This window comes from Sciurus carolinensis, chromosome 12, assembly GCF_902686445.1.
Source record: "Sciurus carolinensis chromosome 12, mSciCar1.2, whole genome shotgun sequence".
Lineage (NCBI taxonomy): Eukaryota > Metazoa > Chordata > Mammalia > Rodentia > Sciuridae > Sciurus > Sciurus carolinensis.
Genome location: NC_062224.1, coordinates 18,186,163 through 18,249,286, shown reverse-complemented (window position 1 = coordinate 18,249,286; position 63,124 = coordinate 18,186,163). Strand labels below are relative to the sequence as shown.

Sequence of the window (63,124 nt, the reverse complement as noted above, 5' to 3'; positions counted from 1 at the left end):
ATCTCTTCTATTTTCACTGGATTCCCCCTACCACCCCCAATATTTTTCTCCCTTATTTTGCTCTCACTTCTGGATATGAGAGAAAACATTCAACCCTTAACTTTCTGAGTCTGGTTTATTTCACTTAACATGTTGTTCTCCAGTTTCATCTATTTACCAACGAATGCCATAATTTCATTCTTTATTATGGCTAGGTAAAAATTCTACTCCATTATATATATATGCCACATTTTCTTTATCCATTCATCTGTTGACAGGCATCTGGGCTGATTCCATAACTTGGCTATTATGAATTGTGCTGCTGTAAATATTGATGTAGCTGTATCATTATAGTATGCTGATTTTAGATCTGACTTAATTTTAAGGCACTTCTTTGGCTTGCCAGTAAAGAGCAGGCTATAAGGTGAAAATGAAATTAGGGAGATCAGTGATCAGCCTATCATAAGGGTCTAGACAAGGGTCCATGACAGGTGACAGTGGACAGAAAAAGACAAATTCAAGATAAAATCTCCAAGTAGATGTAATAGACCTTGAAGAAAGATTGATGTAGGAAGGTAAAGTGAAGGGACTCAGGTTTCCTGGTCTTTGTGATAGGTTGAAGGGTGGGATGGAGGGAGCATGTGTGGAAAGTTCCCAGTGGTATCATTCATTGAGAAGGAGAGCTTGCAGAAGCTTCCTACTTCTGTTCCGGTAGTTTGCATAACCTGGCATCATGCCTAATGTTTTTACAGGATGCCAGTGAAAATGACGATTGCCAGATGGACCTGATTTCTGGAGACTTCTGAGTCCACAGGTGGGCACACAAAGATCTTGCCAGAGAGTTGAAGAGATTACATGCCCTGGGAAAGGAAAAGGAGGCGTGTGTTGCCGGGAGACAGATTACCCTCTGAAACTACATAAAACCATGCCACTTTTAGTGGCCCAGGTCTTGCACAACTTTTTGGGACCCCTGATCCTGGGCCTGGGGCTTGAGGAATGAAGAGAACGTCTCCTGCAGGGACAGAAACTGCGTGAGAAAGAGGTTGACTGTAAGCTGATACCTCTCTGTTCTGCCTGACCTAGGTTTCCCTTTCCTTTCAATTTGACTTCTGTTTGTTTGCTGGTTACGTGCTTTGCATTGTTCCTACAGGAGACTTAGGAGACACACACAACCCAAGTGGCCCAGGCTGACAGTGTCTGTGCATGTTGCATACCTGGATCAGGTAGGACTCCAACCACAGCTCACTGCTGTCCCTCCCAGACACATGAACCTCACTAAGCAACTGTCTGGCTGCCTGCAGACTCAGGGAAGCGACCTCATTTTCATGGATGTGCTTTTGGTAACATGTCTAACTTTGCCTAGCCCTAGGTCCTAAACATTTTCAACTATTTTCCCCTAAAATTTTAGAGTTTTATGTTCTATATTAAATTCCATGATCCATTTTAAGTTAATTTTCTTATCAGGTGTATGGTTTAGGTATAGGATTGTTTTGTGTCTGTGAATGTCCAGTTGTGTCTGCCCATTTGTTGAGAGCTCTCCTTCCTCCCCTGAACTACTTTCACACCTTTGTCAGAAGTCAGTTGAACATACTTTTGTGGTATCTGTGTCTCTTCCATTGATCTCTGTGTCAAGATGGTTCTAGCTAACCTAGTTCCTTTGTTTTTCCATTTAAATTTTAGAAAAAGCTGTCCATGTCTGTAAAATATCTTGCTGGAATTGTAATAGGAATTGCATTCTTGTTGTGATCATTATAATTATTTTTGAGGTGCTGGGGATCAAACCCAGGGACTCTCACGTGCTAAGCAAATGTTCTACCACTGAGCTACACCCCCAGCCCTGTATTACTATTTTTGATTATGAATTTGATTATGAATGAAATTAATATTTCTTTTCCCCCTCTTCTGAATTTTTATTTTTGTTATTGTACATATTTTTAGTTTTTCCCATTTTTTATTAGTATAATTATATGTAATGGTGGGATTTGTTGTTACATATTTGTTCAAGACACAAGTAACAATATACTTTGGTCAATATCATTCCCCAGTATTTCCCCTTTCCCTCCCTTTATCCTTTCCCCTGGTCCCTTTTCTTTATTCTACTGGTCTCTGATTTTCATGAGACTCCCCACCATACACACACACATTTCTTTTCCTTTTCTCTGTCTAGCTTCCACACATGAAAGAAAACATAAGACCCTGGACTTTCTGAGTTTGGCTTGTTTCGCTTAACATAGTGTTCTCAAGTTCCATCCATTTTCTGCAAATGACATAATTTCATTCTTTATGGCTGATTGAGACTCCTTTGTATGTATGTGTGTATATCACTTACATATGTAACATTTTTTATTTATCCATTCATCCACTGATGGACAAGTGAGCTGGTTTCATAGTTTGGCTATGAATTGTGTTACTACAAACATGGGTGTGTGTATATTGCTATAGTATGATGACTTTAATTCTTTTGGATAAATGCCAAGATGTGGTATAGGTGGGACATGTGGCAATTCCATTCCTAGTCTTTTGAGGAATTCCCATACTGATTCCATAGTGGTTGTACTAATTTACAATCCCACCAACAATGTAATAGTGTTCCTTTTTCTCCACATCCTCTCCAGCATTTATTATTGTTTGTATTTTTTTATATTTTTTAGTTGTAAATGGGCACAATACCTGTATTTTATTTATTTATTTTTATGTGGTGCTGAGGATTGAACCCAGTGCCTCACACCTGCTAAGCAAGCACTCTACCACTGATCTACAACCCCAGCCCCTATTGTTTGTATTTTTGATGGCTACCATAAATGGAAATATTTTCTAAATCTCATTTTCTGAGTGTTCATTGGTAATACATAGAAATACATTTTTACATTGATCTTGTATCTTGTCACATTGCTAGACTCTGATAAGTTCTAGTAGTTTTTTTGTGTATTTCTTTGGATTTTCTTCATACAGGATTGTGTCACCTACAAACAGTTTTACATCTTTCTAATCTAGATGCCTCCTATTTCTTTTTCTTGTTTAGTTGTACTGGTTAGAATCTCTAGTACAATCATTAAGAGAAGTGGTGTGAGCAGCTATCTTTCTTTGTTCCTGATCTTGGGAGAAAAGCATTCCATTTTTACCCTACAATATAAACAACTGAAGGCTGGAAATGTGACTCAGTGATACAGTGCTTACCTAGCATGCATGAGGCCCTGGGTTCAATCCACAATACCACAAAAAGAACATTAAAAATATATATATACATAAAAACCATATCCCACCAAGTACTGGGATACTGAGAAACGGGAGGTTGGTGAAGGCAATCCAGGAAGTCTTCCTTATGAAGAAGTGGGAGGAGAAGAGGCCCACCAAGGGCAGGAAGTTCATGATTTTGTCTTTATAATACTGGAACTGACTGCTAAAGAGGGTGGGCTCAGGGCTGTTGATGCTAGTGCAACTTCACTGTGCATCCTCTGATGGGACAGACAAGAAGGATGGCCTCCAGGGTCCTGTGCCCATCACAGGTTGCTTTTCACTCCTTAGCATCCTTGGCTTGTGGGAGGAGAGCAGGCAGGTAAACTGGGATGCTGTCTACTCTTCAGAGGAAGAAAGCCAGGACCAAGTCAGTGAAACTCTTACCCTAAGGTGCCTGATGCAGCTGCTACCAATGGAGATCCTGCAGACTTTCTTCCTGTGTTAAAAATTAAGTCTTTGTTCCTTTGTCCATTAACGCATTCCTTTGTTGAATGCACTTGGACAGCATGGGTATGTGTGAGGTATCTGGCAAGGTACAGCACAGCAAGGGACCTTATTCACCAGGTGTTTGTCATTATAGCAGAGAATGACTCTCAAATACATTTTGGGGAACAGCATGAGCTCTGGGACAAAAGAGGCCAAGAAAAGTGAGATAAATTTTGAATTCTCCATTTCTGGAAAGCTCCAAGTGAGTGAGGCTAATGCTGCAGGTCTGAGAGACACACTATGTGTAGCCAGGTCACAGAACACATCTGATGATTTGCTGGAGACTACAGGAGAAAAGAGTTGGAAAAGTAGGTAGAAGCCAGATTCCAGGCTGAGGAGTTTGAACTGTATTTGGCAGGCAACATACAAACTCCAAAGGTATTTGGGTCATTAAGTGAGCCAAGCCTGACAAAGGAAAATTAGCCTGGAAATCATTCAAGGAGAGATTGGAGCAAAGTCATCTAGAAACAGTGATATGTCATCTACCCACCCACCTTTTCCTCCATCTTCCTGCTCATCCACTTACCCACCCACCCCATCTGTCCACCATCCACTAGTGTTTGTTAATGCGTATTCCTGGAGAAGGATGAGAGGCCCCAATGTTCTACCACTGAGCTACACCCCCAGTCCTGTATTATTATCTTTCTCCCCAGGGATCCCAGAGCCTAGTGGGATTGATGGTCTCCTATGGGTGTAGGGTGGGACAGGAGTAGAGACACCTAGCAAGGGCACCTAGCACAGTTGGCGAGGGTAAGAAGCTTCCTGAAGGAGGGTACCTTTGGGAACTCTTGAAAAGCAATGGAAGTTGTTTGGGTTAAGAAGAGTTGGGTGAGAGAGAACTACTTGAGCAAAGGCTGGACTTGAAAAGTGGCAGAGTGTGCACAGGTAGCTGTCCAGAGCTTGGGGGCCATAGAGGCAGAATAGGCCAGACATGGTGCCAGTCAAGATGCCTACTCACAAACAAACTGATTATGGTTATGTCAGTGTCCTGGTGGCTCACAGAATTGACCTGAAGCCTGGAGAACCAGCTCAGGCAGGAGCCTAAGGTCCCGGCATGCCCCATCTCTCTGAGGATTATCACCAAAAGGGAAGGGTGTAGTCAGCCAAGAAGACCAATGGTCCACCATCAGAGGCAGTGACAGTAATGGGAATCTGGGATGTTTACACCCCCAGTCCCCATGTGAAGTGCTGCTTACAGATCATCACATGGACCCCTCCCTAAACACAGGAAGGGGGTCGTGTGTTTAGGATGAGAAAAGGAAACTTGGAAAGGGTCGGAAGCTGCCAAGTGCTGGAGCCTCTGGAGCTGACTCTGTTGGACTTGAAACCCCAGGAGAGTGAAGTGGAAGGGGACAGTGCTCAGGACTACTCAGGGGTGAGTTTGGGCAAGGGAAAACAGAGCAGCAATGTTGTACCCAGGGGCTCTGCTGTAGATTTGATGGCCACTGTGCGATGTGGACACTGGGGTGGGAGGGACTGTGCAGCCTCAGGCAAATGAAGGAGCCAGGTAGAGGAAAAGCAGAAGCCAGGAGTAAAGGATGTTTAACGTACTCTGGAGACATGCCCAGGCTCCTGGGAAACAGAAATGGGAGCGAGGTGAAGGTGCCTAAGCAAGAGGGTTGCAGTGGAGGGCAGGTGTGTGTAGAGGATCAGACTTAGGAATCAATCGTTCCTTCATGCCGTGACTCGGGGGAGGTGGGCTAAACTTAGTTAAATGCCTTTGACCAAAAGATGCAGCAGCAAGTCCAGCACAGAGGCACATGCCTGTAATCCCAGCAACTTGGGAGACTGACAGGAGGATTATAAGTTTAAAGCCAGCCTCAGCAATTTAGTGAGGCCCTAAGCAACTCAGTGAGACCCTGTCCCAAAATAAAAAATATAAAAGATTTGGAAGAGGCCCCCAAACAGAGAGGGCAGCAGTACTTGGCATAGATGGCCAGGAAAAAAGGGTATAGGGAAAGAGAAGGGGATTCAGGGACAGAAAAGGCATACAGGAAGGTATGGGGGTCTCTCAGCCACATCCCACATGGATGAGAAAAGGGTTAACTGCCAGAGGATGATGTTGACTATAAATCAATTACCCATAAACTTATCTCATCAATAAACACACAAGAGCCAATACTCTTTTTAAATGAGAGGGGGCGTGATGGGTCTGGCCATATCAGCTCTGGTCTCTAACAACCTAGAATAGCCCAACTCTCTTTTATTTATAACACACAGGTAAAGGGGGCCAAGACCAGGAGGAGCTGCTTTTGTGATGGACAGGACAGGGTGGAGTCAGGGGAGCCATCCGCTTAGGGGGAAAAATTCAGAAGGTGACAGGGAACCACTCCCACCCAGCGCCACATACTTCCCCACAGTTCCTAGAAGCCAGGCCTCTGCGTCCCATGGCTCAATCTAGTCTGATCCTACTAAATAAGGATGGCTTCTCACAGGAAGGTACAGTTTGTGCACAACTGCCCACTCACTAGAAACACTCCACATACCCACGTTCTCTGTCTCTCTCTTTATCTGCTGTAGTTGGAATGTGTCCCCCCACATGTGTTGGAACCTTAATTCCTTAATGGGGGGATGTTGGGAGTTGTCTGGGTCCTCAGAGCCAAGCCCTCATGAATGGGTCAGTGCCCTTCTCACGTGAGTGAGTGCTTGCTCTGCAGGACTAGATGAGCTAACTCCAGAGCAGATTTCTACAAAGCAGGGCTGCCACACATGCATCTCCCCTCTGCTTTCTCCAGGAGTTGAAGCGGCACAGGTCTCCTGTTGGCACCTCACTCGTGGGCTTCTCAGCCTCCAGAACTGTAAGCCAAAGTCAGCTTCTGTATCTATAAATCACCCAGTCTCAGTATTCTGTACTAACAGGAAAAAATGACAACAAATAGAGTTCCAGATACTCAGGAGGCTGAGGCAGGATGATCCCTTGAGCCCAGGAGTGTAAGACCACCCCTCAGCCCTGGTGGCTTCTCTCCAGTTTGGCTCAGGGGGCCTTTGTGAAGGAAGAGACTGGGACAGAGGGTGGAGTCAGTCAGGGGTGGCAAACAACCTGCAGAAGTAGAAACTGGTTGCCAGAGATGATACCTGAAGCCGGAGTTGCCCCTGAGACTCTCTGGAGAGGCTGGAGATTGCTGGTTTCCCCATATGGCCTCAAGCCATTTTCGTGACTCAAAAGTGGTGGTGGCCCTGCAGGAACCTGGCACAACCTTTCCTCTGACCGGGCTCTGCAGCACAGGATACTGGCCTCCGGAAGCGGCTGAGTTAGTCCACACAGATTACTCTAACCAAGTCCCACAGGCTGAAGGTTTAAACCACAGACACTTACTTCTTTTTATAAAGCCTGTGAATCTAAGACTAAGGTGCCACAGGGCTGAGCTCTGTAAGACCTTTCTCTATGGCTTGCAGATGACTGCCCTCTTGGTGTATCTGCATGTGGTCTCTCTTCAGGGCTTAATCAAGTAGAGTTGGAAGGAGTCCTCTGGTATCTCTTCCTTTTCTTGTAAGGACACCAATTTTATCCAGTTAAGTCCCTATCCTTATGTCTTCATTTGACCTTAATTACCTTCTTTAAACTCCCATCTCCAATATAATCACCATGGAGATTAAGGCTTCAACATGAATTTGGGGAAGACACAATTTATTCTATAACAAGGCCCAAGGGACCCTCTGGTACAGTGCCCTTATTCTACCCATGGGGAAACCAAGATTTAGGGAGGTTGAGATTTTCTTGAAGGTCACACAGCTGGTGAGTGTGGTATGAGTAGTAAGTAGGTGTGCCCTTCAAGAGCAAGTCTCTGTTTACACAAAAGGCAAGAGCAGAGGGGAGCAGGCCTACCCCAAACCTGAAGGATTAGCTGAGGCCTCCGGAGACTTCCCATTTGAAAAAGTTGTGTCACTGGAATGCATGGATGATGGCGGTTGTGGGGTTTCTTCCTCTGAAAATGTGAGAGAGCTTGGCAAAATTGGGCAGATGGTTTGGCCACGCTTGAGAATGGACCTTATAATGGCTTAAGGATTCTTCTAAGATTTCTGTCATGGTGATTAGGAAACTACTGAACTGCAGCCTCCTGCATGCAGAAGTCTTGCCAGGAGGAAATAGGCACAGAAAAAAAATCTCTCTGTGCATATCTTTGGCTCAGGAACTTGACCTTGGGGGTGAGGGCAGGGAGCGGGCAAGGGCTGTTTACCCTGGTTGGGTAATACAGATAAGTCGCTCTTTCTGTTTGCATTTGCAAATGGGGGTGGGGGCAAAGTTTTGGTGGGCAAGGTCAGGCCCAGAGTAGGCAGGAGCTGCGGAGAGAAGCTGCAACCCTGGTCAAGGTCCACCATTGGGAGGCCATTCCCAAGGGCTATGTGTGAGGGTGGAGCCTGAGTTCAGTGAAGGGCCTGTCCCACTGCAGGGGGCACTTCCCTCTGCCTCCTGCTCACTTGGATTTCTCTTCAACATACCTCTGAATGTTCTGTACTGATTCAGGCCAAAAAGAGTTTTTTTCCTTCTCTTTTTGAGAACATGATGTTTTATTTTTTTTTTTTTAATATTTTTATCAAAAAAAATATATACCAAGACAAAAAATTGTTATTAAAAAATCAAGTTTTGGCCAGGTGCAGTGGCACATGTCTGTAATCCCAGCTACATGGGAGGCCGAGGCAGGAGGATCACAAGTTCAAGGCCAGCCTGGGCAACTTAGCAAGACATTGTCCCAGAAATAATTGAAAAAGAGAAAAAGATTGGGCAATCACTTTCATAGCCACTAATACCACTTTCAGGAAAATAAAAACTGAGACATGCCTTGTAGTGTCCTCTGGAGCACGGTCACTCCCAAATGGTGTCAGGAGAGCCTGGTCTTCAGAGAAGTCAGGTCAAGGATAACAGTGAATCAGTCTGTTCTCAGTATAGCTTCATCGTGAGCTTTGTTCAGTGTTTCTGGCTCAGTGTAATAGAGCCATTGGCCCCTTCAGAAAACAGGAAAGGAAGGGGAGTCGAGGGCCTTACAGGGCAGCCGCCTACCCCTGTCCTGCCACAGCTAGAAGAAATAGAGCCAAAGAACTTTTTACAAAACACAAACCAGTTCTCTGGAAACTTGATTTTGGGGTTGGGAATCCACACTCCATCCAAATCACAACTGCAAGGAAGGTCCACCCTGTGTCCCTGCTGATGGAGGCCCTGTGGAGGCATAGCACAGGAAGAGCCAGGTCTGGCAGGGTCTCTTTGCCCACCTTCCAAGAGTTAGTGGAGTGAGTGGAGGCCAAGAGGGAACAGGTCATGTCCAATGACCCAGGATTCATGTTCGTGCAGGCTTTTTTTTTGGGGGGGGGGGGGATGGTAATCAGGAATTGAACCCAAAGGCCACATCCTCAGCCCCTCGTATCTTCAAGCCAATCAACCCCATGTTAATGTGGGCACTGGGATCAGTAACTGATCAGAAGTTACCTTAGTGCACCTGCGCTGCTAAAGGAATCTTCCTTCCCAGAAAAACGGAGACACTTCTGGCCATAATTCCTAGCTTCACATCAACATCAATGGACCATGTCAAGAGTTAGTTCCATTAATCCTTTTCTTTTTTCTTTCTTTTTTAATTTTTTAATTTGTTCTAATTAGTTATGCATGATGAAAGAATGGATTTATGCATTTTGATAAATCATACCTAAGTGGAATATAATTTCTGATTTTTCTGATTGTACATATTGCAGGATCACATCCATCATGCAGTCATATATGTACATGAGGTAATAATGTCTGTTTCACTCCACTATCCTTCCTACCCCCATGCCCCTTCCCCTCCCTTCATTCCCCTCTATCTCATCTAAAGTAATTCTATTCTTCCCTAGCACCCTCACCCTGGCCCTTTATTGTGAATTAGCATCCACATATCAGAGAAAACATTCAGTCTTTTTGCTTAGCATGATATTCTCCAACTCCATCCATTTACCAGCAAATACCATGATTTCATTCTTCTTTAAAACTGAGTAATATTCCATTGTGTGTGAGTGTTTGTGTGTGTGTGTGTGTACCACATTTTATTTATCCATTCATCTGTTGAAGGACACTTAGGTTGATTCCATAGTTTAGCTATTGTGAGTTGAGCTGCTATAAACATTGATGTTGCTGCATCACTGTAGTATGCTGATTTTAAGCCCTTAAGGTATGTGCTGAGGAGTGGGATGGCTGGGTCAAGTGGTGGGTCCATTTCAAGTTTTCTGAGGAATCTCCATATTGCTTTCCAGAGTGGCTGTACCAATTTGCATTCCCACCAGCAATGTATGAGTGTACCTTTTTCACATCCTTGTCAATATTTATTGTTGCTTGTATTCTTAAGAATTGCCATTCTGACTGGAGTGAGATGAAATTTTAGAGTAGTCTTGATTTGCATTTCTTTAATTGCTAGAGATGTTGAACATTTCTTCATATATTTATTGATCAATTGTGTTTTTTCTTCAGTGAAGGATCTGTTCAGTTCCTTAGCCCATTTATTGATTGGGTTATTTGTGTTTTTGGTGTTAAGTTTTTTGAGTTCTTTATATATCCTAGAGATTCCATTATCCTTTTCTTTGGACATATTGCCCCATTAGGTCCTTTGCTTCTGTTAATTTTTTACAAATTAACTACCACCCTTTGCTTTCTCATCTATTTGGAAGGAGTTTAAAGAAACCCTAAAGTAATTTAAAGAACACTTGTGATCTCGCCACATATTTCACTGCTCCCTGCCAGCTACTACCTACCAGCCAGTATAAACATTGGGCTCCTGTTTGTTCCTATGACTGTCGGTCTTGAGCTTCCTCAACCTCACCCACAACTGCCATGACCCACCCTGAGGTGGGATCATGACAAGTCAGAGAGGTCTGTGGGTTTCCTTGGTAAGGAAAGGTGAGTCACCTTGACTGGGCCCTCTGGCTAGAAGGGTGCCAAGGGTCCCTGTCAGACTGTCATGGGTCCTTGGCTTTGCAGAGGGAGCTTCACTTGCCCTGAATGATAAGCAGACTCCTGTGTACTCCCTTAGCAAGCAGAGGCCACAGGGTTTTAATGAGACCCTGCCAGTTCCCAGTGGGCCCCCAGCACCCTAAGCTGCTAGTTCCTGGGGTATTGGCAACTAACTGGACAGGCTGCTCTCAGACTCCTGTGATTCAGCACATTGATCCCCTTCCCTGAGACACCCAAACTGAGGGTACAGACCGCAGCCAGAGAGGTGCCAGCGCAAGCCAGGGGAAGCCAGTGTGGAGACTGGAGAGCCCTCGCGCAGCCCCTTTGTGCTCTGGGTGGGGGCTTCGAATTCACAAGGCAAGAGCTGAGATGCCAGTCCTGGCCTGACCTGTAAGTCACCTTGGATGAGTCTGGTCATCTCATCCCAGGGCCTCCTCAAGTGTGGAGCCCAGGCAGCCTTAGGGTGGAGGCTTAATGAGGAGCAGAGAGGCCTGGAGACCAGAAGGTAGGAGATGAAAGGGCTTCCAGAGGAAGCTGCTGAGGCTGATGATTACAGTGGCTTGAACTCCCAGCCAGGTCCCAGCGGGTCTCCCTTCTCCCCAGGTTTCACCCCCACCAAAGAATGCAGCCCTCTCCTGGCCTCAGAATGGAATGTTCTGGGGCCAGTTGGTGTGTAACAACTGCTACAAATGCTTGCTGAGTGATGTCAGAGGATCAGGGCTGGCCTGAAGCCAGACTCTCAAAGTCACGAAGGTTAAGTTGCCAACCCCAGCTTGCCAACCTCCCTCTGTTCATTTCCCCTTCTCATCTGGTCCTCTTCTTTCTCCTCTTCCCTATCTTAAACCTTTGCCTTGGGAAAGAGGGTGTGTTTAGACTAGAGTGTAAATGGCTAGCAGTGCTTCAGGGCTCTGCCATCGCACTTCCTCTCTATCTTTTAAACAGTCTTGATCTGGTCTTAATCTTGGGCTTCTGAAGCTGGGATCACGAATCCATGGCATTATTGGTGATGGGCCAGCGGGTAGGCAAAACCAGAGGAGAATATAGTGTACCTCTCTGGAACATCAATTTTTTTAGATGATGCTAAAACCCATTATCTATTAAAATAAACAAACACAACCGTGTCATAGAGCAGAAAGAGAAATCGCATGAATCTTCATGACAAAACAAAATTTTCTCCCTATATATGGCAGTTAAATCTCTTTGCTCAAGGCTGCGGGGAGTATAGTTCCCACATGATCACTCTAGTCAATGACTGTAGACACATCCTGGGATCAAAACCACCACTGAGGTCATTTTATTATTAATTTTACAATTTTATTTATTTTCTTTTCCGCACGGGGGATGGAACCCTGGGCCTCTCACAAGCCATGCAAGCACTCTACCAGTGAGCTACACCCCCGCCCCCCGGTCCCTAAGTAATTTATAATCATGACTGACAAATGACAGGTTGGTAGTGATTCCTGGTATTTAAAACTTACATGCTTTTCTGAACATGATGTAATATTTTTGAAATTAAGGTTAGAATTTCTGTCAGCGTTAACCCATGGTGCAAAGGGTATGCACAGGTCTCTTCTGCATTTCTGAGTGTTTGTTTACTTAAAGGCTTCAAAGTTTTTAAACAATTGCAAATGGGATTGAAAACCTGCAAAATCCCAGGGGAAAAAAAATGTTCAGGCAACCTTAAGGGAGAACGTGGACTACAAGGGAAAGTAACACCCCAAGGGCCACAGAGAGAGAGAGAAGGAGGCCTGAAGACCTGGAGGGAGCCTCAGCAGACAGGTCAAGCAGGAGCGCGGGGGGCGTGGCTGCGTGGTGGCCTGGGCCCTGTTGGCCCGGCTCCATCCTCACCCCACCTTCCTCTGCTGCACACATCCCTCAGTATTGACAAGGAGAAAGGTCCGCCCTGTCCAGCTGTCTCCAGTCAAAGCCACGGTGACAGACTTTCGACAGAATCTGTTCTCTAGAACTTACCTTTGCTCTCAAATGACTGTCACGTTCAAGGTGTCAAAGATTATGATTTTTTTTTTTTTTTTTTTTTTTGCTCAGTCATTTGATCCTGGCTGTTTTGAAGTCAGGTGATTTTTTTTTTTTTTATTGTAAACAAATGGGATACATGTTGTTTCTTTGTCTGTACATGGCGTAAAGGCATACCATTTGTGTAATCATAAATCTACATAGGGTAATGTTGTTTGATTCATTCTGCCATTTTTTCCCTTCCCCCCCTCCCCTCCCACCCCTCCCCTCCATCTATACAGTCCTTCCTTCCTCCATTCCTTGCCCCCCTCCCTAAACCCAACTCCAACCCCAACCCTAACCCCTCCCACCCCCCATTATGTGTCATCATCCACTTATTATCGATATCATTCTTCCTTTGGTTTTTTGAGATTGGCTTATCTCACTTAGCATGATATTCTCCAATTTCATCCATTTGCCTGCAAATGCCATAATTTTATCATTCTTCAGGGCGGAGTAATATTCCATTGTATATATATATACCACAGTTTCTTTATCCATTCATCAATTGAAGGACATCTAGGTTGGTTCCACAATCTGGCTATTGTGAACTGAGCAGCTATGAACATTGATGTGGCTGTATCTCTAATATGCTGATTTTAAGTCCTTTGGGTATAGGCCAAGGAGTGGGATAGCTGGGTGAAATGGTGGTTCCATTCCAAGTTTTCTAAGGAAAGATTATGATTATTAAGTATACGTTGGAAGAATGAGGCGAACTGCATTTCTGGTGAGATGTGACTACGTAAGAAAGATGCGTTTGTGTGTCGTACAGGACAGCTGTCCCTCGCGTTCGTGGACACTCCCCCTGTTCCTGGAAGGTGGACAAAGACCGAATCAGGTCCATATGGGTGACTCGGGTATTGTCCTTTGGAATTCGCTTTCTTCCTTTTTCCATCCCTGGTGTCCCAGTATGCCACCAGCATGTTCTATCCAGCGACCCTCGGACACCTGAGAGTCAGCTTCTCCAGGGCGGCTGAGGGGATGATGTCCTTGTGATGCCGGAAGGGCTTCCTGGGCCTCTGGCCACCAGAAGTCTTCAATTTTCTTTTCTCAGATAAAAGTTTTTTGAATTTGTTCTAATTAATTAATTGTTAATTAATTAATAATTAACAATAGTAGAATGCACTTTGACACATCATACATAAATGGAGTATAACTTCTCATTCTTCTGGTTGTATAGGACGTAGAATTACACTGGTCGTGAAGTCATATATGCACAGGGTAATAAAGTCCCATTCATTCTACTGTCCTTCCTACCTCCATACCCCTCCCCTCCCTTCACTCCCCTCTGCCTAATCCAAAGTAACTCTGTTCTTCTCTAGCCACTCTCCAAGCCCCATCCTTATTGTGAATTAGCGTCCACATATCAGAGAAAACATTCAGCCTTTGTTTTTTGGGGATTGGCTTATTTCACTTAGCATGATAATCTCCAGCTCCATCCGTTTACCTGCAAATGCCATCATTTTATTCTTCTTTAAAGCTGACTAATACTCCATTGTGTATATATACCACATTTTCTTTATCCATTCATCTGTTGAAGGGCACCTAGGTTGGTACCATAGTTTAACTATTGTGAGTTGAGCTGCTTTAAACATTGATGTGGCTGCATCACTGCTGATTTTAAGTTCTTTGGGTATAAACCAAGGAGTGGGATAGCTGGGTCCAATGGTGGTGCCATTCCAAGTTTTCTGAGGACTCTCCACACTGCTTTCCAGAGTGGTTGCACCAATTTGAATTCCCACCAGCTATGTGTGAGTATACCTTTTTCCCCACTTCCTCACCAATATTTATGTCTCTAAGAGACTCACCACATAGGCAAAGACATCCACAGACTGAAGGTGAAAGGATGGGAAAAAAATATATCACTCATATGGATTGTGTAAACAAGCAGGGTTTCCATCCTCATATCAGATAAAGTGGACTTCAAGCCAAAGTAAATCAGAAGGGACAAAGAAGGACATTTCATACTGCTTAAGGGAATTATACATCAGCACAACATGACAATCGTAAATATTTATGCCCCAAACAATGGAGCATCTATGTATATTAAACAAACCCTTCTCAATCTCAAGAATCAAATAGACCACAACACAATAACACCTCTGTCACTACCAGACAGATAATCCAAACAAAAATGAAATAAACCACAGAACTAAATAATATAATCAATAATTTAGACAAATATAGAACATTTCATCCATCAATGAGTAAATACACTTTTTTTCAGCAGCACAGAGATCCTTTTCTAAAATAGACCATATCTCATGCCACAAAGCAGCTCTTAGAAAATACAAGAAAACAGAGATGATACCCTGTATTCTAGCAGATCATAATGGAATGAGTTAGAAATCAATGATCAAATAAGAAATAAAAGCTACTCTAACACTTGGAGACTAAATAACACACTATTGAATGATGAATAGATAGCAGAAGAAATCAAGGATGAAATAAAATACTTAGAGGTAAATGAGAATAGTGATACAATGTATCAAAATCTCTGGAACATCATGAAGGGCATGCTAAGAGGAAAGTTCACTGCATTGAGCTCATTCATTAGAAGAATAGAAAGTCAACAAATAGCCAGGTGCGGTGGCGCACGCCTGTAATCCCAGCAGCTCGGGAGGCTGAGGCAGGAGGATGGAGAGTTCAAAATCAGCCTCAGCAAAAGCAAGGTGCTAAGCAACTCAGTGAGACCCTGTCTCTAAATAAAATACAAAATAGGGCTTGGGAGGTGGCTCAGTAGTTGAGTGCCCCTGAGTTCAATCCCCAGTACCATAAAAAAAAAAGTCAACAAATAAATGACCTAACATTACATCTCAAAGCTTTAGAAAAAAGAGGAACAAATCAACACCAAAAACCTTTGATTCTGTCACGTACCATGGTACCTTTCCTGGGTCCTTTGGCCCTGTTGTGCTCTGTCAGTCATGGTGGGTGCCACCCTGCCAGAATGTAGCATCTTGGGCTGGAAACCTTAAACAAGGCTCTGGGTGAAAGGCCAGTGCAGCCCTCTGCTGGGCAGAGGAGCTAACATTCATCTCCCTGCTGGAGATGGTAAGGTCAAGACCCAAGAGAGCAGAGGAGGCAAATAAGCAAGTAGACAATAAAAAAAAAAAAAAAGCAAAACAAACAAAAAAAGAAGAAGAAGGAGGAGGAGAAGGAGAAGGAGAAGGAAACTGTATTTAGACTGGGCCCTTCCACACCATCCATATATGCCAGGCTTCATGTCCACCCTATGCAATATAAACAGCCTCCTGGTTCACGTGTGAGGCTCCGAGAGATAATGGTTAACGTCTATCCAGGGCTTGCTATGTGCCATTCGTTTGTCACCAATCCCATTATGTAGGCTCAATTATCTCCATTTTATAGATGGGAAACCAAGACGCAGAGACACCAGGTAACTCCCTAGTTGTCACAAGCTAATAAGCGTTAGTGGTAGGACTGGAATCTAGAAATTCTGACTCCAGATCCCAAGTATTTAACACCCAGGTCTGCAGCCCCTCCCAGGCCACAGAACTATTGGCCCTGCATTCTCCACCCTCTGCTCTGCTGGGACTGCCGCGTGCCCAGTGTCCAAGCTCAGCAGCCCTTCCTTCAGTTCATGTAGATGCTCTCAACTGGTGCTGTTGACCCAAAAAGCCCGGATGCAGCTGCCAGCCACTCGAGCAGTCTGGTTCCCCAGCCTGGCCTCTGAGGACGATGTCCTGGTTGCTCCTGGGGCACTGACCCAGGGTCCGCCAGTGGGCACGGGGATTCTGCCTTTCCTATGTGCCAGCAGTGTTGGCTAAGGCTCCTGCCTGCACCCTGGCTGCCCCTGCCTCCACATCAATAGACAACGCCACCCTGAAAAGACACTCTAGGCCAAGGGAAGCTTGGTTTTCCCAGGGACCCCCTGCCTCCCTCCTGGCTCTCTCAACCCTTCCTGGACAGACTGAGGAGGTGAAGTCTCAGTGTGCAGAGGGAAGTGCCAGAAGTTTTGCTCACTAATAACAGAGCAGAGGCAGGAGTTACTGGGTGTCAAACAGAAAGGATGTGCACCAGACAAGAGTGTGGACTGTTGGAAGAGTCTCCTGAGAGACCAAGGAGTCCAACACGAGTCTAGTCTGGCTCAGGTCCAGCATGCACTTCTTAGCCAAAAATCTGGTCCCAGCTCAGACCTAAATGTGCTAGGCGTGGAAAACTCGAAAATGGTTAATTCTAAGATGTACTACCCCATGGCAGAATCAGCTGTTTGGTGCTCCAATCTGCACCTTTTCCCTTTTACGTGGTACTGGAATTGCAAGGTTCTTAGCCTCACCTCAGCCAGCTGTAGACGCACGACTAATTCTGATTAATGGGATGTGAATGAAAACCAGGTATGTGTGGCTTTGAAAGGAAGTGGTACGCCCTTGCCTTTTTCTATGTCCCTTTCTTGTTGGTTGGAATGTAAATATGAGGACAGGAATGGGAGCAGATAGTTACGGGGTCCTAGATTTGCAGGGGTTGCAGAGTTGCTATACTGGTCCCGCTCACGCCTTTGAACTTTTATATGGCAGAGATACAGACGTCTATCTTTTTAAAACCAATGTGATTCTGTCACTAGCAAGCCACTAGGAGAAAGACTCCCCAAGTACCCTCCCTCTGGGAATGATGGTTTTGGAATTCAGTGTGTGTATGAAACACTGTGCGGTAGGGGCTCCATAACACCAGAACTCATCTGCCCAGGATCACAGGGAGGATATTTTGAGGTGAATTTGTTGGAAAACAGAAGAGAAGGCCATTCTGGGCAGTCAGGATTTTCTGATCAGTTTTCTAGAAAAATGGGGCAAGCTCTGATTGTTTCATTCAAAGTGAGGATCTAGTGGTTAAAACACCTGGTAGGAGGAAAAATCTCTGACAGCAGGGGAAAAGACTGTATTACGGTCGGGACACTGTGGTACAAAATTGAATTGTGGCTCTGAATCAGTTTTTCCACATGTGAAAACAGAAGCAGCAATGGCCCCAGAGGCCCTGTCCTGTGATCCGTCACCTCAGGAGACCGGGAAACATTTTATTCAAGGCCATGGCAGATCGTATTTTCTAAAAATGACCACCATTTTGATTCAAGGACTCCTGTGGTTTGCCTTAAAGAGAAAAAGAAGTATCTTGCTGCTCTTGACCAAGGAAATTCCAGGCAGGTGCCACTTCTGGCTCCTTAGTGACAGCCAGGTGCAGCCCTGGAACCAGCCTGCCCATTCTCTGTGTCACAGATCCACCAGGGGACCTTGGCAACTTTCACTGTTGATGAACTTGGCATTCCGGCAAGTTGGCAAGTTGGTCTCTTGGGGTCTGACCTTTCTGGGCACCAGTGAGCATGTCCTATGGTCTTCAAGGGCAGAGCAGGCTGACCTCTTCTGGATACTCACTCGTGTGTTTCTGCTGTTTTCCACCAGACTGATGCCCTTACCTTCTATTTCTTCATCTTAGCATCTTTAAGCAAAAGTCTCCCTCCCCTAAAAGGGGAGAGTCCTGCGTCATTTCTAAGTGATCTCTGTGTATTTCCGGGGGAAGCTTTTCCTGAGGAATTCCGCCACCTGCCCTCCCCTCTCCTCCACAGGCTGCCAGGTTCTTGAAAGGCTGGAGAGGCTTCTGAGGCTAAGAGGACTTGAAAAGAGGTGTTAGAGCCCAGCCATTCCGAGTGTGGCTCTGACCAGCAAGCCCACACCTATCATGATATACTTTTTCTCTTTCCTGCTTGGGATGGCCTTGACCTTTGACTGTGGAAGTCATCTAATCAGGAAAGGCCTCCGCTGACCACGCACAGGCTTATGGTGGAAGGCTGGCTGGAACTCCTTCGTGGCTTTGTATCCTTTTGTCTGCTGTCTCTACCTTTGGCCCATTTATTATACGTATAACCTAAGGCCCCTTATGTCCCTGTTCTACCTCAACTATCTCTTCTAAAAACTGGGGATAACAAAACCCTTCCCATGCTTGAAAACAAGGGTCTGGTCTTTGAGTTCCCCCATGTCTCTGAGAATTGGAATTGTTTTTTTAGTACTGAGGGTTGAACCCAGGACCTTTCACATGCTAGGCAAGTTGCCCCACCTTTTCATTTTATTTTGAGACAGGGTCTGGTTAAGATACTAAGGTTGGCCTTGAATTTGCAATCCTCCTGGTTCAGCCTCCTGAGTAGTTGGCATTACAGGCGGGTGCCACCACACCTGGTTTGAGAATTGGAATTCTATGAGAGACTGATTCACTGATTTAGAAACAACCTCAAACATTTACAGGAAAGTCGCAAGTACGGTATAATTTTTTTTTTTCCAGAACCATTTGGGAAAAATTGCTGACTCAGTGCCCCACCACCTTCAAATATTTTGGTGTGTATTTTCAACAACTGTGAGACAGGTATTAAAAACGGGAGGTTACTGTTGATCTATCACTACCATCCAATCCTCATGGCTCATTCAGGTTTCTCTAAAATTCCCCATGCTGTCCTTTTAAATAAAAATCTGAGTCTCCAAAAAATGTTTATTTGGGATTAGCAGAGCAATGAAATGGGACTATGCATATCACAGAAACTAATATTCAAAGAAATTAGGACTGGGAAAAGTCTTTAAAGACAAAAATAAGAAGGATTGCATCAGGTATTTCAAAACAATGACCTTCAGCCACAGTGATGAATAACAGGACTGGCATCGCTCTCAGGTTGAACAGTTGCTGGGCAGGTGTCCTTGTAGAAGTGCTTTTTGTATAAGGTTGTGGTGGCTTCTGTTCAAGCTCATAACTCTGGCAGGGTCTTCTGTGACAGTTGCTATTGGGCAATCGTGTGTAAGAACCCTTCTTTCATAACCGCCTGGCTTTATTTACTTTGTTGTTGTTAGGGTTGACATAAGTGACTCCATTTTGAATGTGACAACTTTGACATTTCTTTCACATTAACAGAAGGATCCAGAAGAGTAAGTATTTCATTTAGTTGTCACATCTCTTTAGTCCCCTCCAATGTAGGAGAGTTCTTCCCATCTTTTATTAACTTGCATGATCTTAACACTTGAGCACTGCAGACTCAGTTGTTTCTCAGGTGGAGAAAACTCCACCTGAGTTTTCTGATGCTTCCTCACACTTGGATGCAGGTTTTTACTCTCTGGAAGGACCAGCCTGCAAGTGATGCTTTATGGCTTCCTACCAGGTGACTCATGATTTCCATCCGCTCCACCTGTGATGTAATTTCCAACACTTGATTAAGGTAGAGTCTGCCAGGCTTCTCCCCATGAAGTCATTTTCCCTTTGTTATTGTTAAGTATTTTGTGGGGAGGTACTTTGAAACTGTAAATATCCCATTATTCATCAAATAAGTAATTATAGTTAATAATTAATTATAGATGTGATTATGAATATGACTGCAACTAACCAATATAATTAATATATGTTTGGCTTCATGTGGTTTCCTATTTTATTTAATGGACTGTAATGGGTTATAATCTATTTATTATCATTAAGTTATTTATTTTATGCTCATATTATGCCAGGTTTGGTCAGTGGTAGCCCCTCCAGCTGGCTTCTGTGTCCTTCTGACATGTCTCCATCATTCTTTGGACAGATGCCTCCTCGCCTTACCTAACCCTCCTTGTGGCCTGTGGCCACAAGGGGAGTGAGGAGCCTATGAGGGCTTTCAATGGCACAGAATATTCTAATTAGTGGTACTAGTTGTTTGTGAAATTTAGAAACCCAAGATGCAACCTGGGGCGATACCTCACTTAGACTATCCCCTCAGGACCAGGGCTTTCTGGTTGGGGTCATCTGTGTCCCTGTGTGTGCCTCTTAGTGAAACCACCAATGGTACCCAAGAGAGAAACAGGCCCTTGGCTTCTCCATTGCCTCCAAGATGGAGCCAGGATGGGTTAAATTTTAATGTTACCCCCAGTTTCAGGACTGGCCGGAAATTTCCCTTATCTTCCCCCTGGTTATTCATGCTGACTAAAAGCAGGTGCTGCCAATGCCGCTGGCCGGAATTGTTCCCGCACCTCAGGATGTCCAGAGCGCCACGGCCCAGCATGGGCCCTAGCAGGCAGCAGACAGTGAGGCTGTGCTATTTTTGGATTTCCCTTCAGACCCCCTTATAGTTTAGCTTTCTGGAATATTGTTTCTCTTTCCCAGAGGAGACAGATTCTAAGAAAACATCTCAAAAAGCCCTGGCACAGATAGATAATCAGGGAGTGTCAGTGTAAGATGGTCCCAGAGGTCACCTGGCGGCAGGGGTGGGGGTGTCCATTTACCAAGAGACTAAAAAAAGCTCAAAATTTTAGGGTCCCTCACTTGCCTGGGCCACATCCAATGTCAGGGCATTTGGTAGTCACAGTTTTATAGTCTTTATCTTAAAGAAGGGCCCCCCGAATTCCTTGAGCTTTGACATGGGCCTGCCCTGGATCTACTCTCACATATGACAGGATTCCTGGGCTCAGTGTATCCCAGAGTGGCGAGAAAGGGGAGGACAAGATCCCCTGGTGGAGGCAGCTCAGTGCCTCAGTAAAGAGTGAGGCTGTCTGGGTCCAGATCTCAGCAGTGACACTCAGGTTCCCAAGGCTGCTACCTGCCCTCCAATGCAACCCGCCTCACAGGGTCCAAGAAAGGATTAAAAAAGACAGACGTGGATATGCAGAGGGTGAGTCCTCAAAACAGCACCTAGATGTTTTTTCTCTCCCTTTCTCTATGAAGTGCTGCCATAAAAGACAAGCACCCTGGAGAGCCTTGGTCTTCTCCTCATTCTGCAGCACCGAAGACTGTTCCTGGCTTCTCGGGCTTTTTCAGTCAAGGCTCGAGGCCTCGTGAAGGTTTCAGAACCTTGGGTTTCAGGGTCAGCATGCTGGGCTGCGTTGTCAGGGAATGGCTAGCCTTGACCACTGTGCACGAGTGGGCAGCTGGAGGTGAAAAACCTGTGGCCTGGCTCTGAACTGCCTCCTGGCCCTGTCCCCATGACAGGAAATGAGGTTGGGAGGGCTGGCACAGGATCAGCTTGGGAGTTGCTGGCTGGAACAGTGGGCGATGTGAGCTGACCACAGACTCGAGTCTCTGGGGAGACTCACCTGGAAGGCTGTGTATGGAAGCCTAGGAACTCCAGGCAATGGCAAGGTGGGGAATTTTGACCCCTCCTGCCACCAGTCCTGCCTCTCTCTTCCCTGTGTCAGAAAGCTGGGGGCTAAGCTGGGCACAGAGATGCACACCAGTAATCCCAGGAATTCAGGAGGCTGAGGCAAGGGGATCGCAAATCCAAGTCCAGCCTCAGCAACTTAGTGAGATCCTGTCTCTAAATAAAACTTAGAAACAGCTGGAGATGTTGCTCAGTGGCTAAGCGCCCCTGGGTTCAAACCCCAGAGCTGGGGGCCTAATCACTTGAATTTCAGGTTATATCTATATTTTTTCCTTCTTTCCTATCCAGTTTTGTGAGACCAAAAATGAATAACAGACACCATCAGCTTGTCAGAGAAGGTGGGTTCCCTTGCCCCGTAGAGAAGGCGAACCTGCCTAGCTCGGCTCCTCCCTGGTCAGTACTTGCCCCAGCACCAGGCTTTCCTTCTCATTTTGGCTTCCCAGCATGCCACCACCTTGCTTTCCTCCTGTGCCCCTGTCCCCTCCCCTCCTGGTGGCCTTGCTCCTTACCAGCCAGCCTCCCCGACCCCATTCTCTCTTCAGTCAAAGTCCTGGGGACCCACAGTAACTCTTCAACTGTTATAAAGAAGCCATACAATTTCTATCCCAAGTGGGGTCTTTCTAGAACAATAGCATAAACTAGGACTATCCTGACCAAGCAAGGGGGTGTAGCCAAGCTAGGACATGCAGTCACCAGCTAATGTCATACTGCCCATTTACTCAGGGTGCTGACCCCTGGTTCTGCACTGTTCTTCAGGCTGTTTCCAGAATAACTAACTCCAGTGTATCCTCTCCCTTGGATCCGGCAGACCCCCATCTTCTCTCACCTGCCCCTGGTGACGGGCTAGAGCTGACGCGTCCTGGCTGGGCAGTCTGGTACGTTTTCAGGAATTGTACAAGCCAGTTGCTAAATATAGCCAATCATGTTCAAGTGAAATGATCTGAGCTTCCAATTAAATAATCTATAGACAAAGGTAATAAATATACTCTAAACTTATCACTTCCCAACTATATCATATTTCCTATGCTCTTGACCTTATGTGTACAGTGTCTATAGTCGAAAACCAGACATGGTTTACTATTGCAGTCTCTTCCCAACTCAGCCAGTGCTTTCAGTTTGGAAGATGGACATGTTCCCTGGTGGGAATATTTATGCTATTGTAACTGATGGGTCTATACTTCAGAAAGTGATGTAAGAAAGAAAATGTTAGTAATGCTGATTAAGCTTAAAAGTGTACTATACCTGAGTCATTACCTTGTGAATAACAAAAAAATTGAGGAAAGACTTTTCTAGCTTTTGAAAAGTATTACCTGCTTCACCAAAGAAGTTGCTCATGTTGCTGGCGAAGGAGTAAAGTTCTGAGGACCTGCTGCTCAAGCCAAAAGAGGTTTCTATTTAATAAATATAATTTGTGTGAAGAGGAGAAATGGTTTACCAGCAGATCACATATCCAATTTAAGGATATAAATTTAATGGGGGAAAAAGTTAGCCAAGTACGATGCAAGTGTATTTGTCAAGTCATGACTGACTCCAAGAGTCTGACCAAAAGCAATGAACAAATTCTGTGAGAGTCAGTTAGCTACCCAGAATTTAGTGTAGAGTATTGTAAATGGGTCTCCCCAGCCTTTCTCTCAGTAGGCTTTGTAGGAAACACTCTTAGGTGTTTTTCTGCATACATGCTCTTCTGGAGAGATAGTTGTTAAATACTGACCATGCCTGTCCCAAGCTGGATGAGATGCCTTCTTTTACTGTTCCCATGGGAGCCTCTTCAGAACTGTGGTGCTGTATCTTTTTGTGGGTTGCTTACTGAACTTCTTGAGTCTCCAACTCTTAACACAATGTCTGGCACTTATTAGCTGCCTCTCCCCAAACTGAACAAATGAATGGAAGAAGTTAAGAGTTGAGTTGAGTGACTGGAGACCCTGCTATGCATTCTCCACGACACAGCCTGGTCCTGGGGAAGGGACTGATTTCCTGGCCCTCTTGCAGTTGGGTGTGGCCACACGCTGAGGCCAGTCCAGTGATATGTGGTAGGAAAGTTGTCAGCCACATTCAGTCCTGGCCTTCAAGTATTGCCCATGAGATCCTCTCAATCTCTTCCTTCTCTGCTGCGTGGACATTGGGGGCCCCATGTCTTTGTCTGTGATGTGCTACTGTAATGGAACACCACAGCCTGGTTAATTTAAAATCAATAGAAATCTGTTTGGCTTGCAGTTTAAGATGCTGGGAAGTCCAACATCAAGGGACTATATTTGGAGAAGTTCGTCTTGCTGTGTCATAACATGGTGGAAATGTCACATAGCTATAGAATGTGTAAGAGCAGGTAAAAGGGGTTGAATTCTTTATAAGAAAACCAGTGATATGACACTAATCCATTTGTGAGGGCGGAGCCCTGTGACCTCAGCACCTGCCATCAGGCCCCACCTCCCAACCCTGTAATACTGGGGATGAAGTTTCCAACATATGAATGTAGGGGGACATTCCAGCCATAGGCTCTTTCTTGCTAGTGAAGCCACCTCCTGGAGAAGGGAGGCCTGCGCTGAACAGTGGCTGTGAGTGAAATAAACTTTCACCTGTGTGAGCCACTGGGCTCCCAGGCTCTTGTTAGCACAGAGAGGCCTACTCTACTCTGGTGGTCCATGGAGTCGCTGAGAGAGGGAGGCGACTGGGCCAGGCTCCGCCATCTTCAGCCCCGTCGCACACACTGCTTCCCCGCAGGCATTCCTTCCTCCTACACAATCAGCAATCCAGAGGAAGTCCGAATCCAAGGTGGGTTTTGTGTAAGGTCCCATTTCAGAGGATACCTGGTAGGATCCATTCCCAGCCAGGCCTCCAAAGGCAGCCGCCCCTGGTGGGAGGCCACCCACCAAAACGTCTGTCATTAGAGGACCAGCCAAGGTGGCTGGTGGCTGGGATTCAGCCTCCCATTAAGTGTTATTAGCCTTGCCCACAAGCACCCCTCTGGCCCTGTCATTTACTGCTTCCCTCTGTATTTATCTGGACCAGATCTGGGACTTGGACAGAGACCCAGCTTGGGGAGTGACATTCTCAGGGCACAGGATTTAGGCCCCAAAGGCCAAGCCAAATAAACCGGCTCCCTACTCTCAGCTGCAGAAGCTTCAGCTCAGCCCACTAACGTTTGCTGAGTGTGGATGGCGAGCCACGGGGCTGTTCCGTGTAGCGCCGTGCAGGCCCGGGAAGGGCTCTGTGCATGCTAGTGTAATGGTGTCGCATTCTTTTCTTCTGTCCCCGCCCCCACCCAAAGCCTGCCCATTTTCCCTTGCTTTGATTGCAAACCAGGATGTTGAAACTCATCAGGTTGAAGTCTCAGAGCCCCGAGTGGTGGGGTGACTTGAGGAGTGAGTTGGCACATTCCTGACTCCTAATTACCTGGTGATGACACTGGCCTCCACTTCCTGGCCCCACCTGTCCCTCCTGGTCAGGAGTTCCACCCCGCTTCCCGCAGCGCGAGTCTTGCCTTTGTCTTCTGTGCGCACCACGCACAGAAAGAGCTCTGGAGCCGGCTCTTGCTTTTATGTCACTGTGTCCCCAGTGCACAGAATGGTGCCCAGTGTTGGCTGGAGGACTGTTGGAGCGAGAGGTCTGTGTGGGCAGGCCTGGGCCTCCCTCCAGGCTCCCGCCACGCTCACTGCAGTGTTTTAGCCAGGGCCTGGGAGACTGGCAGCCCTCAGCCGCCCTCCTCTCCCTGCCCACCTTTCCTCCTGTCCTGCTCGGGTCTGCACGGCTGTGCCCTCTGCTTCCAACGCCCTCTTGCTGCTTAGCCCCTTTGGCTCCTGCTTGTCTTCAGGTCCCAGCTAGGCCATCTCTCTGACCCCTGTCCTGTAGCCCCCATTTTACCCCTCTCATGGTCAGGGTCATACCTTCTCAAAGTCAGTGGGGCCACCTGCCTTCTGGCCTGGATGCAGGCCTGGAGGGTGGGACCCGAATGTCCTGCTCACCACTGTGTCCCAGCCCCCAACACGGCTCAGAACAGGTGCCCGAGTGCCAGTAGGATGAATCCACGAAGGGCTGGTCACTTCTGATCACTCGGGGAAGACCCAGAAGTCGTATGCCAGGGATGCAGGAAGTAGGGGCTGGCTCTGATCTGGCCGAGGCCCCACTGAATATTCCCTGACCTGCTCCGACAAGGAAAGCGGTCCTAGGCTACTGTTTGCTCTTGTGTGTCCTTTTGTCCCCCTCGAACCAGACTATCTTCTTTCTAAATTTTTGAGAGGAACACACACTCACTGTAAGACTTCTGAGCTGCTTTTATCCACTAGACGAGCTGCATATTGAGCACCTACTATGTGCTAGATGCCACATGAGGTGCTGGGGTACAAAGACAGTGCAGCAGGGTTCCTACCCCAGGGATGCTGCAGCTCGGCACCCTTTCTGCATCTCAGGGTAGTTCTGCTGTGCACCTCGGAAGAAGGCCTGCTTTCTGGGTGCTGGCCCCATGTGTCAGAGTCACACTGAGGGCTTGTCGAAGCCCAGATGCCTGGGTCTCACTGCCAGAGTCGTCGATCCATTAGATCCGAGTGAGCTTCTCTGACGAATTTGCTTCTCTGACGAATCCCCCATGATGTCTACTCTGCCAGTCAAAGGAGCATTCTACGGGAACCACTGCGCTACGCGGGTCTTACAGTTGTCACCAGTTGTACACATCCGTGCTCGTTTTAGTCTTTGGAAACCTCTCACCTGGGTAAGACACATGACCGGTGAGAGCTGAGAAGCACCCTTAGGTGCAGGTCTTCCTACGACACACTGCCCGCTCTTGGCAGCACCAGGTGACCTAGAGCTCTGGGAAAGCCTGGGAGGGTGTGGCTGCAGGAAGCTGCGGAGAATCAAGGGGGACATTCTGGGAGTTAGGATGGCGGGGTCTGCCTTTTCCTCCTGGAAGGAGCTCTGGCTTGGGGCAGGGTGGGCTGGGAAAGAGTGACTTGGGGGCAGAGAAGGGCAGATGACCCTGGGAGGGAGGGAGGGAGGGGCACACCTCTAGGAGGTCAGAGTGGCCTCCACTCAGTCCTAGGCTTGCCTCCCTCTGCACAGAATGTGCTGTGTATGGTGGCACGTCAGGCAGCACCCTGCCAGCCCAGCAACTCAGACAAGCACTTCCTTCCTGCCAGCGCCAGGCGGCCCAGGGGTTTCGGCAGGACAATCCCCCAGTGTTCTCATTGGGCCTGGCTGGGCGGGTGCTACCTCCTGAAGAGGAGGCAGGGAGGGAGGTGCAGGGAGAGGCCAGCTCTGGGAAGAGCTGTGTCTTCCACAGGCAAGGACAGGAGAGCGAGGAAGTGTGAGCTCAGATGGACAGCTTCCTGTGATGCTGTGTTTCTGAGCAGGAAGCCAGAACCACCGGCCCGGAGACGGAAAATAAACCCTGGACACGTATTTTTAGAAAGTCGGCAAACCCTGTTTCTCAGTGTGCGGTGGAACTGAAATCTTAAACCTGGCTTGCTGTGTCTCTAAGCAGAAATCCAGGACCCACTGGCTTCATGCAGGAATGGGACTTCCAGGGGATGCCATAGAGGGAGCTGCCCCTCCTGCTGCTGGTGTCTGTCCCCAGGGCAGAGCAGGAAATCCCAATCCATGATCCTGCTAAGCGCTTGGCATGTGTGACCTCATCCAAGGACCCTGAAAGGTAAGCACGGCTCACCCCGTGTTTTCAGGTGAAGACAGAGAAGCTCAGAAAGGGCAAATCCCAGCGCAGTCACGCAGGGATGACAGAACCATGGCAGATGGCAGAACCGGAAGGGTCACACTCAGACTGGTCACTGAGCACAATCGCTCTCCTGGAGCACAGCCGGTCTCTGCTTCCTCATGGCCGGAGCTCCCGCCCACGCACACAGCTCCTTCCATTCCAAGCAGTCTAAGTGCCAGGCAGTTCTCCGTTCTGAACTCAAGCCTCCCTGCTTGTACCCTCTGAGGCCTCCCAGAATTATCCAGCCCAACAGCCCTGTACGCTGTGCAGACCCTCTCTACTCATTTCCAGGTTCAGTCTCCTTCTCTTCTCCACGCCTCAGAGAGTGTTGCAGGTTTCTGCGTGGAATCTGGAATCCAGTAGATCTGCTCTCTAAGGAGCAAAATAAATCAGGCAGATCCGATGTCTAGAAAAGGCAAAGTCACCTGCAGTCAAGGCAGTATGAGACAGATGACTGAGCTGAGAAAACATATTGATATAAAAGGGAAAAAAAAAATTTTTCCCGATTATGCCCTACATCAACAGTGAAGGTAATTATTCTTAGAAGGAAGCTACAAAAATTAAACATCAGCAACATGACTGGACAAAGCATCGTTCTCCCAAGGCAAGGCAGATGCTCCGTTGAGAGTAGACACATTCCGATAGAATGGAGATAAAAACGTCACCAGTGCCACTTGCTAACCCTGGCAGAACTGTCATCATTCATGGCAGGACAGGAGCGGGACTGCCAGTGTAGTGTGCACTGCAGTTGTGTCACAACGGACCTGGCGTTAGAAACTTAAAATGATGCAACACCTCCTCATCCAGCTCCCTGCCCCTGGGTGGAGACCCAGGCTGAGGCGGGCTACTTGGTTGGAGCCAGGTCTGTGGGCTTTCCACAGAGGCCTGCTTGTCTTTCCAGTAACAGCCACAACTTCACAGGACTGCCAAGGAGCAGATTGGGTAACCCCTGGCGAACCCAGTGTAGCTGTGTTGTGCGTAGGCGCCCTGCACGCGGGGGTGCTGGAAACTGGCAATTCCGGGTTCCAGGACCAAGTCCTGAGGGGAGGGAGGGAGACAGATGGAGCCAAAGGACCTGCCTTGAACTGGATCCCCCAGGCGGAGGCTGCAGGCTCTAGGCTCCGAGAGCCCCGCCCCTGCCACAGGCCTGTCCGGGCCTGGCGCACACCGCCTCCTCTCCTCGTGAAAGAAGCCGCTCCACCCACTGTAGTGCTCTTTCCACCAGGCCTAGCCTCAAATGTCTGTCCTTATCCCTACAGACCAGTCCCTGGTCCCTAGTAGTGACCACATCTACACATCAGGGAGGAACCCTGGGGAGAACAGGAAGTAACACCCGGGAGGCAAGAAAAGCTCTGTAGAAGAGAAACAAGGTGACAAAGCACAGTTCCTCTTCTCGATGGCACCAAGGAGACTTAGCCCCCTGCCCACTCAGGAGGAGGAAGCTGGAAGGCAATGGCCCTGCTCCACTTGGGGAGCATCAGCCAAGGGGCTGGAAGCATGGAGTCCGCAGCCCAGGCAACCAGCGTGGTGGAAGCGGTGGTCCTGGAGGTCCTCTTGAAGAGGAGCTACCTGAGACCCTGTGCAGCCCCCCTGGCAGGTGGTCACGGGAATGGAGACCATGGCTGGCAGCTCTCAGCATCTGCCATACGTGAAGGACACAAGGGTTTGCTGAGCAAGTGGACGTTGTCATAGTCTAACCACTTGGCTCACCTCCAAGCCTCAAAAGTGATGAAAACAAGTGCCAAGCCAGGTGTGGTAGACGGGCCTGTGATCCCAGAGATTCAGGAGCCTGAGGCAGGAGGGTCACAACTTCAAGGGCAATTTCAGCAACTTAGTTGAAATCCTGTCTTAAAATAAAAAGTTTCAAAACCTTTTTTTTTCCTTTTCACCATCCCATATCCACCAAATGTTTTATATGATACACATTTTTCTTTCAGCCTTTAAGATTGGACCGAAAAATAAAGAGCTTTACAAAAAAGTTCAACAAATACACGGATTCTATGGTCAAGGGTCTCCTCAGCTCTGAGTTTAGGAGGCAAGACGCAGGCCAGGGGCGCCTTGGCCGATCAGGCTCCTTCCTTCCACCTTTTCACTCTGCCAGTTGTCCCCACAAGACAGAGGTCATCTTCCCCAAGTTCAAATGCTTTGACACTAAGTAAATGGTCAAGAGCAAGGAATGCAGTCTGATTTCATGACCAGGCAACTGTCATACAAGAAAGAGAATTAGTGGGACGCTGAAGAGGTCCTGGTCACTTGGTGTCACAGTGCTAAGAGGACTTTGTCATGGCACAAAGGCCCCAGAGACGTGAAGGCATCTCCAGGGACAAGGGCAGACCTGGCTGCATGTCACAACTCTTGAAGACGGAAAGCTCAGAATCGGAGGCGCCAGGGACGGAAGTCAGATGGCCATTCAGAAGAGTGCACGTGCGTGTGCAAGCGTGTGTAAGTAGCCTGCAGGCACGAGCTGCCACACAGGCACACAAGCCGTCTGCCTGGCACTTGGATTCCTTCTCCGTCCAGCCCCACCCCCGAAAGGCATTTCCAGAATTTAGGTCACTACACTTGGCAGCTTTGCTCCACACACAAATACTCTGAGGTTAAAGTTTATGAAGTGTGACCTGTTTGCCAGTGACTAAGTTCCATTAGCCTCAGCTTCCAAATGTGAATTCTGACCTGTGGCTAAGGCGGGGCAGCCGCAGCCACCGGCTTGCCCGCCAGCAGGGGGTGGGGGGGTTGTGTACCCTAAACCTACGAAGGCTGGCCCATGACCCCGAACTCCGGCACCCAGAAAAGAGGCCAAGGCCCTTCACAAGTTGAGTGGTCTTTGGGGACCTCGGCAGTGCGGTCATGGGAAGGGCTGGCTTTGAGACTTTTAAGGCAGTCCTGGGATTCAGGAAAACCTGAATTAAAAGCAACCGTGAAGCAGGCGAGGATGCCTCCCACCCTGCCTGGTTGCGGATCCCCGAGCAAGGGCTGGGGGTCACCCGGCAGATCCCTGCGGCCCCAGGGCAGCACTGATGGGGCACTGCTTCCACCCCGCTCCAGCCCTGCCAGGACAACAACCACGGGGAGAGTGGCGCCTGCTGTGACCAGCGTGATTGGCACTTCTTTCGTCTTATAAACTGGGAATGTGTGGGGCTTTTTGTCATTTTTCTGAAACAAGGGACCTTTTAGGACTTCACCGTCACCCACAAGGGCAGTTTCTATACTGCAAGTGTGGGGTGGCCTTAGGCTTCCAGCCTCTTCTGCAGAGGAGGGATTCCCACCCAACAGGGCTTTTATGCTTAGAGAAAGCAGGTGATTCGGGCGGGACCTGCGGGTAGGTGGAGGGCCAGCGTGTTGCACAGGACTCCCGGCTGCCTCTTTCAAATCCAGTGACAAAGAGTTCCGACTTTCCCAGGTGGCGGCAGCTTACGGCTCTGTCTTCTTTTCTCAGAAGTCTGAAAGCAGGGTTTGTCCAACTAGCAGATTAGAAAAGGATATGGGGACTTGTTCCCCATACTTTAAGCAGGGAAAAAAGCCTGGTTGTGAAAAGAAGACACAAAACCTGTTTGGTGACTTGTCATTTCAGAGAGAACATGAACCGCTCACAGGTGGACGTGCCCCGTCCTCCTGCCACACAGTAGCCCTGGCAAGGAGCGCAGAGAAACAAGGCTCTGCAATTCATCCACAGGACACCACGACTGGCTGACGGAGGCTTAAGAACCCACAGGAGCAGGTCAGAGGCAAAAGGGGTTTATTACTCTTGCCATGTCACAGTGATAATATACCAAGCAGTGCCCTGGAGTGCACACTGCCACCAGGAAACCAGGAACACAGCAGTCGCGCATGTCTTGATAGGAGTCAACTGTTGTCATTCATCTTATTTCTCTCTCTTCCTCTTTAATAAACATTAAAGAACTGACTTTTCTTACATCACCACTCAACTCTGAAAGGTTGGACCCTTACTGCCAGAACTGTGGGTTTTAAAAAGAAGGCATTTCTGATTCTCTTAAAAGTAAGGTCAATGCACACCAAGGGTTCCATAGACCTCATTTACCCACTCCACCAGGATCCTACAGTGAGACCTACCCACCAGGGGTCTGAGTGGAGAGTCCCACGCAGTTAAGTCGGCTGAGCAGCCTGAGAAGGGGAAAGAGGATCGCAGCTTAGACTCTGAGCCCTGGACCGAAAGGCTCCCCTCCGCCCCGGGCGGCTCTGTGTCAGGCCAAGAAGCCCAAAGCAGAGGGCTCTGCTGTTAAAGACCTCAGACAGCAGAGCCCTCAAAACTCCTGACGGCTGTCATCCCAGAATCCGTCTCTTCCCTGTGCCTTTCCTCAACCAGCTTCACACGAGAATGTGAGCTCAGGGAGGGGGAAAAACAAAGATCAAACTGCCAGCCAATATTGTGAAGTTAAGTAGGAACATTAGGAACCAAATATCAGAGAGGATGAGGAGGGGAGAACCGGAGCAAATCCTCTTATCCTGGTCACTGCAATGAAGTACCGTGTGCAGAAGAGACTCTAGTTTGGGTATTTGTACACCTATTCCTAAAATCAAAGAATAGTTTTTGCTTGATTTTTAGATACTAAGAATTTCACAAAGTGAAGACTGATGTGCAAGTATTACTTGAAAGTAGGCACTTCTGATTCCTCTTTCCTTTTCATTACAATCTGGCTTTGAAATATAGTCCTTTATATTACCTTGAACCAGATGGCTTTAAGAATGTCACATCATGTAGTAATGACAAGGAAACTAATGCCCCTCAGCAAACAGGACATGATCTATACAACACAGGTGAGGCCATTAGCGGCTGTCCTTTGAACCTTTTACAAAACATAGGGCATTAGTCACTAGCGTAGGGCACAAGAAACAGGCAGAGTAACAGCCAATATAATTAATAATAAATAGGAAGAAATAAGGATAAATAGAAGATATAACCATTTAAAAGAAAATCATTGGAATATAGTGTGCAAGGTAAAAACAAAGTTGCTTACATGTAAGATAAAACTGAATTTATTTTTCAAAAATGTCATTATGCAAACAAATATACTAATATACAGTCAAGTTCACCCTGGTCACAACAAAATCATAGGATAAGATAAAAATTTTTAAAACCTTGTATTTAAAGAATTTTAAAGACACTAGCTGTATTAAGACCCTCGGTTACTCAACACTGTACAGCATCTCACTTTGTAAAAAGGAAACTCTCCTGAATCCTCTACCCGAATCCAACATAAACGGGAGTAAAATTAAAATAAGCACTTTTCAAAGCTATAAGATTAACAAACCTATTTAAATCAAGATCAAGAATCTATGAATTATTTCATGAGGACAAGAGCCGGACAAGATGCTAAATACTGAGATTCCAAGGAAAAAACCATGATCGTTTGCTTAATCAACCTCCGAGGCCAGCGGACACTCCGAAAACACCCTTCCCTGCACACGGAAAGCCAGGAGCTCAGCAACACCCACCAGGAAAGAAACGGGCGTCAGGGCACTGGTGGGGACAACCAGGGTGTGACCAAGCAGGGCAGCCCCTCCCCGTCTATTTTTAGAGGTTTCAGGCTCCAGCCTTAAATAGTCTGGATGATAATGCTTGTGGCCAGAACCCGGCGCAGTCTGGGAGAAAACCAGTTCTTTTCACGCTGTATAACCTATTTCACCGTTTTTCCCCTTTTAAATGAATCCCGAGACGTTGGTCATGGAACACGTTCAATTGGGATCTTTCAGAATCTTCTGTTTCCTAGTTACCACAGAACACAGGGAACTAGAATTGGTTGATAAATAAGATTAATATTTTAAAACGTTCTTTACTAAAGCAGGAACCGTCTTGCTTCTTTAGAAGCAGGAAATATTACCTTAATTGGGAACAGAAGAACACATGGTTGAGGAAAAAGTACTTTTGGTTCCCCAAAATATCATGGACACGTGTCCTTAGAAGCCTTCCATATTAGGAAGTAAGGATTTCTTGTATCATCCATCAGAATGGTGAGGGGGCTGTGTCCATCCAGAGAAGTGCTGATGTCCTGTAGCTACTGAGCAGGCTTTTCAGAAGTTTATATTTATGTAATAATGAAAGTGCACGTATACACACACAGTCCCTATGTCAACATACAGTATGTACATATATACACACAACACAGACTCATACTGTGTGTCCCACGAACACAGACCCTGCAGCCTGATGTGACTGGCTTTCTCAAAATCACCATCCTTTCCAACTCTACCTTTTTTACTCTCACACCTCACAATGACAGTGAATCATACTATGAAGACTTCATTTCAATTTTCAATTAAAAAAAAAAAAAAACTGGGCAAACCACGTTGATCCAGAAACAAGAGCATATCCAGGGTAAAGTACCATCTTGTATCCTTCAGAACTAAACAAAGGGCCAAAAAAAAGTGTAATTGAAACTCTGAAAATCTAACACGCATTTCTTCTTAATGTTCTTAGAAAAGGAGGTGGAAATCCTGAGTAGAGCTCTAAACTGGCTTTCACGGCCTTCACTTGGGATAGAAGGCTAGCTGAGGGACTCGGGAAGGACCCACCAGGCCGCCTCCCCGCCTCCCAACTATAAAAACGTATGGCATTTACAGATCACGGGGGCCAACAGGACGTAAAGTTCATTCTGAACCTTAGAAGAAGGAAGGTGAGAAGTTACAGGTCCAGGCTCTCACAGAACTCCCTGCCCACCTGCGGGACCACCCAGGCCCAGCGTCTCCAGCTCCGCTCCCGCACAGGGCCGCAGCTGCTGGGTGCCCAGGTCCCGCCCTTTACGTGTGCATTTGCTGCCGACAGTTCCTGCACTGCAGGAGGAGAAACCGTATCGCTGTTCCACCTCACCCTTTGTAGGGAGGGGGACAAACGAGGCCTACTTTAGCCCTTCTGCTGGCGTGAGTGGGCCCTGAGCCGTCCCCTGGGCTCGCCTCCCTCATGAGTTCTCCTTCAGGAGCCCCAGCTTGCGCAGGGCCTCCCGCCGGGCTTCCTCCGTGGAGCCGCGTCCAGAGAACTGCACGGTGATGCCCTGGGGCCTGAAGCCCCCTGCTCTGGGCAGAGAGCCTGCCCGCCTCCTGGGGTCCTGGCCGCAGCCCGGCGGCCGGGGCTCACAGACGCTCCTGCTGGCATTCTGGCGCGCAAGCTTGCTGGCAAGAGTCGGGGGGTCTGGGCGGAAGGTGATGGTCTTCCCAGTAGACACGAAGGGGCTGGGCTCGCTCCTGAGCACCTCGTGGATGCTCTGGAAGCCGTTGGCCAGCACCGGGGGCGGCTCCGTCTGCACGCCTCTGGACTGCTGACCGCCACTGGCCTGCCCACCTGCTCGCGGCCCGTCAGCTTCCTTGGCCGGGGTTGGCCTGCTCCAGGAGGGTGTCCCCCGATCTGGAGAGACGCTCCTCTTCTCTGTGAGATCGCTCTTCTGCGCCTGGTCTTCCACGTCCCCCGAGGTGAGGAAAGACACGCCGTTGATATTGGCCAGGACCCGGGCCTTGCGCTCCTGCACGTTGACGGCCGCTTTGGAGATGGTCTTGTTGAACTCCTTCCCGGAGCTGTTGGTCACGCTGATGTTGCTGGGGAAGCGGTGGACCTTGGGCGCAGGCTGGGCCATGTGTCTGTGCCAGGCGAACTGGTCTCCATTTCGAGGGGCTGAAGAAGTCAGCGTCCTCCATTCCCCCGGCCTGCCCTCCTTCGAGGGGGACGTGGGGGAGAGGGCTTCATTTCCTGCCAACTTCTCGGAAATCTTCTGAGCGATCACAAGAGGAGTAGGGACTGAGCGGGGTAGCTTTGGGTGCTCTGCTGGAGGAGAAGGGGAGGGCAGCTCCTTCCTGGGGGGCGCTGGGGCTGGGGCGCCAGGCAGGGAGGGTGGCAGAGGAAGGGCTTTGGGAACGGTGGGGTCTGGTGCTTGGGAATTCTCAGCGTCCTGTTTCCTGCCTTCAAGGACAGCAACGTGCTCCTTCCCAACAGGTTCGGTCCCTGAAAAGTGAGGGAGAAACCTCATAAGTTTCCACCTAATGTGAAAATAAATGCACACATTCCTGTTCCCCAAAGCTGGGAGAGTCCCAAAGGGCCTCCTGGCTCGCTCAGAGCCTCCTGAGGCGAACTCCCCATCCCTGGCCCCTGGGCTGGGGAAAGCGAGTGGTCTGTTATTCTCACGACCACATGCTGAGAATGAACAGATCCATGACAGTGGGCAGTGACAATGTGACTGACTGCTTCCCAGCACCCCGGGAGCAGTGAACGGCGCTGAGGCCATCGCCTCGAGGCAAGGGACGGGAGGCGAATGGCTGTCTCCTCAGGGGACTTCACAAAGGGGACATCGAGGCTGGACGGTGTGTGGCACGGCAACAACCCCAATGGGTCTTCCCAGAGGAAGGACAGGCCATGCCACTTCCCTCTGGGGCACAGAAATGCCTCCTGGGGACTCCAGGTGACACTCGGCAAGCCTGCCCCACAGACACGGCACTTCTCCTCGCAGCTCCCTCTACGAAACCGTGAGCACAAGGCCCGCCACAGAGGAGGCGCCTAAGATGGCTACAAAACAGCGTGCGAGAGAACTGGTGGGCGGGTGGCATGTCCTCCAAAAGCGTTTTCTTTGGCACAATGATGTGAGCTGATGTGTTTAAAGGATCAGCTGGTTCAAATTACTTTAGGAACTGTCCTTCAAAGCAAAAGTGTAATAAACTGCGAAACTCATATTGTCTCTTCCCTGACGAGATGGCTGCAAACCAAGCTCCATTTATGTGGAATCCGTAACTGTAGGATGTGAAATTCTGAGTAACACACACCCTTGCTCACACACACACACACACACACACACACACTTCTAGAAGCTTGTGACAAGCAGCAGTATTTTATAGTTACCAGAGCAAAAGCAATCCCCTTAGTTCCTCCTTGTCCACATTTGTTTTCAATATCCTTTTCAACTAGAAAAAAAAAGGAAGACATCTCTCTCTCTCCGTCCACTGCCCTCCAGTTGCATCATGGGACTGAATGGACAGAAGCACACCTCTCCTCCGGTGCCACTCAGGGTCAAGGAAAATGAACAAAATAGATGCTGACCTGAACTCCTCCTCTGATCTTTTTCTGCTTTCCTGAGCCAACAGACTTTTTCAGTTCAGATATTCCCACCTTGGAAAGTCCTGGGACAGAAATGGAGTATAACCCTACACTAAGATACAAGCGCCATGTATATTCTCTTGGTAGGGCAGACAGTTACCTGGAAGCTACTTCGATTTTCCTTCTCTCCCTGTGTGTGTGTGTGTGTGTGTGTGTGTGTGCACGTGCGTACACATAAATAAGCCAAATCACGTACATGCCCGACTGGTCTCATTCTTCATTCCAGTCCCTTTGGAATTTCCCAGGTCAGACAACCCCCCACTGAGAGGATGCTTCTCCCTACGGAGGCGGACGCACTGCAGCAGCTGCTGGACTGGCCAACAGAGAACTCGGCGCCTGGGAAACACCGACACCTGAGCAAAGGCCCCGGGGCCTGTGCCTCACCCTCACCTGCTGCCCGGGGCACCTCTGGAAGGGGCTCCATGTCCCCAGCTGCAGGTCCTGGCTGCACTAAATCGATGACGTCCTCAGGCTCCGAGTGACTGGAAGGGCTCTCCTCCAGAGACTGTGGAGAGTGGCAATGAACACCACTGTCACACAGGGCTGGCTCCTCAAAGTCGTCCTCCAGGGAATCCAGAGTCTCTTCAAAGAAGAGGATGACGTCCTTCTCCTCGTGTGTGAGGTGCCTCAGGCTCTCGTCGTCCTGCGAGACAGACGGCGGGCACAAGAGAGAAAGCAAGGACAACGTGGAGGCAACAGTCCAGGGTGGGGTTCACCACCCCCTGGAAGTTACCAACCGTGTTACCCACTGACCCAACCGCACCTGGACGTCCCTCACCGTCTAACCTGCATGGGGAAAAATACGGTAAAAAAGATGGAGGTAGCCGGGTGCAGTGGCTCACGCCTGTACCCCCAGCAGCTCGGGAGGCTGAAGCAGGAGGATCATGAGTTCAAAGCCAGCCTCGGCAACTTAGCAAGGCCTTAAGCAATGCAGCGAGACTTTGTCTCTCTAAATAAAATACAAAAAAAGGGCTGGGGATGTGGCTCAGTGGTTAAGTGCCCCTGGGTTCAATTCCTGGTATTTAAAAAAAAAAAAAAGATGTAGAAAAATAGAGGGTCTTATCCTAAAGTGCAAGAGGTAAAATCAAGAATCAATAAATGGGATGACATCAAACTGAAAGCTTCTTCAGAGAAGGAAACAATCAAGAATGTTACAAGAGGGCCTACGGAATGGGAGAAAATCTTTGCCACCTGCACCTCAGAGCATTAATCTCCAAGATTCATAAAGGACTCAAAAAACTTGACACCAAAAAAACAAACCAATCAATAAATGGGCAAAGGAACTAAAGAGACACTTCACAGAAGAAAAACAAATGGTCAACAAATACATGAAAATATGTTCAACACTAGCAATTAGAGAAATGCAAATTAAAACCACACTGAGATTCATCTCACTCCAGTCAGAATGGTAGTTATCAAGAATACAAGCAACAATAAACATTGGCGAGGATGGGGGTGGAAAAGGTACACTCATACATTGCTGGTGGGACTGCAAGATTGGTGCAACCACTCTGGAAAGCAGTGTAGTGTGGAGATTCCTCAGGAAACTTGGAATGGAACCACCATTTGACCCAACTATCCCACTCCTTGGTTTATACCCAAAGGACTTAAAATTGGCATACTATAGTGACACATTCACATCAATGTTTATAGCAGCTCAACTCACAGTAGCTAAACTCTGGAACCAACCTAGGTGCCCTTCAACAGATGAATGAATAAAGAAAATGTGATATATGCACAATGAAATATCACTCAGTCATAAAAAAGAATAACTTTATGACTTTTGCTGGTAAACAGATGGAGCTGGAGCTATCACGCTAAGTGAAATAAGCCAATCCTAAAAAAAAACACATCAAATGTTCTCTCTGATATGCTGATGATAACACACAACAAGGTAGGTGGGAAGGAAGAAAAGAAGTTCAGTGGATTAGACAAAGGGGAATGAAGGAAAGGGCAGGGGAGGGGAATAGCAAACAGTAGAATGAATGGGACCCAACTTCTCTGTTCACCTCTGAACACCTCCAATGAAGCCCTACATCACGTACAACCTGTTAGAATAAGTCATACTCCATGTACACATAATATGTCAAAATACGCTCCACTGTCATATATACCTAAAAAGAACAAATGAAAGAGCGAAAGAGAATGTAACCTCAAAGTGAGCAGTCGCAGTGTGAGGTTTCACCCGCGGAGAAGCTGGGGAGGGCGCCGCCTGCACACGGTTCGTGCCCCGTGTGCCACTGGGCCAGACCAGCTCCCACCCCCGTCCAGAGGCTTATGTGGCTTCACGGTCACACAGCTACTTGGAAGGGCGACGCCCAGGACTGGGCTCTCTGCTTGCCCTCTGCTCTGTCCCCCACTCGCTCCCCTTCCTAACCGTCGCAATTGCTCTGAGCACTGCGCATGCCTTGTCCCTTGCTCCCGGAGTTCCGCAGTTCCCAGCCTGGACTGTGCTCTCTACTTCTGTACGACAGGAGACACGACCTTCAACCAGGCTCATGAGTGGACCCAGCCCTAGGCCACCAGGATTCTGGCTTGCTCCACCTGAGCTCTTTCTCTGGGGAGAGGGGCTGGAGCACGGGCTGTCCGCTGGCTGTACCCTCAAGAGCCTTCTTTGGGATCAGGTTGGCCTGAGCCCCGAACCTCGGAGGCAAGGCCCCAGATGCTGTGGGCTCTGTCTGCTGCCCAGTCCCCCAGACACAAAATGCCCTCCCAGGAACCCAGAACCCAGACTCCACTTGCACCTTGGAGAGGGAAAAGGCAGGAACGGTAAAACCCCAGGCCAAGGGTAAGGGAGCGGGTGCTCCAGGGCCACAGAAAGGGCACACTGGCCCACATCCAGAAGAGCTCCTGTCTGCTCCTCCCGCTACATGGGGATGCTGAGGCTGCCTCGGACAGGGAGGTTAAAGAGGAAGACATGCATGGTCCTTGGGAAGAGGAAGGGCATCCCAAGACAAATCCCGGAGCCAGAGAGCAGGTTAGTGGTGGCTGGGGTGGGGGAAGGGATAGGGGGAGGCTGCTCATGGACATGAGGTCTCTTTTGGGAGGATAAAAATGTTCTAAGATTTACTGTGGTGATGGCTGCACAACTCTGCAAATATACAAAAAAAAAAACCCCACCGAAGTGGCATACTTTAATTTTAAGCGATACACAGAATCACAAATTGCGCCTACCACGTAACGCTTCTTTACATGTAACACACTGTGCAGTGCACGCGTCAGGTCAAACATACCTGTTTCTTTAAATGTTTATTTCTTTATGGGGAAAGCTTGCAAAACCCTCCCTTCTAGCTTTTTGAAATGTATGACATATTATCACCCACAGCACCCTACTGTGCAACAGCACCCAGAACTTGCTCCTCTCCGTCACTTAGCACCCACTCATCACCCTTGCCCCACCCCTCCCATCCCCAGCCTCTGACAGGCGACCTTCTACTCTCAACCTCTATGAGATGGCCTTTTTTAGAGTCCACGTTTGAGATGACGTGGTCTTTGTCTTTCTGTGTCTGGCTTATTTCACTTAATCATTTCCCGTAGTGCCACCCGTGTGGTCACAAAAACGACAGAGCCCATCCTTCTTTGTGGCTGAACGGCATCCCCTTGTGTGTCTGCACGGAGTGTTCTTTATCCATCCACTGGCTGAAGGACGCTCTGGCTGTTTCCGACTCTTAGCTACCGTGAACAGTGCTGCAATCGACGCGGAGCCCGATGTCTCCTTGACCTGCTGCGCTCATCTCCTCTGGATACACACCCAGGAGTGGGATCGCCGGGTCACAGCCTGGTTCTGTCTTTACCTTTTCGAGGAAACTCCATGCAGTCTTCCCTGATGGCTGTACGGACTTATGTTCCCATCGACAGTGCGTAAGGGTCCCCCTTCCTCCTCGTCCTGGCCAGCACTTGCTATCTTGGTCTTTCTGGTGAAAGCCATTGTCACTTGGATAAGGTGATATTTCACTGTGGTTTTGGTTTGCATTTCCCTGATGGGTAGTGACGCCGAGCATTTTTTCACATACCTCTTGGCCACTGTTTGCCTCCTTTTGAGAAATGTCTATGTAGGTCTATTACCCAGCTTTTAGTCAGGTTAGTTGATTTTTCTGTTTTGAGTTTTTTTTTTTTTTTTTTTTTTTTTTTGGTGCTGGGGATCGAACCCAGGGCCTTGTGCCTGTTTTGAGTTTTTGAAGTGCCTTATGTATTCTAGATTTCAACCCTTGTCGGATGGATAATTTGCAAATATTTTTTCCCATTCTGTAGACTATATCTTTACTCTGTTGGTTGTCTGCTGTGCAGGAGTTTTTTAGTTTGATGTAATCCCATTTGTCCAGTTTTCCTTTGGTTTCCTTTGTTTTGAGGGGTCTTGTCCAAAAGAAATCCTTGCCCGTTCCAGCGTCCTAAAGCATTCCCCCCTGCTTAAGTCCAGTAGTTTTATAGTTTCAGGTTTACATTTAAGTCTTTAATCCATTTTGAATTTATTTCTGTAACTGGCAAGAGACAGGGGTCCAGTTTCATTCCTGTGCATGAAGAAATCCAATTTCTGGAGCACCATTTGTTGGAAAGTCTATCCTTTCTTCAATGTGTATTTTTAGCACCTGTGTTGAAAATCAGTTGGCTGTCGATGTGTGTTCCCCTCTAGGCTTTCTAGTCTGTTCCACTGGTCTATGTGTCTTTTTTTTTTAAATGCAAATACCACATTGTTTTGTTTACTGTGGCTTTGTAGTTTGTTTATTTTTTAATATATATATTTTTAGATGTTGATGGACTTATTTATAAATGGTGCTGAGACTTAAACCCAGTGCCTCACACAAGCTAGGCAGGCACTCTGCCACTTAGCCACAACTCCGGTCCCTGTGGTTTATTTTAAGTCAGGTTGTGTAATGCCTCCTGCTTTGTTTTTTTGGTATTTTCAAGAGAGCGTTGGCTATTCAGGTTTTTTAATGGTTCCATATGAACTGGGGGATTATTTTTTCTAGTTCTGTGCAGAATGTCATTGGTACTTTGATAGGGACTGCAGTAGATCTGTAGATTTCTTTGGGCAGTATGGACACTGGGATGGACGGAAATGTTCCAAGATTGACTGTGTCATGGGAGCACAGTGCTGTGAACATGCTGAAAACCGTTGGCGGTACACTTTATTATTGGGGAACTTGAACTTGACGGCACATGATTCATATCTCAGTTAAGAACAGACCAAAACAAGGAGCGGACCAGTGGCCCCACATGCAGGACATAAAGCTGGAGCCCAGTGGCCATCCCGGCTGGGCTCGTGGTGCTTTTTGGAAGTGGCATTTGCTAAGTTAGTTCCCAGAGAACGAAGCAGACAGGAAATGAGGAGAAACAGAAATGACAGTGTTCGTGAGTGAGCTGGAGAAAACCCAAGTTTGCCACTATTAATGTGGAAGGTGGTGGCCGACAGCAGAAAATTTTAAAATCTCTCTACCAATGGTATTTGTGGGGCTGGAGATATAGCTCAGTTGGTAGAGTGCTTGCCTTTCAAGCACAAGGCCCTGGGTTCAAACCCCAGCACCGCAAAAAAAAAAAAGGGAAAAAAAAAAAAAAGGTTGCCAATGGTATTTGTAATGGACCAATTTGGGCTGTGGAGTAAAAGGAAGCCCTTTAAGGCTGCAAATCTCCAGATATTAAAAGAACTATTGAGAAAACCATACCTCACCTATTCTTCCCACCATGCTGACTTCCTGTGACAGCCACTGGTCTCCAAGGAAACAGGGCTTCAACAACGTGGGAGACACATTCTTCCCTAATCTGTATATTGTGATTTTGAAGAAATAATTTCTAACATGTTCAAACCAGAAAATTCAAAATGCTAACTACGTTAAGATGATTATGCACACTGAAGGAGCCTCCCCAAGAGAACGATGTCTTGTCTGGCCTCTGTTCACTCCTGCACGAGGGTCACGGAAATCAAGGTCTCTCTGGCTACTCGAGCTATGAAAAGAACTCATGACAGAAAGGCCGATGACCCGCTTTTAAAATGACTGCTGGCAATACTTAGGAGTCGACACTCCCAGGCATGTCTATGGCAGAACAGATCTGGGACAGGAGGGTTTTGTGGGTGGAGCAGAGGATAGTGGGGGCAGGAGGGGAATCTCCGGTTGAACGAGACCTGAGGAGGTTTAAAACACACACACACTAAAGTAACCCCTGCCTGCAAATCCACTGACTGTCGCTCCCATAATTAAGCCCTCAAGTTTTTTCTTTTGTTTTGTTTTTCTTTTAAACAAAGACATTTAGTTTAACTGTAGACTGAAACAATTGTGGCAACTCCTTTGAAGGATGAATACAGGAACCAACAAGCTGGGTACAGTGGCACAAGCCCATAAGCCCAGTGACTCAGGAGGCCAAGGCAGGAGGCTCCCAAGTTAGAGACCAGCCTTGGCAATTTAGCCAGACCCTTTCTCAAAAGGACAAAAAAAGAAAAAAAAAAAAAAAAGTGCCAGTAGAACTTACTGATATTCTATACTAGACAAAAAGTAAAAAAAATTGTAAAAATTATGACCCAAAGAAGTTCTTGAGATAAGCCAAGCTCCAAGACTCTTAGCCACCCATCTCCTAGGTAGGCAGCCAAGGGCACCTGTTTTGGCGGAGCATGTTTTGCTATTCACATGTTCTTCTTATAGACATAAAAATTCTCTGACATTTGAGCAATACTGTACTGAGGTGATCATCTAGATGACAAGAGAACCCCCAAACTGAAATAAAGACGAATAAAGACAACGAGAAGGAAACGCCACCAAGCCTCTTACGAGCTTTAAATGCTTCTGCTTACTGTGGCAACCTCAAAACAAAGACCACAAGTGCATGTGGCCTTCCTCGGAGCTTCAGAACGAGGGTGTGATTATGGTCATTTCCAAGGAGACACTATTGTAATTTTTCACTATGGCTAACTTGAACCTGTACTTCTGGCAGGGAAGAGACATAAACAAACCAGCAAGGAATGAAACGTGTACGGTTTTTATTACAAAACTAAAGCAGAAAGGGTTCAAAGGACCACATTTGAACTCCCTTGAACATCTTTAAATTGGCAACACAAACACAAACCTCCATCTCTCATCTGCTTCTTTTTTTGGTACTGGGGACTGAACCCAGGGGCACTTAACCACTGAGCCACATCCCCAGCCCTTTTCTGTATTTTACTTAGAGACAGGTCTAAGTCTTAGGGCCTGAGTCTGAGTCTTAGGGCCTCACTAAATGACTGAGGCTGGCTTCAAACTCACAATCCTCCCGCTTCAGCCCCCTGAGCTGCTGGGATTATAGGCTTCCCATCTGCTTCTTGATCTGGGCCTCCTATGAAAGGATCCTGATCATGAGGGAAACACCTTATGTGTGGCATGACAGGTGCCCTAAGACACCACATGAGCTGCGTCACTCTATCCTAGCCTGACACGTCTGTCTTGCCCCTATATTAAGAAATACAGAAAAAGTTAAAACCAAGCATTCTTCTGATCTTTTTGTGGTTGTTTATTGCTTTCTCCTTTGCTAGCACTGGGGATGGAACCCAGGGCGCTCTACCACTGAGTTATATCCCCAGTCCTTTTTATAGGTTGAAACAGGGTCTTGCTAAGATTCCCAGGCTGGCCTCGAATTTGCGATCCTCCTGCCTCAGCCTCCCAAGCAGCTGAGATTACTACGCCCTGCTAAGTGAATTGTTTTTATCCTATGAGCTACTTCCCTTCTTTCAGTCGTTTGCTCTCAAAGGCAGAGGTGCTTTGGCTTGAGTTGCTACAGCCTTCACGGTTCTTTCTGGGCTGAGCTGCTCTAAGTCACTGGCTATGGCTAGAAATCTGCTCCACTTTCTTGGGTAATGCTCTGTATTTGTGCAAAACTTAAGATGATTAAAAATAAAAGGTCGTTTCACAAAGAACTATTCCAAAACATCAAGTGCGTTAACCCGAAGGATTTTCTAAGATCTTCTACAGGAGAAAGGGGTTGGGGCAGAATTAACCAACAAAGCATATAAACACACCGAAGAAAAGCAACACTCACCAAAGTGAAACTTCTGGACCGGGAACTGCTGCTTCGACTCTCCAGACTCCCACCTCTGCTCAAGTCGCTCAGCCTGCAGCTGGGTGACATGTCAGCGTCCATCTCCGAAGAGTCTGCTTTCTGGTGGTTTACAGGCATCCCCACAGAAGCCGCAGTTCCTGCCTTGATCACAGGAGCCAGGATCCCGTTCCAAGGCAGAGGGTTACTTCTAGAGAAATCAGAGAGACAGTTAGTGAGCGTGGACAGTAAAATGCCTCATCCCTCAAAAACGAAAGGCCAGGGGCTGGGGAGGTAGCTCAGTCGGTAGAGTGCTTGCCTTGTAAGCACAAGGCCCTGGGTTCGATTCCCAGCACCCAAAAAAAAAAAAAAAAAAACCAAAAGGCCAGCATGTGTCAGATTCATCGCATTCACAGACCCAACCATTAGGGTAAAGGAAATCAGGAAGCCCTGAACCAACTTGTCCGGAGACGCTGGTTTCCATTTCTCCTCTGTATCATGCCCCATTCTGAAGATGTAAGAATGGTTTTTAAGACACCAGGTGTGGTGGCATACATGGAGGTGACTTGGAAGGCTGAGGCAGGAGGATTGCAGGTTCAAAGTCAGCTTCAGCAACTCTGTGAGACCTCGTCTCAAAAGAAAAAAGAAAAAGGGCTGGGAATGTAGCTCAGCGGTAAAGAGTCCCTGGGTCCAACCCCTAGAACCATATTTTAAAAAAAAATGTGAAGAAGAGATGGACATTCCAAAAATAACCGTGGTGCTCACACTCCTCACACTCAACTCAGGACCTGCCTGCCTTTCTGCCTTCAGCACCAAGGAACAGGCTCCTTCCCCAGCTCACTGCGGTGCAGGGCAGCTGAGCTAAAGCAAGCTAAGAAGCTCCCGAGCCACGCCTGCCTGACATCCGCAAGAGCCGACTCTGGGGAAGCCTGAGGCTGCTGCAACCTCACACCAAAGCTAAGTATCCCAAGTTACTACTGCCAGGAAGTCCACGTCTGTATCACTTCCAGGAACAGAGACGTCCGAGTGTCCCCTGAAGCCCCTTGGTTTTGTACTGTCACCCTTTTAACAGGAAATTCAGCTTGGTCCCTGAACATCTGAAATCAACAAAACATTCTAGAAGACCAAAGGAGACTAACAGGAATAAGTTTCCTGTTAACATTTAATAGACACGTGACCATCTGTGGAGAACATTCAATCAGTATTAAACATCTTTATGGAGAACATATCATTTGAGATATCAAAAATACCTGTAAAAACCTTCGTAGAGAAATCCTGCAGACATCTTTATATATATATATATATAATTATTTTTGATACCAGGGATTGAAATCAGGGGCACTTGACCATTGAGTCACATTTCCAGCCCTATTTTGTATTTTATTTAGAGAGAGGGTCTCACTGAGTTGCTTAGTGCCTCACTTTCGCTGAGGCTGGCTTTGAACTCTCGATCCTCCTGCCTCAGCCTCCTGAGCTGCTGGGATTACGGGTGTGTGCCACGGCACCCGGTCTGTAGACATCTCTGTAAAAGATTGAAAAAAGACTCCTCACCCTGTTTCTCTTTACTTTTCAGGTGAATCAGTACAGGTCAAAGGACAATTTCAAAAGTAAGGTTAGGGAACCAGAAGATTCTGAGCATGTATAATTTTTATAAGTTATCATTATTCCAAATAGTCAACAACAACAAAAAGATTTAAAATGTTAAAAAATTCGTTTTGTAATGTGAAAAATCTAAACAACACACAAAGTTTATATAAATGTCTAAATAGCTAGTAATATGCAACTTGGAAATTCAGATGTGCATGTGAAGCTCTCTGGTGTATTCAGCTTTAGGGTAAATGCCTGACACGAGTCTGGTGTACACACACACATACACACACAGACACACCAGTGAGCTGACCACCGCTGCTGGGGCCAAGGCAGATGCAGGCACTGCAGCCAGGTCCTTGGGCCCGGGAGGAGCAGGCCAGGGTGGGACAGGCTATGTAGGGAAGTTGGGCTCATTCTTAGGTCCTTCCTGACTTGCAGAATCCCACCCACTGACTCAGCTCTAACACTTTTCCAAGGAAAGGACAGGGCTGCGGGCACGGAGTCTTCCCCACACATCCCGGAGGGGAGGTGGGAAGGGAAGTGCTGATTCACGGGGGGCACCCCGGGCTGCGGGAAGGTTCTGGACTTGTGCCCGGCTGGGTGGGGTGGTGAGAGCAGCACCTGGAAGCCGCCCCCGTGGGGCCAGAGGATGCGCCTCAGCCCCTCCGGAGCTCACCTCTTCCATGCAACGCTGTGAGGCTAAGAGCTGGAAAACTCTACTATTTAGGCTGCACCAAAGAACCAGGCGCTTCCGGAGGGCAGGGGCTGCGGGCCCTTGCTCTCCTTTCCTTCCCAGCCCGCAGAGGCGGGTTGGCTGAGAACTGTGGTTCCCCGATTCTGGTTCTGAAAATCCAGAACTCCGCGGGAGGCCCACTGTGGAGGGCAGAGTTTGAGAGCCAGGAAGCGACCTGCCCTGGCTCGCCCCGACACAAAGGGCGCACGGAGACCAGGACGCAGGAGGAGGAGCAGGCACGGCGGTGGCATGGCCGGGGCGGTGTGGCGGTGTGTCCGTGTGCGTCGTGACCACTTTCAGATGCCCACGCTCCTCCCAGGTGGGGTTCAGTCTCCGGTGCGCAGGGCAGTGCACACGATAAGGAGTGAGACTGGGGTCGACTGACAGCCCGTGGATGAAGAAACCGATCCTACCAAGGGGGCAGCGGGGCTCACCCAGAAACCGTGGCGAGCCTAACACTGCAAGAGAAGTACACGCCACGCGTGCTCATTTTCTTTTATTCTCTCGTGCTTCCTGGGTTTATTTCTCATTATCTACTAGAATCAGGGCCGGGTCTCACTAAATTGCCTAGGCCGGCCTTGAACTCATAGTCCCCCTGCTTCAGCCTCCCAAGGCGCTGGCATTACAGGAGCCTGCGGCTGCGCCTGGCCTCCAGAAACATCCCTTTTCATAGTTTATCATTCGAGCAAAGAGAACGTGGACGGGGTCACGGCAGGTCACGGTCTTGGAGAATCTGCGACCGCCGGGTATGACGAGGCCGGCAGTCAGCTCAGGAGGTCCTGGGAGATCTGGTGGGCAGCGGAGCCCTGAAGCAGCGTGCTGGAGCCAGGGCGGAGGGGCAGCTCCCTTTCTTCCTCTTCCCCGGGCATTCCAGAAAGACCAAGGACGACCTAGCTGGTACAGGAAGGCCTCCTTTCACCATCTCCCGCTCCATCTCAGTACCAGCGCTCGGCCGGGATCCAGAGCAGCCCAAGAACTACGTCTTTCCATCCCTCACCGGAAGCTCGGGGTCTGCCTCCCAATGCTGATCTGGGCTAGTCACAGCCCTATCCCCAGGCACAGGGGCCACCTCCTCCCCTTCCTGCCACTCACATTCAACCAGCTGCCAGCACCTAGATTCTCCCTTCAGGAAGATAGTGTTACCACTTCCCTGCTGGCCCACTCCCTAGTGCAGGGCCATCTGACTGGTCTCCTTGCTTTCTTATTCTTCTTCATACTCTAGTTGTTATTTTTCTGCTGGTTTAATCTTGAAACCCCACTGTGGCTGGGTGCGGCGCATGCCTGTAATCTCAGGAGGTTGAGACAGCAGGATGGCAAGTTCTAGGCCAGCCTCAGCAACTTTGCCAGACTCTGTCTCAAAATTTAAAAATAAAAATAAAAAGGGCTGGGGATGTAGCTCCATGGTAAAGCACCCCTGGGTTAAATACCCAGTACCAAACCAAACCAAACCACAACAAAAAAACACCAGCGTGACACCATCTGGTATCACCACTCTCCTAAAAGCAACCAATAACCCACTCCCAAGCTGTTTCAAAATCAGTTCCATCCTTTGACTGATCAATACTTGCTTCCATCTGAGTCTTATCTTTCTTTCTAGCCGAGGCCTATTCTTTGAATTGCCCATTTTTGTTTCACAGTGAGCAGATTCCAGGTACTAGAGAGAGATGAATAAGAGCGCTCCTTCCACAGAACTCCACCTATGCACTGCTTCTAAACCAGGTAGAAACACTGCAGGACTCAGGCACAGACCTATGAGAAGCATATCTGGGGGCAAGCCCTCCACACGTGTATTTTTAAAGTTTCACTAGTGACTCTGCCACATCACATCAACTCTAATGGAAGACAGATGTGTAGCCAAGTTTAGTGCCACCAGAGGACACAGGGTGAGACCAAGGAGCACCAACAGTTCCTGGAAGGGCTTCCAGACTTCATAGCAAAAGGGACACTAAGCCAAACCCTGAGAGTTGGGTGTGATCTCAGGAAACTGCCAGTTAAATTCGGATGGGCATTCCAAGTAGAGATGGAGAACCAGCAAGGGTACAGAGACACACGCCTTTGGACAACGGTGAGGGGCTGGAAAACAGCCTAGGTAAGATGGGAGGCGCAGAGCAAGCTGGAAGGGGACGGGGATATGTACACGGGGGCACGTGGCAAACTGGACCAGAGTAAAGAGGCTTTGACCGTGAACTTCACCCGATGATGACAGACAGCCCCTGGAGTGACGTGAGCACGTTCTGGTTTAGACATAACTCTGGCCACAGTCTGAAAGGTAGGCAGAATCAGGGAAGAACTCAGAAGCAGCTAGGATAACTGAAAGCCATGTACTGTTAAAAAAAAAAAAAAAAAAAAAAAAGAACGAGGCAGCTCAATGATCACCATGACATTATTTTTGAGAAAAGTGCAAGAGCAAGAGCAAAGTTTAATGTGCTTCCACTTTTACATGGAAATAAACAGAACAAAAAAAAAAAATGTACGTGCTTTTATGTGCAAAGAATCTCTGTGGAAGGATACAACAGGGAAGATAGCAACAGCGGCTGTCCCTAAGGAGGGCAGAGAGTGACAGGAGACCAGGATGGAAACCCAGGACCACATATAAAACACTGCTTTGCAGAAAAATAAGGGATTATACAATAATAGGTATATTTTTACTTGTTATGGACATAAAGAAACTCTGAAAGGACAGACAAGTCAAAAACAATTGTTGGGTGTGAAAGGAAGAGGTAAATGGAAGGTAAGAGGTAAAAGTTTTCAGAAAAACAAATACCTTTTCCATTTTAACCACAGGATCACATTACCTACTTAAAAACTGAAATAGGATGTTATGAAGAAAATGTCATTTTCAAATGAGTAATAATTAGATTTACTTCCCATAACACGAGCAACGAAAACCAAACAGTTGAATATTCTAAATGTGCTGAGAAAAGAATCATTAACCTAGACCTGTATGTACTAAAAACATTTTTTTTTTCAAGAACAAAGGCAAAACAATGTGGAAAATCTCTAGAAGGTCTATTTTATCCAAAACCAAGACAGGATGAAATACACACACACACACACACACACACACACACAAACTGTTGAGGGTTCTAACTGCTGAAAACCAGTATCCTAGACTTCAGGGGAAAAAAAAGAACAAGGGAAAAAAAAATCATACATTTTCATTTTCATATAAAGGAAAGCTGGAAGTTGAGTCTACCACCAACAGACTCCAATTTAAAAATTACATTTCAGGAAGGATCGATCCTCAAGGGAAGAGGCGAAAATGCACACACAACAGAAGTAGCATGTGCGTCACTGGAAGCAAACCTGGACCCTGAAGGGGTCCTGTGTTCATGGGGAAGGGCGGACCTGAGCTGCGCCGCGGCTGTGTGCGCACGGGGAAGCAGGGGTCAGAGCTTGGGAGGAGGCCGAACACAACTTCTTAATTCTATAAGCATTTATGTTAAGATATCTAAGGAAACCACTGAAAGAACTGAAATAGACTTTCCGACATCCAAAATCGAGGAAATATATAACAAATCCCACTATTATATGTAATTATAATGTACCAATAAAACATACAGAAAACAAAACCAACAAACAAAAACGAAAGGGGAAAAAATGGATTTAAGAAAAAAAATCACTCCAAAAGCAAGCAAAGAGAAAAGAACACAGCAAATAAAAGGCACAACTTATGATAAAAACAAACCTAAATGTTTGCATAAAATAATAATTTAGAGAAAAATGATCCATTAAAAATGTTAAACAGTGGATTTTTCTTAAAAATGTTGCTGGATGCTGTTTACGTGAGACGCGAAGGACACAGAATGGATGAAGTCAGAAGGACACAACAGGATTTTTCAGCAGACACTAATCAAAAGGAAAGACAGACTCATTACAGCAATATCAGACAGAAAAGATTAAATAAGAGGAGGTGAATGCCTAGAAATCAGGAGGGTTACTTGAAAATGGTAAAAGTTTCAATTTAACTTACATATACATCTCATGACCAGCCAGACAAATAGCACCAATGGACAAATCCATCATCGTAGGGAGAGTTCAGCAACCTATCAATTAATAGATCAGGCAAAGAATACAGGAGACTTCAATAACACAGTTAAGTTTGACCTAATCAACATTTACAATACCATATAGGACAGCTTCACAACAACATACATTCCTTCAAGTTCAGAAAGAATACTTATGAAAACTGATGATATTACTGGGCCACAAAGCAAGTCTCAGAAAATTTCAGAAGACTGCTATAAAAAATATTCTCTTAGTGCAATGCAATTAAATCACCCATTACTAAAGACAACTAGAAGAACCCATGTGTGCTGCCATTAGGAACTATGCTTCTAAATAACTCAGAAACAATATTAGAAATTAGTGACTAGTACTAAATACTAATTGAAATGCTACATATCAAAACTTAGAAAAGAAGGCTGAAACTTAATGAACTAAGCATCTAACATAAGTTTCAGGGTAGGGGACAATAGAAAAGACAAGAAAACAAAGAACCTGAAAGTGAACAAGTAGAAGAACGTCTACAGACCTGGGTAGGGTCCACCTGACCATCTCCAGACCTGGGTAGTCAGCACCTCATCTAAGCCCTACCCTTTGATCATCTCATTCTCTCCTACTTCCATTCGCAGAAATTTTGAGATTTGTTCCAAAATCTAGGAAAACATTCTTAGCAAAGAAATGATCTTTAAAGCTGCATTGTGAAAAATCTCAATATGATGATTTTGTAGCCAAACTACTTTTTAAAAGCTATCTTTTTCTTGACCTTCAAGAGCATTAAAAATGAAAGAGCCTGGGTAGGTTGGTAAATCACCGCAGCTCACAATCATGAGTGGTTCCTCTACAGTCCAACAGTGGGTGAAAAGACTGCCAAAAACAGCCATTGTGGGCCTTGACCACGTCTGCTCCCGAAACAGGCACCTCGCTCTGATTTTACTCAAAGCCGGAAGTCCTACTTTTACAGTTTCTACAGTTTCATGCAAATTTTTATTTGTATGCAAATAGTGTGTTAACAAAAGAGAATCTTATAATAAGCTTACTAGAAACAAAGCTATGAATCATACCAAGACTCTCAGTTCCAATCAATTCATAAAAGGAAACAGAACCAACACTTTTTCTACTATTCAACTAGATTGCAGCTCAAAAAAACTCTTAGACTAAATTTACTATTTCTTTTTTTTTTTTTTTTTTTTTTTTTTTGCGGTGCTGGGGATTGAACCCAGGGCCTCGTGCTTGCAAGGCAAGCACTCTACCAACTGAGCTATCTCCCCAGCCCTCTTTCCCTAAAATAACTTATACCTCCACAGAAGCAGGCGTCTACTTTACATCTGACAGCTCTGCGCGTCACGTTCAGCTCCATCTCCAGTCTTACACATGAAGTCCCGGGCGGCATCGCCTGTCCCTCGCCACAACGAAGCTGCACGCAGCTGCCCTGACAGAGAGGCGGAAGCCGCTGGTCCTGTAGTTCACTCCGTTCCAGTCACTTCTACTCTCAAAAACCGTCTTCAAAATACAACAGTGCAACGTTCACTGACAAGTACTTAAGCAGCCTTCTGAAATTCTTAGCACTCGAGTTGATGGCTTTCATTTTCCTCATCTGCACTGTCAAAGGAGCCCGTCTGAGGACGCGGCAATCTGGCCTAACCCAGCCCCTGCCCTGACGTGCTGCTCCACCCCAGCCCCGGCCACTGCCTCCCCTGCTGCTCCCCTCCAGCCTCCCAGGCCCTGCTGAGAAGGAAAACAAAAACAAAAGCCCAGCCCGCCCTGTCCAACCTCCCTTCCTGATGCTACTCATCTCTCGGCCTGACTCCTGGAGCACCTGCTGTTCACGTCCTACCACGTGTTGACTGTGTGACGCCATCTCATTGCTCTGATGCCACTGATGGCATCAGGTTTCGGCATGGAACTCTGTTTTTCTTCAATTAGATGATCAACTTCTTATAGGCAGAGTTCATACGTACATATTACATATCTATCTGCAGGTAGCCATCTAGATCTCCAAAACATTATGGACAACATTTATCACAAAACAAAGACCTAATATGCATTACCTACCCCAAATTCACATTTTAAAACTTGAAGATGCTCTTATTTTAAAAAATCCAAGGCCAGCCTGAGCAACTTGGTGAGACTAGGTCTCAAATACAAAGGGCTGGGGATGAACCAAACTGCCCCTGGGGTGGATCCCCAGTACTGCAAAACAAATACATGAATAGAAAAAGCCCGGGGTGCGGGGGCTGTAGAGTAAGCTCAGAGGTAAAACACTTGCATAGCATGTTCAAGGGGGGGAAAAAAACAAAAAATTAGAGCATCCTAAAAACACACCTTTGACCTAACATCAAAGCTGCTGTACTCAGGAGTAGTTTTAAACAAACTGTTAACGTAACCATCCTTTCTGTCCCTCTACCATATTTACAGACTTAACCCCTCAAATTTAGGAGAAATTAATCTCATAGATTTCAATCAAGGGCAAACAGGAAGCATGAGGACAGTGACTCTGAAAACAGCCAGAGACTCTTAGATTCATAAATAATGATGCATTAAAACAGTGGCATCAATAAATACACCAGGCACACTAAACCAGCTGCACCTCGCAATATTAACATGCAATAGACTTCAAAAGGAATGTGTATCCAAAATGAACCTCAGAAATGGGCCTCCAGCCCAGACACCGTGGTGCATGCCTGTAAACCCAGCAGCTCAGGAGGATGAAACAGGAGGATTGATCACAAGTTCAAAGCCAGTCTCAGCAACTTAGTGAGGCCCTAAGCAACTCAGTGAGACTGTCTCTAAATAAAATATAAAAACAGGCTGGGGTTGTGGCTCAGTGGTTAAGCGTTCCTGGGTTCAATTCCCAGTACAAAAAGAAAAAAAGGCCTCCACATAAATAAACAAAGTAAAAAATAAATATGTAGTAATTCCTCTTTAGTTTAGGCTATTTCTTAATTTAAAAAAAAAATTTTAAACTTGGAAAGAAAAGAATGTTTCCAGACATACTCACCAAGTCAAGGACTGTATCTCAGCACTGAAAACCAAAGGAACCCCTCGGGTGGAAGCTGGTGCTGGAGGCTCCCAGAGAGGCGCTAGTTTTGTTGATTATTTATTTATTTAATTTTGTAGGCACGGGGGATTGAACCCCGGGCTCTCGCCACTGAGCTACACCCCCAGCCCTCTCCAGTTTGTATTTTGAGAAAGGGTCTTGCTAAGCTTCCCAGACTGGCCTGGAATTTACAATCCTCCTGCCTCAGCTTCCTGGGTTGCTGGGCTTGGCTCACAGGTGGGTGCCCCTGCACCCAGCTTGCTCTTGTCAATGTGCTCGGTGATTCAGCAGCCTTTTCATGGCGGCTTTGATTTTTCCTGGTTCTCTGTCACAGGAACTGAACCCAGGTCCTCACTTGCTCTACCACTGAGCTAAACCCCAGCCCCTTGCAATTGAATTGCAGTTCTCCTCACTTCGGAAAACCGGGTATGGGGGTGGGGTGGGGGGTGGGGTGGAACCCAGGGTCCCACACGTGGCAGGCAAGTGTTCTACCACTGAGCTATACCCCCAGCCCATGAAAAATCTTTTTTTTTTTTTTTTTTTTTGGGTGCTGGGGATCGAACCTAGGACCTTGTGCTTACAAGGCAAACACTCTACCGACTGAGCTCTTTCCCAGCCCCTGAAAAATCTTATAAAAGAATACCTTAAACTCTAACTGGCACTCAAGAGTATTAGGACCAATTAAAATTATTAAAAAGTTAGTAATTTTTCCTCTCTGAAGCATGACCATGCTTTAATTTAAATTTTTTTTTTTTTTGGAAAAGCTCTTTCTGAGGCAATGCAGAAAAACAAAGATGACTTCAAACCGTCTCTATTGTGGATAGTTTCCAACTATTAACAGGAATTAATTTACTTAAACCCAGATACCACATGAAAGTAATTGATTTGCCTACCTTTAAGCAAACAAGTTCCCCAAGTAGCCACACCTAGGTAGGTGGGATTAACAGTCCCTGAGGGAAGGAGTCTCCTACCTCCAGTTTACCATCACTGAATAAGAGCAGAACATCCATCAGATTTTCCTAAAGGAAAACCTCACCTGAAGGCAATCTTGACTGGATGTCAGATTGTTTTCTAGTTACAAAAAGTAACGGACAGCAGAAAGTCACTAGGAAAGTATCAGCAAAAGCAAAATCTAGCTGGGAAAACCTCTACCTAAAGAAAACTCTGCGGGCTGGGGAGATAGCTCAGCTGGTAGAGTGCTTGCCTCACAAGCACAAGGCCCTGAGTTCGATTCCTGGTACCGCAAAAAAAAAAAAAAAAAAAAAAAAAAAACTCTGCAAAACAGATACTGAGAATTTTTTCTCTTACTTAGCTCATCTTAGAAAACTGACATATAGTATGCCTAATATATTTGTAGATTCTCCAACAAATTTTTTAAAAAATAGAAGAAAACTCCATTTTAAGTTATTCTTCTTTTGGGAATGACTGTATGCTTTCACTCCCCCATCATGCCCCCGTTGATACCAGGGATTGAACCCAAGGGTATTTAACCACTAAGCCACATTCCTGGCCCTTTTAATTTTGAGACGGGGTCTCACTAAGTTGCTTAGGGCCTTGCCAAGTTGCTGAGGGTGGCCTCGAACTTGTGATCCTCCTGCCTCAGCCTCCTAGTTACTGGGATTACAGGTGGGTAATATAAAGCTGCTCCCCGACCCTTCACGCTGCAGCCATTTCTCCCTCTCCCATCTTACAACCTAGATCATCAGTCTGTGAACATCCTAGTCAGTTATGGGTCCACCAGTCAGCCTGCGAGTCCCTTTCTCAGCAATTGGCCTGATTGTTGTTAGCTCGGAAATTCTACTTCTTAGGAGAAGCTCCTGTGCCATTCTCTGTCTCTCTCCCAGCCCTGAGAGCGGATGCTCTGGTCATCAGCCTAATAAAATCTCAGGTGTGAGTTCCCGTGTCTGGAGTGGCTTTCTGGGTGCTGTCACTGGACGGCAACTCAGAGCGGGCACCCCAGAGTGCTTGCTCCCCTGGATTCAAGGGTCTAAGTTGCCTTGGGACCCGAACTGAGCCACATTTTTCTTACAGTGGGGACCACCCCCACCTGGCTTTCTCTTTATTCATTTAGCAAATATTACTGAGCACCCACTGGTGAGATAAAAGGTAGTACTACTTACGTGATAATAATAGTTATATCTTATTGTTTTACAATGTCTTTTTTCCTGAGGAGCTTAAATTCTTTGAATTTTTCACTCATCCTTACAGTGAAAATAAAGCTGACTTTAGTTCATGTTCATTTCTGGTATTTTGTAACACCTGGTTAGACTGCAAGCAGGGATCTAATTTACATATCTTATCTCAAACTAAACAGATCCAAATCCAAACCCAGGGAAGCAAAGCTCACCCAGGACCTCCTGCTGGGTCAGTTCACTGCACCAGGCTTTTAAACAGCTTTCAAAACCTCTTTGCTCACCCTATTCCCTATTGGGGGCAGGGAATGAGGTTTTACAGGGGATGTACAAAAGGGGCTCCTCCTCCCAGCCTCTTCTACTTCTGGGAACCCAGCAACGAATTCCTCAAATCATGGGCTTCAGATCCAGGCCTTTGGGCACAGGAACAGATTCCATTTTTAGTAGAAAGGGACGGTGACAAAGGATTCTCAGCATTTTCGACGGGGCTAAGCAAACGTTTGTTTGGAAAAACTAGATGACTGCAATTAACAGTCAAGATGTTAATATTTTCAGAGCTGAAGAACTGCCTGTCAAATTCTTTAGGGGAAAACAGAGAGCCTTTATGTAACGGAGTAGAGTTTGAGAGCACCTGATCTGTTTAAAGGTGACACTGTAGAACATGGAAGCATTCTGCCACTTTTTCCACAAAGTTAAAAGCCTCTGTTTGATTCATGTTTCAGATGTAATGTTGTATCGCGTTATTTGTCAAGAGCCCCGCCTTACCTGAGATAAGGCTCTGCCTCTCACCCTACTCCATGTTAGAATGGCTCCAAAATAGGCTGGACTTCAGCTCATTAAAAGTTGTGTTTAAAAGATTGATTTCTTGTTGTAAAGATTACTGTGGATCCCAAATAAACAGGGGATATAATATATAACTAAGTAAAGGTTTAAGATTATAAGAATCATTTTTCTTGATTTATAGTTATTACACAAATTGAATTTTTTTTGCTCTGTTAATTTCATTTTGTATTTTCCTTGTAAATTTTATAACTGTTGTCTGTTAATGTTTTGCAGAGGTACTGCTTCTAATAAAGCAACTTGAGTTAATTTGAAAAAAAAAAGTTTGATAATTACTTCAAAAATGAGAAAGGTCAGTGGGCTGCTGAGTAGTCAGGCTTATAACCTGACCGTCTTGGAAAATAAAAACAAAATCCCAATGAGATGAATTTTAGCTAAGAAATACAAGGTTTAAATATACCTTGTTTTTCTGTGATTTTCAAATTTGCTGATTAAATTCTTACAATGGTTGAGAAAGAGTTGTCTTCTGAGTAAGTTAAATGTAGCTGCATATACACAGTTTTCTATGGTTAATATTTTCAGAACTGAATTGATAATTAACATCGTAAAAAAGTCAAGTGTCCCTTGAAATGAAATTTTGGTGTGCTTTATTATATGCTGATACTAACAAGTTTTTGCATAGAAAGCATCTCTAAAATCAAATTAGGAGCCAGATGCAGTGGTGCACTGCTGTAATCCCAGCAACTTGGGAGGCTGAGACAGAAGGATAACAAGTTTGAGGCCAGCTTCAGCTACTTACTGAGACCTTCAGCAACTCAATGAGATCCTGTCTCCCATGATAAAAAAAAAAAAAAAATCAAAATAGGAGTCAACAGGGAAAAAAAAAAATAACACAAGCATATTCAATTTACATCTATTTTAAAGACATCTGATTGATACAGAGAAGTTGCCTGCACTAGCAGCTCATCAAGGGCTTCACTGTTATCTAGAATAGATGGAGGTCAATTGATCTTCATCATGGGAGGGAACAGGGAAGAAGCCTTTAGGATGATTTAGCAAGTCCCACAAAACTTCTGCTCCAAGAATTCTGACACTTGACACTGTCCGGTGTCTTCCTTTGTTGGTGGCAGCTTGTCTTTAAATCTTCGTATTTCCATCCTCTCTTCCTCATTCATGAACATTCTGTTCAACTTAAAGTTAGTTCCTCAGTGTGCAAAAGTCTGCTGCACAGGGAAGCCAGAAGGCAACGTGGCTCTCGCAGCCCTACTCCGGAGCTGTCGATGGCTGGTGCTCCCAAATCAGAGGTTGAACTCTCAGCACGATAAAGTCACAGCTGTACCATGTTGGCCTTGTTTCCCACTATCCTCCCTGTCAGCCCAGCTCTAAAGGTACATTTTGCAGGAGTTGTTCCCACATCTTTCCTCTGTTTCCCAAAGATTGGGCCACTTTGTTATCAATTCACATCTTAACTCCTTTATCAGATCACAGGTCTCCTATTCCCCTCCATATTCCCAGTTGTGCCTAGCATGACAGGAACTTGAAGGGTCTCTAAACTCTTTAAGCCCTCTGAATCTTTATAAAAAATACCAGATGTCTCATTTTGAGAGGCCATTATGAACCAAACTTACCTGTTTGCAGTCCAGTAAAAAAGAGTATGTACAGACTTTTTTTATTTTGAGACACAGTCTCTCTAAGTTGTTCAGGCTGGCCTCCAACTTGTCATCCTCCTGCCTCTGGAGCAGTCGGGATTACAAGTGTGAGCCACTACAACTGCCTGAATCAGTAATTCAGAATCTCCAGTTTCAAGTTCTGATAAGGGCCTGAGTCTTCCAGTCCTACTCCAAATCTTAAAGACCAGAAACCCAAGTAGCAGAAAGGCAAAGTGGTAAACCCTAAGGTCACACAGCTATCTGATGAGGAAAACTGAAGTGGATCCCCTCATTTCCAGTGGAAGTTAGTTCTTTTTTCCCTTGCTCTATTTATCTGTCAGTTGGAAAAAAATTATTGACAACCTGCCAGTTTTTAAAAATAAAATGTAATCTGTGCATATCTTTTGTATGCCCAACGGCATAGCTTATGAATATTGCTGAATAAAATGATGAACACCCAGGCCTTTAGATAACTGAAACAGGCAGAATATCAAAATATTTCAAAGTACTAGCCAGAGAACTGGCCTCCTAATGGAAGCAGCAGCCTGAAAGAGAGAGCAGAAAACCCCACAGCAAAACAAAGGGCTGAGAAGGAACATAATATACAGACCAGAGCCTGTGAAAATAACTGTACTTACTCACATGCAAAGATCTTGGTGATGTGAAATCAAACACAAAAGAGAATCAAGTTCTGAAGACGTTTTCCTAAAGAGGAATAAGTCTCTCCCCTTATTTTCAGGGATACTTCCCAAGACCCAGCAGATGCATGAAACTGTGGACAGCACCAGACCCCATATACAGTATTTTTTCCCTATGCATATGTAATACTAATTATAGTATTTATGACTTATAAATTAGGCATAGTAAGAGATTAATAATGACTAATAAAACAACAATCATAACGATATGCTATAACAAAAGCTACATCAATGTGCTTCTCCCTCACTTTCAAAATATCTCAGTTCCTTATGCACCACAGTAACATTTTCAGGTGACTGACATAGCAGGTACCTGACGCTGAAGGAAGCAACCTGCAGGTGAGGATGGGGGACATCTGTGAAAGGCACCGATCGTGTGAAGTGATGCTGGAGTTTTCAGTTATTAGGGAAAGGTGAACCAGAAGCACGATGAAATACCTCTGCACGGGCCCTAGGATGGCCAGGATGAAAACAGCAACAAAGTAACAGGAGTCCAGGAGGATGTGGGGAAACTGGAATCTCCCGCACTGCACTGCGGGTGGGAAGGTGACAGGTGCAGCTGCTGGAGATGGCCAGTTCCTCCACAAGTTAAGCATGAATGATCGTCTGACCCAGGACTTCCAAGAGGTATAGACCCCAAAGACTAAAAACACGTGTTAAAAATGAAAATGTGCACACAATTGTTCCCAGCAGTTCTGCTCACAGTAGCCAAAGGGTGGAAACACCCCATGTCCATCAACTGATAATAAACAAACCGAGACAGATACACACAGTGTAAAATGATGCCACTGTAAAAAGGAACCAAGAGCTGATGCGTGCTATGACACGGGTGAATCCCGCAGAGGACACCAAGTGAGAGGAACCAGAAAAAGGGCCACACACTTGAAGATTCCATTTATAAGTGTGTCCGGAACTGGCAAATTCATAAACAAAAAGCACATGGGCAGTTGCCAGGGGCTGGGGAAGGGAGGGGATAGGGAGTAACTGCTTAATGCATATGCATTTCCTTCCCAGGTGATGAAAAAGTTCCTCAGCTAGACAGGTGTGACTGCTGCATAACTGTGAACGTACTTCATGATGCTGCTCCTTGCACTTTAAAATGGTAAATTCAATGTTATGTCTTTTGTTACAATAAAAAAGTGAGAAGTCTTCACAGGGGCAGAGGCTTTGGAAGGATCTAGTATGAAGATTCGCATTCATGAAGAGCTGGAAGGTCCCTTTCCAATAAGGCAGGACACTATGTCCTACGCATTCCTCCGCCACCTATCCTGACTGCGCAGACTTTCTTAAAATACTCTTAAACTTCTCGATCAATGCTGTAAGTCTGGAAGGGGGATGGTGGCATTAATGAGAGAGACAGGTTCACAGACAGGCTATTATCAGTGGTGCCACTATATTGACACCACAGGCACAGGGCAGTCTCAGGGTGACCCCAGGCTTTCCTGCAGTGGCTAGCAGGATCTGAGCCCAGAGGGGAATGTGGTTGTCTGTCAGGGACAGAGCTGCCAAGGCCAGCCTCCTTAGGGCACACAGGCAGCGAGGAAGCCACCGCTCCACCACCAGAAAGCGCAATGGAAACTGCAACAAAACCCTGCCCTTCGCCATCAAGGCAAAGAGCTCAAGTTCTGGATGCTCCTAGGATTCCCCTGGCACCTACCTAATGGCCTCTATGTCACTGGCAGCTGTCCCACAATAACACAGATAAGATGCACTTGAACTTTTTTTTTTCCAGAGGATTCCCTGTGCTTAGCTCTACTCCACCCAAGCCTTTCATTTCTCTCCCTTCAGGATTCAAGGCCCCACTTGACCTCTTGTAGTTATCTGAGCCGATCTTCAGAATGAACACAGGGTGCCAACTCTAGGCTCCTTAGGTGTCTGAGACCTTTGAACCAGGGCCAGGTAAAGGAAGATGAAGGAAGACTTACTTGATCTGTTATCTAGAAATGTTTTTTATGTCCAATGACAGTCAGGGCTCAGAGGGGTGGGAATAATTAATGACCATGCCAGACCTGCACTTAAACAGGCAAATAAATACCTCCTGCAACCAAGGCGCCAAGAAGTCAAACACACTCAGAATTTCTTAAAAGCATGACTCCTCTTTCTAGCTCTCATTTGTCACTCTTTAAATTTCTGATTTCTAATAATGAAGAAAAGGTGTTACTTTTAAATCATCAGCATCCAAAATTTTCAAAGAGAAGCTTATTTGAAGTTACCAAGAAATATATCCAGTCGCTTAAAAATGGCAATTACATCTGGGCAAGAAAATATACAGGATTCCAAACACACACTGTCAAGCCTGGCAAGAAAGATTTTAGACAACTTCCATCCTTCCCACCCAACCCCAAGTAAATAGGGCATTTGTTTATATTTCCACATTGGCTGCATGAACGAAAATACCTCCTCCACCTAGAAAAACAATCTGTAACATTCAGACATGGAACTTTGAGGGCAAAGTTTTAGTGTAGACTAGAGCACTACGTATATAGTGCTTAAAAAAATCAATTAGAAAAGTATTTTTAATACGGGTTTCTCCTGTGAACACAGGATTACACATATCTGGTTTGGTGTTTCTTTACCTTTCAGAAATAAAGTTACAAAAACTTTGTTCTCCATTAAAATGGGAGCCCAGAGGAATCTTCTCCCTAAGGACTCCAGCAAAATACTTGAGCATGCTGCTCTTGGGGCGTGGGGGAGACCCGCGAAATCATTTTCCTTTCCTCACTTTTGGTTTTGTGCTTTGCACCTACAGGGTGCGGGCAAAGAGTTAAAAGTTTTCTGAGGTTAGTTCCTGCGGTTAAGGGGAGGCGGGAGCTAGATGCTTAAATTTAGACTCGGTAAAACAATACTGGGAAACTTTCAAAGCCTTGCAGAAACCCTGGAGTTTATTTTATTGCCTTTTGTTAAACGGCATCACATTAGCCACGTTTTCTTCCCTTTTTGTAATCCCTGCTGCCCGGGTTCACGGGGCAGATCCTACACATTCCCGCGTGATTCTGTTACCTGCTGGGGGCCGGGTGACCACAACCTACCCATGGCTTCGCCCAGCAGCCGCGTCTCACAGGTGGCTCCGGCCGCCTCCGCGCAGCGCAGGAACTGGGTCCCGGGTGGGAGCCGGCGCCGGGTCCTCCGAGGCTCGGGGGGCGCGGCGGGGACCCGCGTCCGCGGCCGGGAACGCTCGCCGCGCCCAGCCGACTCGGTGCCGCTTCCCCTGCGCTCCGCACCCCGCAGGCGGCCCGGGGTCGCCGAACCACAGAATCCCCCCAAGCGCCCCGACGCCCCAACCCCGCCGGCACAGGGGGTGTCCCCGCCCAGGGGACCCGCACGGCGGGGGCAGGACAGCGCGCCCGCCGTCCCGGGCGTCCCGGGCGTGGACCCCGCGGCCAGGCGCCTCCAGCCGCGCGCAACCTGTCGGGGGTCCGAGGCGCGTCACTCACCTGGCGGGAGCCCCTCCGCGGGGACGGCAGGTGCCCACGCGGACCGCGACCCGCAGCGCCCGCGCCTCCTGCCCGCGCGCCTCGCCGACCGTCCGGCCGCCGCGCGCTCCCGTCCCCGCCCCGCCGCGCGCTCCCGCGCCTGGACGCGGGTCCCCCCGACGCGAGCTGCGCGCGCCCGCGGCCTTTAAAGAGACAGGCCGGGCGTCTAGCCGTCCCCGCGGACGCCTCTCAGGGGTCTTCCTTCTAGTAGTGAGGGTTGGATTGGGGGACAATTAAGAGTGGAAAATCACCAACTCCCACGCGGACTTGTGTTTGAAACTCTGAATGAGAAGGGACCTCTTCCCCACCTCACCACCCCCATCAGCAGCCTTGAGAGCTTATTTTTATTTAATAATAGCAAAATATTATAATTTATTGAATACCGATGCCCTTAGAAAAGGTATATAACATGCATACATAATTTCACGTAAGTCTTAAAACTGTGGGTTTTAAAAGATCATTCTTTTTTGTTAATTGGCACATAAAGTTGTACACATATGGGGTATCCTTGTGAT

The 63,124-nt window shown here is 46.9% G+C and overlaps 1 protein-coding gene and 1 non-coding gene across 3 annotated transcripts; one reads left to right on the top strand and one right to left on the bottom strand.

Moving 5' to 3' along the window:
* Positions 1 to 32,405: 32,405 nt before the first annotated feature.
* Proser2 (proline and serine rich 2) lies at positions 32,406 to 62,700 on the bottom strand. 2 transcript variants are annotated; one of them, XM_047519841.1, is made up of 4 exons: positions 62,571 to 62,700; positions 44,516 to 44,723; positions 36,908 to 37,160; positions 32,406 to 35,374 (listed from the first exon to the last, which is right to left on the bottom strand). In XM_047519841.1, exons 2-4 carry the CDS (start codon positions 44,651 to 44,653, stop codon positions 34,341 to 34,343), a joined length of 1,425 nt encoding a protein of 474 aa, XP_047375797.1. In that variant the 5' UTR covers positions 44,654 to 44,723; positions 62,571 to 62,700; the 3' UTR covers positions 32,406 to 34,340. The 2 variants fall into 2 exon arrangements, with proteins under 2 accessions (XP_047375797.1, XP_047375796.1); XM_047519840.1 differs by lacking the exon at positions 62,571 to 62,700 and adding an exon at positions 50,809 to 50,873.
* Trnae-uuc (transfer RNA glutamic acid (anticodon UUC)) lies at positions 41,960 to 42,045 on the top strand. Its single transcript has one exon. It is a non-coding gene; the product is annotated as a tRNA-Glu (tRNA).
* Positions 62,701 to 63,124: the final 424 nt, after the last annotated feature.

What these genes read in the sequence shown, in the direction of transcription:
- Proser2 (XM_047519840.1), bottom strand. Translation starts at nt 50,861, where the DNA reads ATGATGGATTTGTCCATTGGTGCTATTTGTCTGGCTGGTCATGAGATG. An exon ending in GGTCCAGAAGTTTCACTTTG is followed by an intron (nt 37,161 to 44,515) that starts GTGAGTGTTGCT and finishes TCTGTCTCGCAG; the next exon opens with GACGACGAGAGCCTGAGGCA. An exon ending in AGAGGTGCCCCGGGCAGCAG is followed by an intron (nt 35,375 to 36,907) that starts GTGAGGGTGAGG and finishes CTCACTTTTCAG; the next exon opens with GGACCGAACCTGTTGGGAAG.